The 72,089-nt window shown below is 34.4% G+C and overlaps 1 protein-coding gene across 1 annotated transcript; it reads right to left on the bottom strand.

The window, feature by feature from the left end:
• Positions 1-61,701: 61,701 nt before the first annotated feature.
• On the bottom strand, positions 61,702-64,143 carry LOC131624627 (zinc transporter 1). Its single transcript, XM_058895572.1, has 3 exons — positions 63,393-64,143; positions 63,108-63,257; positions 61,702-62,042 (listed from the first exon to the last, which is right to left on the bottom strand). The coding sequence occupies exons 1-3, from the start codon at positions 64,011-64,013 to the stop codon at positions 61,737-61,739; spliced, it is 1,077 nt and encodes a 358-aa protein (XP_058751555.1). The 5' UTR covers positions 64,014-64,143; the 3' UTR covers positions 61,702-61,736.
• Between the last annotated feature and the right edge of the window lie 7,946 nt (positions 64,144-72,089).

The following is a 72,089-nucleotide window of genomic DNA, read 5'->3' as shown; positions in this document are numbered from 1 at the left end:
GGCTTTTCTTTCTAAAGTTTGGGACAATCGCTTTTGTAGTGGCCTGGCTCTTTACATTCGTAACAGACAACATCCTTGTTGTTTGACTTTCTATAGCCAAAGGATGATTCAGAGTGATTACCTGATCTTGTAGAGTTTTTGAATTTCCTTTGTTTGTGCTTCCATAGTTGATGGACTCTTTTGGAAAGAAGAGATAATTATTTTTCTTCTCATGAGTATCCACCAGAACTTTCTTCTTCTTCCTGAAAAGCTTTAGTTTCATTTTTTTTAATTAGATTTAAGTGCAAGAGACTTACCTTTATTCTAGGGCTCATCTTCTTCTAATTCTATTTCGTGACTTCTCAAGGAGCTGATTAGCTCCTCAAGTGATTGTTTGCTCAGATCTTTGGCTAGCTTTAAGGTTGTGACCATAGGTCTCCATTTCTTGGGTAAACTTCTGATGATTTTCTTTACATGATCTGCTGTGGAGTACCCTTTGTCTAGAAATTTCAATCCAGCAACCAGAATTTGAAACCTTGAGAACATTGTCTCAATTATTTCATTTTCTTCCATCTTGAAAGCCTCGTACTTCTGAATGAGTGCAAGAGCTTTGATCTCTTTGACTTGTGTGTTTCCTTCATGCGTCATTCTTATAGATTCAAAGATGTTCTAAGTCGAATCTCTGTTTGAGATCGTCTCATTCTTAGTGTATGAGATGGCATTCAAAAGGATCGTTCTGGACTTGTGATGATTTCTGAAATCTTTCTTTTGTTGATCTGTCATCTTCTTTCTATCGATCTTCTGAGTGTAGCAATCAGTTACCATGTCTCAGAGATCAGTATCATGACCTAGAAAGAAACTTTTGATTATGTATTTCCAGTAATCAAAGTTTTCACCATAATATTGGAGGTCTGGCGTTGATTCTGTCTTTCTCGTCATAGTTGTTGTTGTTATTTGTAAATAGTTTCTTCATTGTGTTTTTCTTGCTATAATAGTTTTCTGACATGGTTAAATGTTAGCATCCAGAACCAGACGCTCTGATGTCAATTGAAGGATAGAAAAACATAAGAAAGGGGGTTTAAATTGGGGTTTTCAAAAATTAAAACATAATAACACGTTTGTTATCCTGGTTCTCTTGAAATTAAAGCTACTCCAGTCCATCCTATTAAGGTGATTTCGCCTCTCTCAATCGAGGTCTTAATCCACTAATCAAATCTTGATTATAAATCACGAAGACAACCGTCAACGTCTTCTTGAGATCAAACCACAACTTGATTTCTAAAGGAATTACAATAATAAAACAAATATTCAATGTGTTTACAATTGATTCTAAAAAACTATATAACAACTGTGATGTTTACTCAAAATTATAGCATAAATAATTAAAGAGATAAAATAATGTTTGAAACTATTTTGAGCACTCTTTGTTTTTGTATGTGTGTGAGAATCATAGTAGATTCATCTTCATAGTCCCCTTTATATAGAAATTAGATTCAGATATCCGTTGGAGACATATATGCTTTTTTGGAAGGTTGATGATTTAAGGTTTAATATTCTTTCCAAAAATAGAGATATGATGTTTCAGTCATTAAGTTTCAGCACTTACTTTCTTCATCCTGTATTAATTTTCGTTAATATGATGTTGGATCTTTAGACCTTCAGATTATTTTGAATGTTAAATGATTTGTCTCAGAACTTTAATTTGATGATCACATTGAAGCTTCTTTGTTCTTTCAAAGAAGAAGGTTTTTGAGGACCGTTGGAGGCCTTTGAGTTCCAGTCTCAGTAGTGGTAGTTAAAGTTTTTAGCATCAGAGCTTCTTTTACTAGCGTGTCACTTTTAGTTTCTCTTATGAGTTTCTTATTTGTATGTTCTCATCAAAAATTCTCATATGACTTAACGTTATTATCTTCTCAGTTTACTTCAGATCTTTTAACCTTTTTTTGCATATTTAATCAAACGATTAGAGTACAAAATTGTTCTTCATATTTAATATATATTTGTTATCATTAGAACTAATAATTAGATGTAGAACTAAACTATGTTCTAACAAAAACATCCTACATTTGATAGTCCCTGACTTAGGCATATGAATGTTTATAGGTACCCCCCTTCCCCCGACGCTTGACTATGACACAAGAGCATCAACAACAAGCTGAAATACATTATCAAATCTCTACATACCAATTTAGTAGTGAACACCTTGGATCAAGGTTGTTAAAATCCCGATTTAAAATCTAAACTCTATAGATTTCACGTTTTTAGATCAGCATTTCGTGTTAAATCACAGGTAAAAACTTTTTTATGTAAAATCGTATTTTGGAACGATTTTAAGTGATTTAAATCGCTCTGAAATCAGTAAAATCGTGTAAAATCGTATAAAATCGTTGGATTTTACTCTTTGCATGATTTTACTTTTTTGTCAAATTTTAAAAATCACATTTTATATTTTGGCCTATAAAAATTTTTCTTCTGACTTTTTAATTTTATTCGTATTCATATCTTGATTATAATATTGAAGACTCTTTATCATTTAGAGATGAATTTAATCAAGTGGAATATGAATACCCTAATAAAGATGATGTTGTAGAACGATTGAACTTTAGATTATTAAGATGAAAACACTTGTTTTTTTTAACTAGAGAAACTTATGAAACTATTGGTTTTTATGGACAATATTTTTTATATTACTTTTTAATATTTGGTGAATAAATTATGTAGTTTGATACAAGTTTGTGAATATTACACCTTATTATAGTGATATAGTATATTTTTACCATATAATTAAGTTTAAAATTTAAATTATTAATGCCTTTATAATATTATATAAGTATATATATGTCGTGTATAAAAATTTAATATTATTTTAATATGAGGTAAACTCCATGTTTTTACGTTTCGATTTTACGTTTCGTTTTTACCTAGGCAAAACGAGTCAATGTAAAAACTCGATTCTGACAACCTTGCCTTGGATCCACTCAATATCATTGGTGTCATCTATGAAAAACTCTTTAACTTTAAATTTCCTTTCTTTACCTCACAGAATGATGGTTTGTCCCAACAGAGGAACTCTTCAATGAAGCCCCCAAGAAAAATTTCGACACGAGCGCAACAGAAGCATAACTAAAGGAGTCATCCTAGCTAACAACAAAAATGAGAGATAACCATGTCCTTCCTTATCCCCCTCTCAAACACTCTAGGGGAATCTTCAATCGGTGGGACGGCATTTCCACCATAGCTTGTGTCAATGGACAACTTTGTTCTATTTGGGAGGACTTAAGCATAAATCCCTCCCTAAAAAATAAGGGAGTATATTTTCTCCTGTGTAAATAATTCTTTCATAGAAAGTTGGTATTTTTGTTATAATCTAAACTAGTTTAAAACTCTTGTTTGTATTGGAGGATTGTCTTAGGAATTATGTGTTTCGTTCGTGAGTTTCGCCTTGGAGAAAAAGCTCTATTTTCGTTCGTGTAGATCAACCAATGAAAATATCCATAACGGTTCTTGATATCAACCTGATTAAAATCTCCATCAGTTCGAGATCATCGTAGATAAATTATCTATTGGTTTTTGAGTTCAGCTTGGTGTAGAAGCTCGGTAGGTTCGAGATCATCCTGATAAAAATCTTGGTTCAGTTCATGGTCAGCATGTGTAAAATTATGGTACGATTTGGAGGATAGCCAAATCAAAAATATGGCTTGGTTTGAGATCATCCCATGCAAATTATCTATTTGGTTTGGACATCAACCGAAGCCTTGTTCAACGTTTGGTGGGAAGTTAGCCAGAAAACTTCATTTTCTTGTATAAGGAGGTTCATGGGAAATTCCTTCTAAAAGCTCACAAGTTTAGTAGATATCTCAAGGATAATTCTTGGGGACATGAGTGACTCTTTTTGGCTGAAATTGTATAATTCTCTAGTGTTATTTATCTTCCCTTAACTCTTTTACTTTCTAGTATTTTTCTTTCCTTTAGTTTTTCGATGGCAATTTATTCATTTGCTTTACAAAATGTTTTCAAACTCTAATTTTACAAATGATTTTGTTTTAAACAATTTTTTTACAAACCTCCATAATCCATCTCCCTCCCCTCTTGTGTATGGAGTCACAAGTCCAACATCCTTGATTCACATTTACGAGCAAGGTTAAACGGTCCATGTTACCACTATATGTCGCATCGCATGTGTGATGGTTCTAGTTCACATTTAAGAGTCTACATATTTAGTGGTACATTTTGAATTGGAACATGTATCACATATATGACAAATTTCACTCACATATACGATAATGGGAAGATTTGCACACTTTTTAAGACTAAATTCAACTTTCCAAGGGTTTATAATCCAAACTCTTCTAGTAGTTTTCAGAGGATTTTAGAACCTTTTATAGATCTCTACATATATCATTCAAACTCATTCATTTGGTTTTCTACATTCAATCAACTCTAATCTTGATTTATATAGCACCTTTCTCTACGGGGAACTCATATTCAGGTAATTTCTTTATGTGATATTTCATCTAAATATTTGTATTTATGCATTATAATCACTCCTTAGGGGTATAATACCATCTTATTTGTGAATTGGTGGAGTTATGCTATTTTTTATATAGAAGTTCCAATTTGAGACTAAAAAAAAAATCCATTTTATGGTAAAACATTAAGAAGTACAAGGTAAGTAGGAGGTGATTTTGATTAGGATATATCTATGATAGTGAATAGTGTTGATCAAGTGATTTCAAACATAAGAGGGGGAGAATTGTGATATTCGAATTTACAATAAATCAATTTATAAAAATACTTTGATTTAAAATTATTTATGTTTGAAGAGATGGATAAACAAAGATAAAACAACGAATAAAATAGAAGAAAAAATGCAGAGAAATAAGCAGCAGGAAAGATAAATAACATGTAGTAAAAGAGATGAGGGATAGAAAGATCACACTAGAGAATTATACTGGTTCGGTCTAAACTACTTTTCCCACTCCAGTCCTCAAGATTTTTCTCTTGAGATTTCTGCTAAAATAATATTACGTTTTTTTTCCACATGATTAGTCGAGACAACCTTACAAAATAACTTCAAATTTTTCATAGGATTAAACCAAAAACCTTCCATAAACAACCATAGGTTTTACACAAGTTCACATCTATAACCTTAACTAAAGCTTTTACACATACTCAACTCAATAACCTAACCCAAGCTTTTTACAAATTTAGATTGAAACCTTCAAATCTATTACAAAGAGATTACAAGAGAAATACATTATTGAATAAGAAATTATAGCACAATACCAATACAACACAAGTCTCAAATGAAACTTTTCACTCTCCTGGCACTAAGGAAACTCTAGTAAATAAGAAATCTATAAACGAATGAGATAAAGTAGTAGAAAATTTCTATTCATTAAACTGATGTTTTGAAATGAGGAGAGACCTCCTTTGTATAGAAAAAAATTTGATTCAAAAAGAAAATAATTCATGGGCCTTTTAAATGATTTAATCGATTAAAACTATGTACAAAATGATTAACTAATCCAAAGTAGGAAATATTGATTTTCGATATCACTTAATTGATTACCAGTCTCCTTAATCAATTAAGAGGCATTATACTTTGATTTAATCTATAAGAAGAACCTCTTAATTGATTATTCAATGTATTTTACCTTCCTAATTGATTAAACAAGCTTTTAGTCAATTAAGCACTTGCCCGAATTGATTTTAAGAAATTTTTATCAAAAGAGAAGACAAGTTTGAAAATATTTGTGTGTGTGTGTGTCTGTTTGTGTGTGTACGTGCTCTTTGTCTTAGTACCTCAAGACTTACTTTGGATAGAATGCTAAACGCAAGGCCATGTGAGCTTTCACATTTTATACATCTTCAATATCACAACTCAAGATAACCACTTTACACCCTTGAGTTTCATTGCTTGGTTAACCTTTGTATATAAATTTCAAATAAAACTTGAAATATTTAATTGGTGATACTTGAGATATCTCTTTCTCTAATCATATTTCATCATTACTAATCATTTGAAAATTTTCCATCATCAAAATTATTTGATGATATTACCTACACAACACCATGAACCACATTCTTCCCCATTTTAATGATGATAACACATCTCTCTGGGAGGTGGTAAAACACACATAGATAGATAAAAGATGTCGAGTAGTTAACTCCCTCCATCACTAAAAAATATTATACTCTAATTCCCCTTAGAGTATGCTTCTCCCCCTTTACATTATCAAAAATGCATAATTGACAAACAACACACATAACATATAGGCAAAATATCTTTTTTGGTCCTGAATGTTAACCTCGGGGTTCATTTTAGTCCCTTAACTTCAAAAAGTTTCATATTGGTCTCTTACATCTTCAAAAGGTACCATTTTAGTCATTTTGTTCATATTAGCGACTGATTTAGCGACCAATTTTTTAGTTTTTCCGTCGATATTTAGACGAAAAGGACCAACATCATACGTTTTAAAGAGTTAAGAGACCAATATGAAACTTTTTGAAGTTAGGGACCAAAATGAACCACGAGGTTAACATACGGGATCAAAAAGGATATTTTTCCTAACATATATATCACTTTTAGAAAGTAAAGAAGAAAATATACTTAAACTATTTAAATCATGCATGGTTGGTTTAAGGTTCCTAACCCATTTATTATAAAAAAAGAAATTTTCTGTAAGAAGAAGTTTTATAAAAATATTTGATAGTTGATTAGATGAGGATACAAACTAAATAAAATGGTGTCTAATATCAATGTGTTTAGTTTGAGAGTGAAGTACCATATTTTTAACAAGACTTATGGCACTTGTGTTGTCCCATTTTATCAAGATAATTCTGAGATTAACTCTGCAATCACTTAATTGTTGTTTCGTTTAGATATCTTACACATAACAACTAGCCGCAATGACGTATTATAATTCATCAGAATATAACACAACACTTTCTTGTTTCTTGCTATGTTAGAAGACAAGTGAATTTCCAAGCAAATGACATGTACCGCTGGTAATTTTCTGATCCAAATTATAGCTAGCTAAATTGTAATCATAGTACCCAACTAAAGTATAATATGTTCCTTTAGGGTACCATAAACTCATAGTGAGATACCTTATAATTCATTTGATTGTAGAGATGTGTGTTTCTTTGGGATTTTCTTGAAAACATGCACACAGACAAACAATAAACATGATATTAAGACGTGAGACAGTAAGATAAAGAAGAGAACAGACCATACCACAATATTTACTTTAGTCAAATTCTTTTCCTCTTTCATCCTAATCTAAACTACATGAGTAACTCATTAGAGTTGAGACTGACTTTGCCTTTTCTATGTCGAATCTTTTTAAAATGTCTTTACAATATCTAGCTTGAAGGTGCACAAGTACTCATTGAACGAGATTAAGGTTTGGGAATAAGTTCACAAAAATTTTTCTCTCAAATTGATTTAACTCATTTTTCATAGTAAGAGATAGGGGTGGACAAAATAACACCACCCGCTTTTAACCGTCCGATCCGTTACTAAATGTGAGAAACGGTTCGGTTTTCTTCGGTTCATGGGTTGTTTCGGAATGCAACAAAGGGTTGTTACGGGTTCTTACGGACGGTTTCGGACAATGATTTTAAGCCCGTCGGAAACCGAACCGAACCGGTCTAATAATATATTTTATTTTTATTTTTATTATGTTATTATATTGATTAGGGTTTGTTGAGTCAGAGTATATATTGTTACATTCTTCTTCTTCATAAGTCAAAGCCGCCTCCACTCTCAGTCTCTATTCTCTTCCTCACACAGTTTTCCTTTCTCTTCATTTCTTTAGTCTCAACTTTTATCTCTCTCACATAGTCTACATGTATTTGGATCTGTATCACTCAGTGGAATAATCATCCACCAAACTCAAACCCTATTCCCAAATCACAGAAAAATGATACAACATCTCTTTGCCCTTTGTAGTTTCCCTCACCACCACTTTCGCCATTCTTTCACAATCTTGTATACTCTCACACTTACTTACCATTCAGTTTGAAACCCAAACCCTAATTCCAAATTTTTGTAAAAGTTCATCAAAAGGTAATATTGTTAAAATAAGAAACCACCGTTTCTCTTTTATTATGTTTTTATGGCCATTATTATTATTATTATTATAAGATTCATTATTCACTGTCTGTTTGATTTTTATGCAGTAGCTAGTTAAGCTAATACAATGAATCTCACATGACAGAGCATGTTTATCGCTTGAATACTAAAAAAGGTTAGTACTTTGTGTTTTTGTTCATCATCTAGAGTTTTTTTTAACTTTGTGAAAGTTTTATATTTTTCTCACATTTAATAAGTGGATCTGTTTTTCTGTGGTACTTTTATTTAAACATATTTTTATGTTATCTATTGTGTTTCTTTCAACTTGTGTTATTAACATTATTTTCTGGTATTATATTGATTCTCCTTGTTAGAATCTTTGTTTGTTTTGTAGGTTGAGCAAAAAACTAATGAGGTTTATGTTATTAGTTTCTTATTTTCTAATATGTTTTTGTTTCTTAGTCTTTTTTATTTTTTATTATCTGATGGATTATGTGCATTGAAGAACAGTTTATGTTTTAAGCATTGCTTTAACCTGTGAATCATTGTTTGGCATATTTCAGACCAAACATTATATCCTTCTGCAGTAGAGTGTTTTACATCTCTGTTCTGGTAAGTTTTATTCCCCACTCCTTTATTACCATTTTTTGCTTATTTTAATATTCATTTACTTATATTTATGTATGTTTTATAGATAATTTATTAGAATTTATGAGTTTTAATGTTCTGTAGTTAAATCAATTGTTGATTATAAAAAATTATTTATAATTTTAGTATAATATTTTTGACTTTATGAATTTTAATTTTAGTATATTTTTAGTATAATTAAATTATTTAATGTTTTGCTATTGGAAATTTATGAGTTTTAATTTTTATTAATGTTTTGCTTTTGTGTCTTTTGATTGCTCTGAAAAATTGTTGGAATTTAAAATTATTAAAGGTTGGAGAAATTTCTGAATTTTGACATAATTTGTTATTATTTTTAGTATAATATTAATTAAAGTTTTGTTATTGTTCATTTCAATTTTTGTCTAGTATAGTTTTAATGTTAGTGTTTAACTTGTAATCTCTAATTACTTCTTTGATGTTACAGGATTTGAAACTGAAGAAATTGTTGGATTTTAACATTTAGAAGAAATTTATTATTTGTACTATTTATTATGGTATTGTAAATTTGTAATGTTGTAATATATTTTATTAAATTTGTGATTTATGGGTTTATTTCATCTTAAATGTTATTTATTTTGTATTTAAATAACTTAGTAACCAATTTTATTGGAAGATCAATTTTGAAGGATTAAATTAATCTAAATAATAATGTTAAAAATTAAAAAACAAAAACTGATTGTGTTTTGGGTTTAAAATAATTAAAGTCCAATAGAAAAAAGTGTTGGGCTTCAGCGTCAATAAAACAATTAAATAAAAAATGTTACTGGTTTTTTAATTGGGCTTAAATTTTTCAATTGGTCCAACTATCCGAAAAAAACCGAGTTTATTAACCGAACCCGGTTTAGACCGAACCCGAAAAAACCGAAAAAAATTCGGTCGGAATTTGGGCCTCTATTTGTCATCCGAGGTTAAGAACGGATTTGTGTTTTGGGCCCGGACCCGAACCGGCCCGAACCGATATTCACCCCTAGTAAGAGACCAATGTTCGTTGATGAGAGCTTCATTGACGTCTTTTGCCTCAATTTAGGAAACAAAATCTAGAAAGTTACTCACCTGGTTAAGGGAGTATCAAGTCGTGACCCCTTATAAATATCTCCAAAGACGTTCTGGATTGGATGATCTTTTGCGGTCCTTCATTCCTTGGGTATATCCTGATAGTCATTGTTTGTTTCTTCAATTTGATTGATTTCTATTTGATTATTGTTTAGATCTTGGTCTTTTTGTTGATAAAGATCTTTATATTGATCACTGTCTTCTAGAATCGAGTTCTCCAAGTTACCTACACAATCAAACACTTCCACCTCTATCAATTTGAGGTTAGTTTCATCAAAGATAACATGGACTAGTTATTTTATAGACAATGTTCTTTAATTTAAACGACTAAGTGTTATAAATATGATGTATATGTGATAAGTGCACATGTGTATTAGGAAATGTGTAGTGAAATATGTGAGTTTAGTTATGATATGAATTGTCATAAGTCGTGGCCAATGTTTAAGACAGTCATTCAATTTAAAGAGTTACATAGGATTAGTAGGTGGAGAATAAAAATGTTAAGGTCAATGATCCGAATGTATATGTGAGAGCATGACAACCTAGTGGTTATACACGATCTTCAAATAAATAGGGTCTCACAAGTCCAATATTGAGAAAATAAACTTGAAAAAACCTAATGAGGGAGATTTGTTAGGCAATATAGGGATTCTATAGAGAATTTTTAAATGGCTTAATGAGTAATTTATGTAATATCGAAAGATATTTTGTAACTCAAATTTACCTAAGGGTAGTCACTTACATGAACCTCAGATCAAATAGTTTTAGTTTATGTCTCATGCGAGTATATGATCATATTTCGTGCCATACATAGTATTAACCAAGGAAGATGAAATCAGTTAGTTACTTGGTGTAATGAGAGTTAGTTAACGTGTAACTAACTTGAGTTGTAAGGTATTACGACACACATGTTATTCATGTTAGTTGTGATGTACCACCATTTCTCATATAAATGTGTAATGCTGCTACATGCCAAGATAATGAGAAACAAACCATTACACCATAACATTCTTCTTCTTCTTTCTTCATCCGATCTCTTTCTTTTCCCTTCATACCATGGTCAATCTATTTGAGCTTCACATGAAGAATGCATTGTTTCTAGATTACTAAGATGGTATCAGTCACAAATATATAGTTTCTCATTGCTTTTGTTTTCATAGAAACAATTTATGCACATCTTCTTCATCCTTCTTTGATTGTAAATAATTCTCGATCCTTTCACCATGGCTCTGCCGCGCGCCACCATTTCTCAAACGTGTATTTTTCAATGATGACATATATTTCGTTTACGACATTCACCCTAGTGAAGGTCCAAATTCTATGAAAATCACTCCTCTTTTGATCGGTTCCGACTATCTCTCTTTGTCTCGTTCAATGCAACACGCTCTCGATGCTAAAACAAACTATCGTTCATAGACAAATCCATTGAAGTTCTAGATATTCTTGATTTGCATCTAGCAGCGTGGGAAAGATGTAACTACCTCGTGCATTCATGGATACTTAAATCAGTCTCTGAACCAATTGCTCAAACAATTGTTTTTCTGGAAAATGCATTCGATGTGTAGATAAATATCAAAGAAAAATTTGCAAAAGCGGATAGAATTCGCATTTTAGATCTTTGTGCATAGCTCAACAACCTTAAGCAAGGTACAAAATCAATTCTTGATTATTTCACTGAAATGCGTGGATTGTGGGAAGAACTGAATTCACATAGACCCATGTCGGTTTGTACATGCATACACCAATGTCGTTGTAAAGCTATGCGGTCTGCTAAGCATTTTTGTTTGGAAGATCAAGTCATTCGATTTTTAACAAGATTGAATGAAAATTTTTCTGTCATAAAAACTCAAGACTTACTCATGGAACCCCTACCTTCAATTAACAAAATCTACTCCATGGTAGTGCAAGAAGATAGCAATAACGTATCATTGTTGCCTAAACTAGATGTTATTTCTGTTACTGAACAATCCAACACTCTAATAAATGCTTATGATGCAAGAAAACTAAATGATCCTGATAAGAAAAATGGCTATAAGAAAGATATAAGAATATGTATTCATGGCCATATAACTGATCATAATGTGGATGTTTGCTATAGCAAACATGGTTTCCCTCCTCACTTTGGCAAGAAGCAAGTCTCAGTAAATTCATCCACAACTATTGGCAATGAAGATCAGATACAACTTAATGGCGATTGTAACAGCCCGGGCCCCTCTCTAGTAGAGTTTTTGCCTTTCGCTAGTTCAATTGGTAGTGGGAATGGATTGAACATGTACTTGAACCCCACGGTACATGGTTTGATTTCCAGAAAAGGCAAAAACTCTACCAGAGAGGGAGTAGTGAAGATCGTGAGGTGGCAGTGCCAGTAGTGCCTTGCAAGAGGCCCGAGCTGTTACAACGGTGACGATAATTCGACATCTGCTCAAGCTGGCATTTCTCGGGAGCAATATGTTTAACTGGTGAGCATACTCCAACAATCGAATCTTATGCCACAGGTTCAATCTTCCAATACTTTGCCTAGTTCCAATCACATTTCCACTCATTTTGATTATACATAAAATGAGAAGTCAGGCACTTTCTTAGTGTCAAGCATATCATATTCTAGCCATCATAATTCAAAATCTTAGATCATTGACTAAGGAGAAAATGATTATATTTGCTCATCTTTACAATATTTCAATTCATACTATCAAATTAAACCAATCAATGTTTATTTGTCAAATGAATCTTTTGTATCAGCCATATATGCAGGCACAGTTGCATTCTCACCACACCTTTACCTCATACATGTCAAAATTATGTCAATCCTTCAGTGTACTCTTCAGTTTTTTGACAATAAATATCTATTGCAGGATTTGTTATCTTAGAAGATGATTGATTTAACTAATAAAATGAATAAACTATAACTTAGTATAAAGTGTTATGCAAAATGTTATATAAGGAAATGCGTATTCAAAAGTTTTGCACAAAACATATATTATGTGCTAAATGTCATGAATAATTGTGAAGCTACTAAATATATATGTGATTGCTTGTATATCAAATATGAATCCCAGAAGCATTATCTAACATGAAAAACTAGTAATTTTTACAAAGAATAAATACTACAAAATCAATATTTTTGTTTTGAAAATAAATTTTGAGATTTAAAGATTTTAAAAAGTTAATAATTGAAAGACAAAAAAAGTTTATACACAATTGAAAAGAATTACTATTGAAAAATGATTGATTTGGGGATATTTTAGGATTTTGTTCTCTCTCCATCATCAATCATAGAAATGTCTTGACTGAAAAAGCATCCAATCACCTCCCACCATTTGTTTCTTTTGTTAAAGACCCTTAAATTGAATAGGCACATATCCTGCATTTCTGGCTTATGTGCTTGCTACCCTTGCTTATTTCAGTCTTTAGTAAAGAAAAACGAAAAAGAATGGCAAGGGTTTCTACAGGTACAGTCGTATCGTACTCATATTTTAGTGGATACTATATCCACACAGTTATTTAACTTTTTTTTTATCAATTATAAAATATTATATTATTTTAAGTTTTTAATAATATTAAAATAATATAAAAATTTTTTGTTGAATATAAAATAAATAAATATTTATATTAAAATTTATAATAGCTTAATAACAATCTATTATGTTAAAATTGATGAATATATATTTTTATAACAATATATAAATATAATAATTTTTTTCGTATCTTAATCTAGAGATTTATTTTTTGTCCTTTAATTTAAAAAAAAAAAATCCACATTAGTCTCTTAACTCTTTAAAAAATATCATATTAATTTTTTATTTAATTAACAATAAAAAATTTTAAAATTTGATCGTTAAACTTGTCATTAATTTAATAAAAAGAACTAACATAATTGTGGTGGTATTCATCTCACGATTTTTTATCCTATTAGTTTTAAACTTTTTTAAAATACAATTGAGTATGAGCTAGATTGACATCCTTTAAAAAAAAATAATAATAAAATGAATATAATAATAATAAATAGGAGAGAAAAAAAAGTAAAACAACGTGAAGAGAGAATCTGAAACACTTAAAAGTTAAAACTTAGGTCCATTTAGTCAATAAAGACATGCAACATGAACAAAAAAAAAGTGACAATTTTTCTATCCACTAAAAAGTTGGATATTGTAGATTCATTCAATCACTTTTCATATTTTATTTATCAAATAATTTAAATTTAAAATTTTTAAATCATTTTTCATATTCAATTGTTTATTATATAATATAAAATTAATTTTAAATATAGATTTTATTTATAGATAATTCTATCAAACTTTTTGAGATGGACAAATACAAATTTTCTTTTTAAGATGCCTAACTTTAAATTTAATAGTGACTTTTTGGTCTTTCTCTCTTGGTATGGCAAAAGTTAAAATGAATTTTATTAATTTGTACTATTGGAAAGAAGGATGTTGTCATAATGGCAACATTTTGAGAGCCTACTTTCCCAACTCAAAAGAAAACATCCACACGCAACTCACTTTTTACGTGTACTTACATTTTAGAAGTTTATCATCATTTATTCATTATTCTCTTTGCCTTTGCAAAAATTAAGTCTTTATTATTTTCTTAATAACTTAATGCAACAATGAGAAAGGCTTGCAAATTTTGAGAGTAAAAAAAAACTCCAACAACCGAATTTAGATATTTACCAAAACAATAATTTAACTTTAGGTTAATAGTAGTTTATCCTCTATAATATGAGTGTGTTTGGGTTTACCTCCCACCATTGCCAAAGACAGATTTTGGCAACGATTTTTTTGAAAAAACCGTTATTAAAAGGTAGGGAGGGGGGAAAGCAAAATTTACTAACATTACAGGGGTGAATTACTATTAACCATTTAACCTTTTACAAATCTTTTAATGATTGAATAGTTTTTCGGTTTGACCTCTGTCTGCGGATGATACGCCGAACTCAACTTTAAAGTAATACCCAAAGCATCTTGCAAACTCTTCCAAAACCTCGACGTAAATCTTGGGTCTCTATCTGACATAATGCTTGAAGGTATTCCGTGCAACTTCACGATCTCTTCAATATACATCTCAGCCAACTTAGAAATAGGATGGTTAATCTTCATCGGTAAGAAATAAGCCGACTTAGTCAACCTATCCACAATCACCCAAACAGAATCATTGCCCTTAGCAATCTTCGATAAACTCGTCACAAAATATATAGAAATGTTATCCCACTCCCATTTTGAAATTTTCAATGGTTGCATTAACCCAGAAGGTTTCTGGTGTTCAACCTTTGACTTCTGACAAGTTAAGCAAGCATAAACAAGTTCAACAACGTCTTTCTTCATACCATGCCACCAAAATAATCTCTCTAAGTCTTGATACATCTCCGTAGCACTTGGATGAATACTTAAACCACTTCTATGTCCTTTTTCGAGAATACTTTTCTTAAGTTCTGGTACATCAGGAATACATACTCTATTCCCAAATCTCATCACACCATTCTCATCAACTCGAAATTCACATCCCTTACCTTGGTTATTCAATGTTAATTGCTACCAATTTCAAGTCGGATTTCTGTTCTTCTTGAATCTCTTCAAGAATTCGACTTGTCAACTTCAACATTCCCAATTTCACGCTATCAGGAGTTGATTCCCACACCAAACCCATATCTCAGAATTGTTCAACTAATTCCAATTCATGCACCATCATCATTGACATATGCAAAGACTTTCTACTCAATGAATCGGCTACCACATTTGCTTTACCAGGATGATAACTCAAATCAAAATCATAATCTTTCAACAACTCCAACCACCATCTCTGCCTCATCTTCAACTCCTTTTGATCAAACAAGTACTTCAAACTTTTGTGACCACTAAACACTTCAAATTTAGAGCTAAATAGATAATGTTTCCAAATTTTCAAAACAAACACCACATCTGCCAACTCTAAGTCATGCGTAGGATAATTCCTCTCATGAACCTTAAGTTGTCTTGAAGCATAAGCAACAACTTGTCCATTATGCATTAACACACCACCAAGTCCCATCTTCGACGCATCACAATACACCACAAAAGACTTACTTAGATTCGGAAAAATTAATACTGAAGCGGTCGTCAACTTCTTCTTCAATTCAACAAAAATTTCTTCATACGCGACATCTCATACATAAGCTTGACCCTTTCGAATCAATTGAGTTAACGCTAATGGTTCATGAGTTATAACTCAAGACATTAACAACAAAATCCTTTGAAAGGTAATTCATCCAAATGCAATCAAATTCAAAATAATCAAAGAGATAATAATAGTTCCAAAACATAGTGACCCTGACCCCAATGTTACATATCAGAGCAAGAATCCCTTCTATCTAAACAAACGGTAAAAAGGACACCAAAAAGCCATCCTCTAAGCTCAACGGACTACTCCTAATTACCTACGCGTTACCCATGCAGAAGCAACATTCAAACATAAAGGATGAGTATTTCATAAATATTATATAAGACATAAGGAATAGATATAGTAGTTGTATACAAATAACAAATCATACATATACCGATACAACATATCCATCACATAAGCATGCTTACCCACACATGTACATCATCACATATTCACAACACCACCTTATAATTTAATCACAATTATCACTTAGGTATTTCACATCACAAATAATGAAATATTATCAAATCACACAACGTCACAACAATGCAATGCAACAACAATAAACTCATGCATGTGGTATCAATTCATCATTGATGACTCAGTCATCGTTCTCCGCCATAGGATCGATTCCCGCTTGGAACCGAGGCACATCATAATATTACACTCAATCCGCACAATAGGATTAAGGGTCGTCACTGGACCAATGGTCCTACAACATCACTGGACTATTGTCCTACAAATATGCTATGAATACATGATGCTCAACATTACAAAATCAACAACCACGACTAGTCAAAATGGCATCATCACTCATGTATTCAACAAAGTCATGTCATTATTCAAACATACAATTTCACAACATCTTGGTCAACTCAACACACAAACATCAATTAATCATGTTATCAATCAACACAACAATATTCACCAAAATCAAGTATAGAAATACAAGAATTCACCAAACCAAGTTACTTACAAAATGTCGTATAAACCTACAAAAACGTACACAGTAAATTCTAGAAAATTCTCAGAAATTATAATAAAATATAAGCTTCCCTAATCTGAAATCAATTTTCAAAAATATTAATTTTCGTTCCAGGTGTAACACCCCCAAATCTAGACTACTAATTAAAGCATACATTTGCAAAATTCAGAGTAATTAAGCATGCATCACATGAGGGTATTACACACACTATTTCCAAAAACAATACTTTAACATGCAATGGTTACATACGAGTAACACAAAATTAAAGATTCAAAACAAAACATGCAAAGCTACAACAGAATAACCATCTCATCAATGAAAGAGTAAACTCAGATGATTCCCATACATCACCCACCATGTCACAATATCTTGGCTCAAAGTCGCACATCAAAATATAACATATCCAAAATAGGAAATACATATGAGTAAAACAATATCTAATATCATCAATTTAAAAATAATAAACCCAAAACCCCTAGTGTTACATTGACCAGAGCACAATATGACTACCTAGTCAAGACACACTACAAGAGATCTAAACCTCCAAGCTAGACCTCCTCCGAAGCACCATTATCTTCGGTACCTGAGCGATGTCGCAATAGAACATCATTCCAACAGAAGGGTGAGAATTCAAATCATTATAGTTAAACATAATAATAGGAAATGCACCAATACAACAACAATACATTCCAAGAATTCATCACGCTTCACATAAATATACCTTATATTTATTTTATAAAGAACCACATGTTCATCTCATACAACATAGCTCCTCAAATCAAGTAATCACATTCAATTATCAAAATCATAAAATGTATACTCAAAACGTTATTATCAAAATCCACATATGCGCATATTCACCAAAATCATATCCACACAATCATACCACATAAATAACACAACATTAACAATTCACACCGACATGTGCGACTCAAGTGTGACTCAATGCGATATGCATGTGGATCCCTCGGTTACCATTTCCGGCAAGCCAATTGTCCATCTCTCAGACTAGATAACCGCCTCTAAAGCTCCATTTGGCATTAAGCTTTCAAACCCCATTCGGCGTTAGGTTTGGGATAAGCAAATAATCTTCACAAGATTACCGATATTGCCTCTTTCAAAGACTCATGCTAGTGTAAGTGTGCAAACAAACAAGACTTATGCAAATAAGACGATCTCAGCCTCTTAGACTACATAATGACATCTTTTCCAACATTTCACAACATACACAACATGACTTCAATCCCAAACAATGCATCAATTAGCACACCACAATTCAATCACATGTATTCAAGCATAGCATAACATGTATTGCATCTTTATTCATCAATTTACATCATGACAAACACACACACACACACACACACACACACACACACACACACACACACGCACACACACACATATATATATATATATATATATATATATACGTCAAGTATCATGTTTATCATGTAAATTCAACCATATAGCATCCAATTAATGCCAAATAATTAATAAAAAAACTCACAATAATTATTCATAAATCAATAGCAAGCAATTCCACAAGTCAATTCCAGAAAAATAGGAATATTTCACTCCCAGCTCATTCGCGCGACGCGCGCTACCTTCTGTAATATGGGGATGCATGCTTTCAACAGCGCGCTATGCACGCTACACCGTGTGACGTGCCCTCTGCAAATTTTGCAGAAATGCTGGTGCGTTGACAGCAACCCATTTTCCCATCATTTTACCCAAAATCAGTTCCAATTTAGATTTTATCACGAATTTCATGCTTGTATCACATATACAACACATATAATCAATGGTAAACATCAAAACATAACTCATAAGTCAAATTGATAGATTCTATCATAATCTCCAAAGTTAGGGTTTCACAAAATCAACATACATACACCAAATCATATGCTATTTTCATACCCATTCATAGAATCATACATAGAATCATTATGACAAGTTAGATTTCACACAATTTATGAATTAACATACCAATTCCACAACAAAACTCATGAAATAGTAATCTCCCAACCTAAAATCATGCATTTTCTAACCCCACATACATTACCCAATTATATCTACCCATAATCACTTGGATTCACACCCTTACCTTGGCTTAGATGAAATGTATAGCCCTTCTTCTTCAAGAATCTCCTCTCTTTCTCTTCTTTTCTCTTCTCTTCTCCTCTAGCCTCTTTTCTTTCTATTTTCTTTCTAAGTTAGGGTTTTCTAACATAACACCTTTACTAACTCTATTTTGTTATTTGGGCTTAACCTACCCAACTCCACATTCTAATTAATTAGGCTCATTACCTAATTACTAATCTTAACACATCTACGCAATTATTCAAATACCACATATATTTAAATAATCATTAAACACACCAAATAATTAATTATCACCTAAATAATAATTAATAAAAATAAACACCTAATAAATAAATACAGAAATAAAAATCGGCTGTGACACCAGGCACCCGCGCTAATCGCACCCCACACCGCGCTAAGCGGGATACTTACTGTAATATGGCTTATTTTATTTTCCAAAAGAGATCTTCACCGTGCTAAGCAGACTCTGCGATTTAGGCAGAAAATCATGTTCGACCTGCATTAGACCAGACCAAAACTTTTGCCCAAAAACCTGTTTTAATCGATAATTTTCTACAATTTAAGGTCTATGATCATAGTTGTAACATGTATTAATCATTATAAACCCAAAAACACAATTGTTCATCTATATTCCAAGATTCATTATCAAACCCTAAACCTTCAAATCCTCGACAATGGTGGATTTGAATCTAAATCATGTTATCATACATCAACACAATAACCAATTATAACAGACATCACAATAATCATATAATCTCAACAATCCATAATCATCGTTCATCAATTTCATCAAAATAATCACAAAATATCACAAACCTCAACATACAGTTATCAACCTCTTAAATCAAAGATAATACTTATGATAACCCCTTTACCTTAGATTATTAGCCGAATTTATTCCTTTTTTAATTCCTACGGTTGATCTTCTTCTTCTCCTCTTCTTGCCTTAACTCTCTCTTCTTTCACGTTTTCTCTAGAATTCTACGTTGAATGAATATCTCTCATATTCCTCTTTTTAACTAGTTAGCCTTAGGACCCTTATTATGAATTTTCCAATATGTCCTTACTAACTTACCTCATAATGTCTCTTATTTTATTTAATTAATTAATAATGCTAATTATAAATTATATTATTCTATTATTCTAAGTAACACCTTAATTCCACTACCCAACACACATCAACATAGACATCACACGTCACATATATTCACTGATAAATTATCGTGACTAATATAATCACATCAAAACATCAAATAATCAATTAAATAGTGAATATTTAATTATCAGGGTGTTACATATCTCCCTTCTTCTCCACATTATTTCTATTTTTCTGATATCATTTCTCTGTTTTTTTATCAAATCTAAAATAAATGTTTTAGAAAAAAGTCTTACAAATTATTTTCAAATTTCAAATAATACAATAAACCCTTTTTTTTGTTTAGAGTCACTTGGCCATCACATAGAATTTTTTCAGAAGTTGTACTTAAGTGAAATAACACATGGCAAGGGAAAGAAGTCTAAAATCTGACAAAATTTGATTAAAATAAATGAGAATGAGTGTACCTCGTGTAAATGTTCTGCTCACAAACCCTTGGCCTCATCAAGCTTATTCTTTATTCCATGGAGGACAGATTTATTGGCTGACTTAGCGTGTCTGTTGGCTTGTGGATGAACCACAAAAAATTCCTTTGGATCCCAAGTTGATGGTAGAACCCCACCACGATTGAGATGGTAAACCGAGTTCCATTATTTGAGACAATGCATCTTGGCATCCCAAACTTGCATATTATTCACTTTAAGTTGAAGTGTCAAACTCTTTCTTTCGTGATTTAGTTGACCTTGTGTTAGGGGAAACAATGTCAGGACATCCAAACCACATTGATAAAAGGGTCATAAGAGGTCACATAATGTAGGATTTTGGTAAGGGCATAATTCAAATTTAAGTGCCTTTGGAATTTATCACATTTTTTTGAAGAATTTTGCATTGTCCATCATCATGGCCAGCCATTAGTAACTAGCCCTTAGCATTTTATGAGCCAATGCCCTTCCTCTGATATGGCTTTCACATGCCCCTTTATGAACTCCATTACTACCAAGGTGGCTTCTCTTTCACCAATTTATCTTAGCATTAGGGAGGCATTTCCCATTTTGTATAGCTTTTTTGCCACCATAGTGTATTTCTTTGTCAGTATCTTGATACTTTTTGCCTCCCCAACCTGAGGGTAATTCTTCAATCGTCAATTATCGCGTTATTGGTGCAATCCAACATGTGACACAACAAATATGATTATGTTTACCTTTTCCTTCTAGGTTCTATGGATGTTTAGGGTTTCTTGTAACAATGCTATGTTATGGCCAACCTTATTGATGTTGGCGAAATTGAATAAGAGGTCGTCCCGAGAATTTTCTTCCATGGGTACATAAAACACTTCAAAGAATTTGAAATGCTTAGCCAAGTCATGAAATCTCTGGATGTATTTTAGAAGTTATGCGTCATTTATCTCATAATCTCTAGCGACCTAGATGGTGATCATCTAAGAGTTACTCCTGCCCCTGAGGTTGTCTGTGCCCAATTCTCTTGCTAAGGTCATCCTAGAGATCAAGGCTTTGTATTTTCCTTGATTATTGATAGCTTTGAATTATAACCTTAGGTAATGCTCTATGAGAATATTTATGAGGCCTTCTAGTACTACACAACTCTTCTTCACTTTAGGTATGACACCAAATCCATTAAAAAAGTCCATACGTGAGGATCCTTCTCACCTACTATAGAACTTAACTCCACCGAGAAGTCTAACAACTCTTAAGACTTTATTTTTCCTCTTGGGAGGAAATAGATGTCATACTTTGATAATTATACATACCATGATACCATTCTTTATGCCAAATTTGGCTTCTTCAGTATCTAGAGAATGAGATAGCTTGTTTTTGCCATCACGTTTTCCCATGGAAGTAGGTCCCTAACTTCCTTGTCGTTATCACCATTGCCAATACTAACCTCTATATCTCCTGATACCTTAGTTCCGCACCTTTGAACACCTCACTGATAAATTAGACATGTTGATCACTACTTTCCCTTTCTTGGATAAGCACTAAACTCATTGCTTTATTAGTTACTAATAATCATGATAATAATGGTGCACCCTCTATCAAGCGATTCAAAAATGGGGGAGTTGCCAAAAAAATCATCAACTTTGAGAAGGCCTTCTTGTACTCCTTGGTTTACTTGAGTTTTTCTATTTTCTTCAGGGTCACTCATGGCCCTGAATCCAATTAAGAGTCACTTCTGGCCCTGAGGTTGTCCTTGCCCATTTCTCATGCTAGGGCCATCCTAGAGATCAAGGCTTTGTATTCTGCTTGATTATTGCTAGCTTTGAATTAGAACCTTGGGGAATTCTCAATGAGAATATTTATAGGACCTTCTAGTACTACACAACTCTGCTTCCCTTTAAGTTTTACAAAAAATCCATTAAAAAAGTCCATACGTGAGGATCCTCCTCACCTACTATGGAACTTAACTCCACCGAGAAGTCTAACAACTCTTAAGACTTTAATTTTCCTCTTAGGAGGAATAGATGTCATACTTTGATAATTCTACATACCATGATACCATTCTTTATGCCAAATCTGGATTTTTCAGTATCTAGTGAATGAGATAGCTTGTTTTTGCCATCACGTTTTCCCATGGAATTAGGGCCTGATCTTCCTTGTCATTATCACCACCTCCAATACCAACATCTATATCTTCTGATACCTTAGTTCTGCACCTTTGAATACCTTACTAATAAATTGGACAGGTTGTTCACTATTTTCCCCTTCTTAGACAAACACTAAACTCGTTGCTCTATTAGTTATAATAATTATAAGAATAAGGGTGCACCCTCTATCAAACAATTCAAAATCGGGGGAATTGCTAATAAAATCATCAACTTTGAGAAGGCCTTCTTGTACTCCTTGGTCCACTCGAGTTTCTTTATTTTCTTTAAGGTTTCAAAGAAATGGAAGGTTTTAACCCCTACATAGGAAAAGAAACAGAGCACTCATTTTTTGAGTTACTCTTTCCTTCAAAACCTATCAGAGATGTTAGTTTCAAGTTTTCTAGATCAGGGCATCGCGGATTACACAGGAGAGATGCTGAGGATAAAGGATCTCATCATCCTCTAGTGTATCATCAAATTTTCATTATTTTTTAATGTGCGAGACATTGGTCTATAGAGCTTCATTGACGCAACACAATTCTTCTGTAGTGACCTGCATTGTTGGTTGAATATGGGAGTAAAGTGGTCTAGAAGGGGGGTTGAATAGACCTTTCCCCATTAAGTTTTTAATACATACATACATATATATATATATATTAGATAACAAAAGTTTGAAAATCGTTTTTGAAGAAGTTACATGATTAGATCAATGTTCATAGGAGCTTAAAGGAATTCAAAACAATGATTAATTGACTAAACAACATTGTGAAAGTTAATCTAATTAGATTCTAAAAAAAACTGAATGTAATTTGATTAATTGAAGGAGAAATCTAATTTTACAATTTTTAGTTTAATTAGTAAAAGAGTTATTCAGAAGACTAAATTTGATACAAATCTACGCATAAACAATAAATCACTATGAACAGAAGAACCTAACAACAAGCAAACTAAGAAAGCAAAATAAACCTAATGCATGCCAAATCTATACAGAAATTAAAGAAATTGAGTTAGAGAGATTCGATGTTGGAATTTATTCAAATTCGGTGCCTCATCCTCGTTTAGCACACAGTATAATCTCAGATGGTAAGCCATCAGAAATTGTTATAATATTCTACTATTGAAAATTAATAAAATTTCCTTTTGTATAGATGGTAATCAGAGATCACAGTTGAAATACTTAGAATTAACTACTAATATATACAATTCTATTTCTTTATTTTCCTTCAACTACACGGAACTCACAAGGTTGCAAAAACTCCAAGATTCACGATCTTGAGCAGATACACCTTTACAAATCTTAAATTACTCCAAGATCCCATTCTGCAACTATCTAAACTCTATTCTATCGGGATTCCCTTTCCCGATGCTTAAATTGTTGTACATGCTAAGAACTCCAAAACCTCTATTAGAAGATTTGTTATCTTTATTTAGTGGAGTTCAATAGCCAGAAATTCATAAACCTGACTTTAATTAATTAAGTTAGCAGACTTATATAATCCATAGTAGTGAATATTAATAATATGTTAGTTCTTGGAGCTTTGATTTTAGAAACACGGGGACTTGAGTTAATTGATTTAATGGAATTAGTGTATAATTGCAGGTTTAATAGAGATAGAAGAAAGTAACAAAAAACAATTTTTTGTAGAATGAAACAGTAGGTGTAGTAATTTGGCAGGGGACCAAGTTAAGTAGCAGTGGGTTAGAAAATGAGGTAGCAGAAATAAGTTTTGTATTGGGATGAAAGTACGGTAATTGAAACAGTAGTAACAGATTAGTCTTACTAATAATAACTCAGAGTGGAAATATTAGTGAATTGAGTAGACGAATAAATAACCGAATTTTATTGGGACTGTCCGATTAAATTAGTAGATTTAAGCGGTATAATTAGTTAACCGAAATTAATTGAAAATTGTCGGAGTCGGTCGTGTATATTGGTAGGTATTTTTGGTTGGTTTGTTTTGTTATGATTTTTTTGAATGAGTTGATTTGCAGGTGCGGTTGAATTGTTTCGGTTTATGGAATTGTGTTGTTGATGAGTTGCTATTGAATGTGTTATTCTGAATATTTGTTGCTGATTTTGTTGTTGCCAAATATATTGTTGTTGTTTTATGTGAATTTGTAGGATGTTTCAGTGACGATGTATACCTTTATTTATTGGTATAGCAACGATATAAGCTTATGCCTTTGTGACGATGATGTTGTTGTTGTATGTGTTTGTTACATTCATATACATATGCATTTTTGGCGATGGTCTGGATTGACAAATTAGCGACGAAGGCTTATGCCTTGATGCCTCGGTTTAACTGGAAATTGGCGATGGGGGCTGAAGCCTGGGTACCACATGCATGATGCATTTGTCGTGTCTCATTCATTTGTTTTATTGCGATGTTATGCGTGATTATGTGATTTAGATTTTGAATTGGTTGATTGGAATTGAAACTTAAGATATATATTATGACTTGAACCGTAATATACTTTTTATCATGACTTTATTTATATTTTTCGATATCTCACCCTTTGCTTGTTATATTGGTAACGTGCAGGTGATGCTAGTGAGTGAAGAATTTAGCTGTTGTGAGTCGAGTCGGTTGTCACTCTGATACGTAGCACTCGGGGGGATAAAACGATTATTTTTATTATATTTTTAATTGCTGAATTTTTATTTGGTTTTGGTTTAATTTGTAACTTGAAGTTACCGTACAAGGATGCTATGACGTTATTCGAATATTTTTAATTACAAATCCTCGACAAAAGAAAAAAATCACAAAAAAGGACGATTGTATGTCCAAATAAACTGTCGGTGCTTTAACCATCATCAAATGTCAATGTTACGGCTTCAAGACCTGCTAGAACTTAAATGCAAAGTTAACTGAGCACAGGATCGAAGAACATCATGAAGGTTGGGATGGGTACAAATGAACTTTGAGCCTTTATCCTTTGTTCTTAAACCGTGAACCATGCCACGTTACAACCTTTGAAAGTCCTAACTGAAGCATGGTTAGTTCGAAAGCATACTGTCACCAAAAGGTATCCTGACTCCTTAAGGTTTATCAAAAATAACATCACGTTTTTATAAACATCACGCTTTTACATCTCCCGTTTCAATGTTTTTCAAAAAAAAAAACAAGACAGACATATGCATTGCATCTCATGAATTCATTATTAAACACATTCTGCTACATAATTTCAAATGTTAGCATCAGGAAGAATCTGCACAGGGTACGACTAATGACTAAAAGTCATCCCAACAGACAAAATCACTTCAACAACAATATCTCTTACAACTGACTCAGTTGATTAGAAGTCAATAAACACAAGGGGCCCGACGTGCTTTGCCCAATCAATCTGGGGCAATCAAGTCAAGATTCCAAGAATCTCTCAAATGCCAAACAATCAAAAGGCATACATCCCAAGTGGGTTTCAAACTATTTCCCGATCAATCTGGGGCAATCAAGTCGATATTCTGAGAAATCTCTCAAGGATGCCAAAAACAATCAGGGGCATGCATCCAAGTAGATCTGAAGTTATTTTCCAATCAACATAGGGCATTTTCCTAGGTCTATGATTACTAGGGGCATTATGCCCATAGTGCACATCTCATAAAGTCCTCGTGACGCGAATCTTTCCAAAGTCCCTACTAGCAGGGGCAAATCTATGCAAGTCCAGTTCGACATCTTGATCAATACTCAGTGGTGTGTCCTAATCAATACAAATCCAGGAATGACAGTCAATACAATACTGGGGGCAACGTTCAAGACATCCATGCCTTCCCACGAAGCCGATTTCACAAGATCATATCCCCACAGAGTAACCTTCGAGAAGATATTTTCAAATATTCTCTTCCCAACAAAGACTTAGTCCCTCAACTGAGTTTACATCTTCGACACTGCCGGTTCCCCGATATTATTTCTTCTCCAAATAAAGGTCATTCATCTCTCTTATCCTCAGTCAGGGTACATCAAGCCACTGCTCATCCCCATGCGGAAGTCATGAATCCCCAGCTGAACATCTTCCAGACAAGATAAAGACATCAGGGTCCCGATCAGGATACTTCACATGATACGAATCAAGATCATACATCGCATGCATTATCCATACATTTGCACATAGTGTCTCATGATAAACTCATGCATAACATACAAAGTTTCTCATTTATTTTGAGGGACTCATTACATAATACATGCATCATGACATTGCATAAAAATTGCTATACCTATTGCAGAATACAGGTACAGAAAAACGAACGAAAATTCTAACTCTCTAAGATCTAATTCAGCTACTACGAACGGTACTGACACGGTCAACGCTTGAAGATCTAATTCATTTACTATGAACGGTGATGACACGATCATTTTCAAAGATCTAATTCAGTGGTACTGACACTGTCAACTCTCAGAGATCTAATTCCATCATCACGAACAATGTGGACACGATCAACTATTTCCTAAGTCTAATTCAGTTACTACGAACGGTGCTGACACGACAAGAGATCTAATTCTATCATCACGAACGGTGTAGACACGATCATCTTCCCAAGATCTAATTCAGTTGCTACGAACGGTACTGACACGATCAACCTTTAAGGATCTAATTCTATCATCACGAACGGTGTGGACACGATCAACTATTTCCTAAGTCTAATTCAGTTACTACGAACAATGCTGACACGATAAGAGATCTAATTTTATCATCACGAACGGTGTGGACACGATCAACTATTTCCTAAGTCTAATTCAGTTACTACAAACGGTGATGACACGACAAGAGATCTAATTTTATCATCACGAACGGTGTGGACGCGATCAACTATTTCCTAAGTCTAATTCAGTTACTACGAATGGTGCTGACACGACAAGAGATCTAATTATATCATCACGAACGGTGTAGACACAATCATCTTTCCAATATCTAATTCAGGTATTACGAACGGTATTGACACGATCAACTTTCAAGGACATAATTCCATCATCACGAACGGTGTGGACACGATTAACTATTTCCTAAGTCTAATTCAGTTATTACGAACGGTGCTGACACGACCAACTCTCAAAGATCTAATTCATCTACTACGAACAGTAATGACACGATCAACATTCAATAAACTACTTCTCAAACAGTTCAGACATAGTCTAATACATGACTTATCTTAATACTCATCTGGATGGCATCTCTAAGCCCATCCCCGATGGTACAAATTTTTGGGTACTCTAGTGTTCAATCCTCTTCCACCTTCAGATACCGATTGGCATACAAACCACTCTACATCTTCAGGTTTAAGAAAATTGAACAGGGGAAGCTGTCATACCCCAAAATTTGCCCATATTATTTCTCTTGTTCAAATTCAAATCAAAGTACAAAGCTCAAAGACATCTCTCCTAAACAAAGGCTCAAGAAACTAGGGTTTGTGTTGTGCTGAAGAAAATCAATGGATCAGGAGCTCCAATGCACCTCATATGGTTTATGATGTTCCAAACTATCTCCATGACAAAATTCAGGTCTCAATTCAAAGGTTTGGTCACTCAATTGCTCAGAAAGTCAACAGTCGACTGATTCGACCTAAAAGTCAACTGTGGTCAAAGTACAGTTAAAACTCCTGATTTTTTGTCAACATCCTTATTATGAAGTATCATTCACCATTTGATCAAGAATTGATCATGGTTCATCAAGCAAAGATCAGAAATCAACAAATCCAAAAGTTTCTAAATTAGGGTTTTCATAGGAGAAAGTCAACTGAACTTTGACCATCCATAACTCCCACATGGTACATTATAAATTTTCCATCCAAATCTCAATTTGAAGGAAATTGAATTCCCTACAAATTTGTCTCTCATATGCCAAGTCTAAAAATGCTTCATTTGAGGGATATGGATCAAAACATTATAGGTCCTTTTCAAAAGTGAACCAAAAGTCATCTTTTTCAAAAGAGCACACAAGGAGCATGGAAATTTATTTTGATATGGGACCAAAACAATTGGTTAGAGGACTCTTAAGGTTTCTAAAAAGTCCATGAACTTGGAAAAATGTTGAAGTATGAGGAAATGGCAAGGTGTACAAGTTCACCTATTTCCAAGGGCATGTGTGAAGAGAAAAGGTCTAAAATTCCAAATATTTCCAAATGGGCCTATTTTATTTTCATCCAATGTTTATCTTAAGCCCATGCACGACCTAAAAATATATCTTTCAATTTTATAGTATTTTTATTGATTATTTTATGATTTTTACTCATTTAAATCATAATTTAATTATATAAAATAACAAATTAATGAAAGATATGATTGTGCTTTGATTCTAAGCCAAGTATCAATCAAATTATATCCCTCAATCATTAAAAATTTCATGAAAATAAGATCAAGAAGATTGGATTGGAATTGAAGCAAAATTAGAAACATTTACAAATCCAATTTTCAAAACTTCTAATATTTGATTCAAAGGAGATTTGGTCCAAAACTATTGACCTAATTCATTCTATTATAAAAGGAGAGCAAGTGCAGACCCTTAGGGGAGTTTTTTTGCAGCCTGGAAGACCCTACCCGAGCTCACAAAATCAAGAAAAATTCTAAAATCGTTTTATAGATTAAAGTAGTTTCAAGGTGTTTCAAGCATTCCAATCGATCCCTGGACCTTTCTTGGAGGTGAATCAATCATCATCATCAATCCAGACTGCACATAAACGTAATTATATGCTCACGAACAAGCCATATTTTCTTGAATTCGATTGCATACATACACGCATCTTACATGTGAATTGATTATATATGTGTGTTTGTGTTGATGTTATGAAGCTTTCTGGATGTTTCAATTGAGTTTTAGATGCAGGTGTCATACCCCAATTTTTGACCTAAGATACCACCTCATATCATTTGCATATGCATCATTTGCATCTCTAACAAATTGCATAGCTTGTGTTTGTTACTTGTGACTCAGCAGGATTTAATCAGGAAATACTCATCAGTACAAGTAACAATCAATTAGGGTTTTGTTCTCCCTTCATTTCAAATGAATCATCTTAATCAACAACCAACATTTGGTCCCCAGAGATTCACTTCAACAAACTCAACAGCTTTGAATCGACTGAATTAGGGTTTTGACTGAAGATAGCATACCCTTGACTTTTGCTCAGAATTTGACCTAATGACTTGGGACATGACCTCAAAACCCCAAGTACATCATTTTGATCTAATCCATTGGCTCAGAACATCTCCTATACAAAGATTGATCAGACAAATCCTCAGAATTAGGGTTTTGAACTATCAGGGACTGAAATCAGGGATCACATTTGGGAAACCCTAAAAATCCCCAGGAAGTCAATCAAAGGTTTCAATCATCTTCAAATAATCCCTATGACAATATACAATGGAAATTGTACCTCAATTCAAGATCCATAGTCATCAATTTCATCTGGTCGACAATTAGGGTTTTTTGACCTAATTCACTGAACAACTGCCTTTTTAATCAGGACATGGTGTCATAACTCAAACTATGATTCAATATCCTCTAATACCTCAATATGATCCATTCATACCATTCATTTGGTGAGGATAGCCTGTTTCATTTGAAATCTCCAGAAACGCGATTCGTCTGAAAAAGTCCACTGTACAAGATCACCATTGACTTTTGGGGAATTTTGGTCAACCATGACTTTTGAAGTTTTAAATCATCAATATATGATATGAGAAGTCATTTGATCAAGGAAAATCAAGAAAATCAATCAAGAATCAAAAGTCAAAAGTTTGACTTTTCATACTTAGAAAAATTTCTAAGTGTTTTTCAATGGTTTTTTCCAAACTTTGGAAGGGAATTTCTCAAAATTTCACCTACAAACTGAAAAAAACTTCCAACATGAAAGTTGTAGATTTTGATCCAATAAACAACTTTGACACATATAAATTTTTTCCATAAGATCAACCATTTAAGAGATATGGTGCTTCAAAGTTGGTATCTTTGGAAAATTTCACTTGAAACTTCATTTTTCTCAAAGTTCATGGATCTTTTTCACCCATTTCCTCAAAGGTCTTGAAGAAACTTTCAACTAGGGTTTTGAAGTGTGTAACATGAGCTTTCCAAAATGTCCAAGAGCATGAAAAAATATGGAGTGTAGCTATGGTTTTGAATTTTGTCATTAGAGGTCATTATGCATGAAATTTCAAGCCATTTTCACAAAGTTCTTACACTACATGACCTATAATCCAAGTGATGACACACCAATGCAATAATTGGAAGATATTTTTCTGGTTTGAGATCAGAATAGAAGAGGATAAGAAGCTTAAGATTTAACCATGGTTTAGTCACTTTTAACCATTTGCATTTAATGTGAAAGATTCCATTTTATCTCTTAAGCCAAATCATCATTCTTGAATCAACTTGCAAGGGCTTTGTATTCAGAAAGCTTGGCCTATAAATAGAGGTTCAAATCACCTCCAAAATCACACCAAAACCTCACAAATTATAGGTTTTCTCTTTCTTTCTTGAATTGCAAGTTTTAAGTTTCAAAGAGAGTTAGAAAACTCAACCTCTAAACCTTTGAAGTTATGGCCAAAGTGATGGTTCTAACAACTCATAAACATCATATGGGATGTGTTTGAACCACTCACACACCCCAAATCACCCCAAAACTCAGAATCATCATCTCACCTCCATATGAACATGAAATGAACCTTATCATGCCAATTTTCATTCAGGCTCAATTCTGTCCAAACTACCACTTCTAACATCATCCATATATCACATATGAACTATCCAATCCATCACATATAGCCAATAACCTCAGAATCATCAAATTCGATTCACTCTTGAAGCTTGTGCAGGTCGGGTACCATGACCATGCCCAGATGAATTCAGATGGTTCCAAGCATTCAGACACCTTCCATAAGGTCCATTGAAGCTATCCAGATCATCAAACAACTTCTGTAACACCTCCAAGCAAGAATTCGATTCTCAGTTGTGCCGTTTTTAAGGTAAGTTCTCATGAACTTCAAACTCATACTTGCACGCATCATAAATGAAATGTGAGCATACCATCTTGTTTCTGCACCTATGAGGATCATTAACCCTCAATCAATTGCATCATAACTTGCACATACACGATTTCACATTGTATTTCAGTTCTAGGGTTCTTCATGTTCATGCGAAAATTGACCCCCTTAGAGCAAAAATAAATGAATTATGAGGGCACCATCATGTTCCTCGTGAAAAACCGAGTGAGATAGACCCATTGATCGATCAAAACAACACAGTTTTGGAGATTTTCAAAATTCAGTTGAAGGTGTGTTCTTGGCGCCATTTTTGATTCAGAAATTTCAAATGTTAAGTTTAATATATAATTAAATGAAAGCGTATGTATTACAAGCCACGAGCGTGGCTCAGTTGGCAAGAGTTTTGGCTGATGAGAGAGAGGGCGTGGGTTCAAGCCCTAGTGAAGACAAAACCTTATTTTTTATCACTATTTTTCTCTATTTTCTTCACAAACTTCACCAATTAATTTAACCCATCAAATTAATTTATTTTCTCTTCATTTTTTACACACCTCTTATTTAATATACATATTTTGACAATATCAAAAAAAATCACAAAAAAAGATTTATTTAATGTGTTTTTAATTAGGTTTAAAATGATACATTTTTAAGTGTTTTTAAATACTTTAAATATTTGTTTTTCATTTAATTTTCAAACCTAATCACTTGTGAATATTTTTTTATCAAACCCTAATCACTTAGGTCTTAATTGAGCATTAAAATTTGATTTTAACTTAATTAAGTTGATTTTTGTCAAATTCAAATCATTTTAAAAACAAGCGATCGCGATTCTTTTCAAAAACGATAAACCATTTCTTTTTGAAACTATTAATTAAATCTTTTAATTGATCAATTGATTTTCAAAATGAAGTGGGGCCTCTCGAATATTAGAGAGTGTAAGTCCCATTTCTTTTCTTTTTGTACAGTTTTCAAAACAATAAAAACTTCTTTCAAAATAAATCTTTTCAAATCTCAAAACAAACTTAAAAAAAAAACAGTCAACCATGTTTTATAAAAAAAACACGGGCCTCCACGTAGGTATAAGTCCCAAGCCCTTTTGTACATACCCATTCCAGTACATGAAATTAGGTATTTCATTGTACGCCTTTTTGTACATACACCTTTTTGTACATATCTCGATCAATTTGATTTTTGAACTTTGAATAACAAACCAAAAATGAAGGTTTTCTTTAAATCTTCCCAAAAATACCATGGGCCTCCATGTAGGTATAAGTCCCAAGCCCTTGTAAATACCTGTTTACATAGCTTTGAATAAATTCAAGTGGACCTCTCCCCGAGTATGAGTCCCGAGCCCCGTGTATACAAATGGATCATGCTTACAGGTATATTTCCTTCATAAACTCCATTATATACACACACTTTGTCATATATATATAATTATTCATAACCTGTTCATGTTTGTTCATGTTTGTTCATACTTGTTCATGTTTGTTCATATGTGTGATATGTGTGCTTGTTCAACTTAGTACAACACTAGGTTCCCCATAGCCTCCTATTGGGCTTCGTGCAAAGAATCTCCACTAGTTTAGGTTAGGACATAGAGTATGGTTTCCCGGTGAAATCGCTCTAAGAGCTCAGACCAACTATACCATGCCTCCCCTTGGGCTTTGTACAAACGAGTGACCCTCCCATAGCCTCCTCTTGGGCTTACAATGCAAGGACCCTGGATTGTCCCTCCCATAGCCTCCTCTTGGGCTTACAATGCAAGGACCCTCGGATAGCCTCCTCTTGGGCTTCGTACAAGGACCCACGGGCTTCTTATAAGCATCCCCAATATCCAAATCAAAAAACCCTAGGAGATTAGACATTTATCATCTCTATGATAGGAGTATCTCTTCTATATCATCACAAACAATCGATCAATCAAACTTTTTTGCCACAAGGCTGGCTAATCAATCAAAATTTTTTGCCACAAGGCTGGCTAATCAATCAAACAGTTTTGCCACCGTACTGGCTGATTAATCAAAGTTTTTGTCACAAGGCTGACTTCATTAAAACTTTTGCCACAAGGCTGGCTGATTAATCAAAACTTTTTGTCACAAGGCTGACTTCATTAAAAGTTTTTGCCACAAGGCTGGCTAAAAAACATCTTTATCATTCTAAGCACCCTAAGTGGCATGGCCCCGGGCTTATAATGAAAAGATTTTCAAACAAAAATCAAACAGATGTATGTGATGATATAGATTAGATACATCGAACATTTAGATGACATTTGTCTCTTATCCTTTGCTTCCACTAGCATAAGTGGGAACTACGATTGCTCTGACTTTCTCAACATCCCTTTGAGAATACGTAGGCACAAGGTCTTATTCCTTGGCGAGCAAAACTTCTCCCTCAAACCACTCAAACCTTAGCACCCGTAGACCCCGAGCTACAGATGCTCTGATTCCCTCTAGGGGATATGTATGCAGAGGATCGCGATGATCTTTGCGAGCATAATCAAACAAAAACCTTAGGTCCCACCTATTTCACAAGAACCTCTCAATAACATGGAATGAAAAACAAAGCAAAGAAACCTATAGAGTACTATAGATACGTTGGGTGCTAATACCTTCCCTTCGTATAACCAACCCTCTTACCCAAAGATCTCTCCCCCCACTTTTTAGGTTATTGCAGCTTTTTTCCTTTTCCTACTTTGGAAACAATAAAAAGTTTGGTCCGTACAAAAGAAAAATCATTTTTGAGCACTCGAGCCTAAAGAAGGCATCAGGTGTCTCATCCCGAAAAAAGGACAACGATTTTTCGCCCGCGACAGAAAAATGGCGACTTTGCTGGGGATTATCTTTTTATTGTTTCCAAAGGAAGGGTTAATTCTATTTGCTTTATTTTTCATTTCATTTTTTGTGTGGTTCTGGTTCTGTTACTTGCGTGGTTCTGTTACAAGTGATACATTATGGACAAATCCTAACCCGGATTAAGTACACATAAGAAATTAGGTGGAGGGTATAGTCATGTGCAGGCGCACTTGAGAATTCTTCCGCTCAGTGGAGGTTCCTTGTTGGTAATATATGTTTAGCATGTTCCGTAGCGAAGACATTATTACTTTCATTGAACTGTAGAAGCTGAGTTGGCCGTAGAACCCCAACCCATCCTGGCCTTATTAGGTTGTGGTGCAGAAACTATTCAGGTGAAGACTTGGATTAGTTGTCATGCGGAGAACCACACTCAGACGAGTTTTTCTTGAGAATATTACTGGCTCATGAGTTTAATTGTGGAAGGCCGGTAATATCCGAAAGAAAAATGTAGACTCTGACGTATCAGTAGAACATGTTGTGCAGGTGATTAACTAGAACTATCCCATTTTTTGGTTCTCTGACCTCATGCTCGTGACTTTGGACCTGTGAACCTATGCGTTACCATGTTTGTATACCATGTTTGTAGTACCATGTATGTGTTACCATGTTTGAACTACCATGTTTGCTTTACCATGTTCGAATATGTGGCATCCATGCATCCACGCATGCATACATTAATTAGAAAACCCATCTTTTTCCATAAAAAACATGATTTTTCCAAAAAATTTAGAGAATTTTCTTTGCAAACATTATAGGATTAAGTTATGGAAAAAAGGTATACCAAAAAGTACGGTTTCAAAGCGCCTGATGTAGAAAGACTGATAGAGTTAGCATCTTCTGTACAAGATCCTTGTAATTTTAGGAAAAGTTATGGAAAGCTTTTGCCTATCTTGAACACTCATGTTGATGAAGGACTTCTCAAAACTCTGGTTCAGTTCTATGATCCCGTCTACCGGTGTTTTACCTTTCCAGATTACCAGTTGGTACCGACCTTGGAAGAATATGCCAATCTTTTAGGTATTCCTGTGTCTGACAAGATACCCTTCAATGGTTTGGAAGCCATTCCTAAATCACACGTCATTGCAGCAAGTATCCACATGAAAAAGTCTGAAGTAGAAAGTAATTGAACTACCAAAGGAAACCTCCCGGGTTTAACTTCACACTTCCTGGTAAAGAAAGCCTTTGATTTCATCGAAACTGGTAGCATGATAGCTTTTGAAGCTACACTAGCCTTGCTCATCTATGGGTTGGTTCTGTTTCCCAATGTCGACAACTTTGTTGATATCAATGCCATAAAGATCTTTCTGATTGGAAATCCCGTTCCGACTCTGCTTGGTGACATGTATTTCTCTGTCCATCATAGGAATCGCCAAGGCGGTGGAATCATTGTATGTTGTGCACCTCTGTTGTTCAAATGGATTGTTTCACACTTACCTCAGTCTCCTATTTTCACAGAAAACCGAGAAGGCTTGCGTTGGCCTCGAAGACTTATGTCTCTTACTAATAATGATATCCGTTGGTATACCTTGGCTCGCTGTGGTACTGAAACCATTGATAGTTGTGGAGAGTTCGCCAACGTACCCCTCATTGGTACACAAGGAGGAATTAACTACAATCCGGTCCTAGCCCGACGACAACTCGGGTATGCAAATTCAGCTAAACCCATTGGTCCTACAGTGGAAGGCTACTTCTACCGAGAAGGGGATAATCCTAAAAGGTTGAAAGCAAGAATGGTGAGAGCTTGGTATGACGTCCGATGGAAAGAAAAAGGTGAGGAAAGAAATTGCATTGCCATGGACGCCTACACTTGCTGGGTAAAGAAAAGAGCAAAGGAGTTTCAAATGCCTTATGCTTATGAAAAACCCATGTTTCCTGCAGTATCTCAACGACCCAACATTCCCGCTATGGAGGAATACCAAGACGCTTTGGCTAAGATGAGGATAGAAAAAGACGCTTGGGAAGAAAATTTTCGTAGCACTGAGGTGGAAAATAGAAAGTTGAAGAAAAGAGTGAAAGATCACGAAGAAACTCTCTATTATCAAGATGGATGGCTCATGAGTAAAGATGAGAAGATTCGTCAGAAAGACGCTGCAATCAAGAGGTACATCAAAGAAAGCAAGAAAAAGCCTGAAGGCTCGACAAGCAACGCTCCGACTCCTGATGATTGGAAGAATATTGTTGACAAGCTGAGGACTGAAAAGACCGAATTGAAAGCTCGCTACGGGAAAGAAATCATGAAGCTCAAGCTGCACAATGCATTTGGTTCTTCGTCTGATGAAGATGCTTAGGATTTGTTTAGCTTTTTTATTTATCATTTGCTTTTGTAAGGAGCTACGCTCCAATGTTGTAACATTTCCCATTATTGTAATAAAAAAAATAATAAAAAAATGAATGAATAAAAGATTTGTTTGTGTTCAAATGTTTGCAAGGAAATAATCTTTAAAATGTTTGGAAAAATCATAAACTTATTTTTTTTGCATACATCATTCTGCATATCGAGTCTGTTGTATAGGAGTCTCATCTTTTGGATCTTTCTCCAATAGATCGTCAAGCTGTCGCGTCTCAAAGTTTCTCGACCGCGCTCGCAATCAGATCACAGATACAATACTCGTTCGAATAGAAGAAGAGTAATGGAACACTCTGAGCAAGAGAATGTTGAGCTCCGTGGTACAGTGACCACCCTTCAGGAAAAGTTGGAAAGTCTCACTACTCTGGTTGACTCCTTAATGGCCGCACAGAATCAGCCGCCGCCACCCAACAGCCAAGCGACGGTAACATCTGAAGTCACTACTCCAGTTTCTACAGTTGCGTTCGGTATTCCATCTTTCTCCATGCCAGAAGGTTAGGGCACGCCTTTCAGCTTTGGTACAGGTTTTCGCCATAATATTTCTGGGGTTCAAACAGCTACCACTGAAGCGCCTGCTACACAAAGTTCACAGTTTACTCCAAATCAGGGGGTAACTTTTTCTCAAGTCACTATGGCACTTTCTCAACCCACTATGACGATTCCGACTCCTATGGTTCACACTGTTCCTTACGGAGATAATGAGATTTATCATGATCAGGGTGATAGCACAAATCAGCGTAATCTTGTGGGAGATCTCCAAGAGCAGTTTAACAAGATACAATTGGAAGTTAAAGCTATCCGTGGAAAAGATTTGTTTGGAAAGAATGCCCAGGAGCTATGTTTGGTTCCCAGTGTACAGATACCTGCTAAGTTCAAGGTCCCAGACTTTGAGAAGTACAAAGGTAGTTCTTGCCCACAAAGCCATCTTGTGATGTATGCTAGAAAGATGTCTACTTATGCAGATAATTATCAGTTGCTTATCCATTACTTTCAAGACAGTTTGACTGGTGCCGCACTGAAGTGGTACACAGGCTTGGATAGCACTAATATTCGAACTTTCAATGATCTAGGCGAGGCCTTTGTCCGACAATACAAGTATAACTCGGATATGGCTCCGGACAGAGATCAACTTCGATCCATGGCTCAGAAAGACCATGAAGCTTTCAAAGAGTATGCCCAACGATGGAGAGAAACTGCTACTCAGATTAATCCACCGTTAAAAGAAAAAGAGATGACAAAGATCTTCTTGAATAGTCTCAGTCCGTTTTACTATGAACGCATGATTGCTAGTGCTCCAAGTGATTTCACCGAAATGGTAAACATGGGGATGCGTCTAGAGGAAGGAGTCCGAACCGGACGTCTGACTAAAGAAGGTGGATCTTCAAGCGGAACCAAAAAGTTTGGAAGTGGTTTCCCAAAGAAGAAAGAACAAAGTGTTGACATGGTATCCCAAGGAAAGCCAAGAGGAAATGTCAATCGTCAACGACAGGTAGCTGCTATTGCGCCAGTCGTTAATACAGCACCGAATCCGGGTTTTACTCCGCAGTTTCAACAACAACAGCCTCGACAACAGGTGCAGCAGTTTAACAATAATCAGAATCGTGTACAAAGAGCTCCGCAGTTTGATCCGATTCCAATGACCTACACAGAATTGTACCCTGCTTTGATTGAAAGAGGTCTTGTTCAAACTAAAGCACCACCACCAGTACCTGAGAAACTCCCATGGTGGTACAAAGTTGAGGTCTCATGCCCTTATCATCAAGGAGCACCTGGCCATGATCTCGAGCATTGCATAGCTTTGAAACATGAAGTTCAGAGGTTGGTAAGATCTAATCTCCTCTCTTTCAGAAATTTGAATCCAAACGTGCAAGCAAATCCGCTACCCAATCATGGAGGGCATGTTGTAAACATGGTGTATGGATGTCCTGGTCCATATCGAGTCTATAATATCAATCACTCAAGAGCCGATTTGGTACAAATGCACGCCACTCTCTGTCGAGGGCAGAATTTTCGCCTGCATCACTATGGTTCCTGTAGCATATGTTGTGTAGATCCTCACGGATGTTCGATTGTGAGAAGAGATCTCCAAGTACTGTTGGATAATGATACTATTCAGATCTACAGAAATAGGGATGAAAATGAAGTTAACATGATAGGATGCTATCCGCATGAGCTTTTAGTCTCAGATATCAACTCGGAAATGCCTACAGTTAACGTCATCGTTCCTCATTTCAACATGCCTGAGCGCATGGAAGTTACTTATAACAAGCCGAAAGTTCCTGTTGCTCCTTTGATCATTTGTCTACCTGGACCTGTTCCTTATGACTCTGACAAGGCAGTTCCATACAACTACAATGCAACAATGATAAAGAATGGACAAGAAGTTCCTTTACCTACTCTTTCATCTGTCGTGAATATCGCCGATGTGAGTCGAGTAACAAGAAGTGGACGTGTGTATACTCCACTACCTTCAAAGCAGTCTGTTGCTCCTGCAGCCGGGCAAAATCCTGTCAATGTTCCAGTGGGAAATCCTGTGGAAACTCCTGTCAGTAATACAAACACTGATGTTGGCCAATCCAGTGGAACCAATGTGAATCCTGACTTTGATGAAATTTTAAAGCTTATCAAAAGAAGTGAATACAAGATTGTGGATCAGCTTATGCAGACTCCTTCAAAGATCTCAATACTTTCATTGCTTTTAAATTCTGAAGCACACAGGGAAGCCCTGATGAGAGTTTTGGATCAAGCTTTTGTAGATCATGATGTGACTGTTGACCACTTTGATGGGATAATAGCCAACATAACAGCTTGTAACAATTTAAGCTTCTGTGATGAGGAACTCCCCGAGGAGGGTAGAAATCATAATCTTGCTTTGCACATTTCTATGAACTGTCAGTCAGACTCTTTGTCCAATGTGTTGGTAGACACCGGATCTTCCTTGAATGTGATGCCAAAGACGACTCTTGCTCGCTTGTCTTACCAAGGAATGCCTATGAAGTTCAGTGGTGTAGTTGTCAAAGCATTTGATGGATCGCGAAAATCTGTTATCGGCGAAGTCAACCTTCCCATGACAATTGGTCCACATACATTTCAAATCACTTTCCAGGTTATGGACATTCAAGCTGCTTATAGCTGTCTGTTAGGACGACCATGGATCCATGAAGCAGGGGCAGTAACTTCTACGCTCCACCAAAAGTTAAAATTTGTAACAAATGGAAAATTGGTAACGATAAGTGGAGAACAAGCCTTGATGGTGAGTCATTTGTCCAATTTCTCTTTTATCAGTGCCGATGATGTGGAAGGAACTCAGTTTCAAGGTCTCTCTTTAGAAGACGAATCTTCCAAAAAGAAAGTATCAATCTCTTCTTACAAAGAGGCGGTAAAAGTAGTGAAAGATGGAACTACCACTGGCTGGGGGCAAGTTGTGATCCCTACCAAGAATGAAACCAGAGCAGGACTCGGATGTTCACCAATGTTCTCAAACTGCACTAAGAAGGATGAAACCCTTTGTCCGATCAAAGAAACGTTCATTAGTGGAGGGTTCCTTAATCCAATCCCTCAAGAGGTTAATGTCCTTATCGAAGAATGTATCGAAGAAGGTCTACCTGATCCTGAAGAAGAATGGAAGTGTTATCTCAATGACTCGGGATACATATCTCAGGAAGAACCATATCCTCCTTCAGAGAAATCTAGTGCCAAAGAAACTGAGCCTGTTCCTACAGAGATCTGGGACACCTTGGGACAACCAAGTGGAAAATTTGATTACATGGTGAAATACACTGCACCTGAAAGTTACAAGATTGCGATTGAAGATATCCAACCAACTGGATGGGGAGATTCCTTTGAATATAATAGTCAACCAGAAGAGGTTAATCAGCCCTGTCAATTTTCTCAGCAGCCTGAAGTTACTGAAGATTTCGGCCTCAACGCATCTGCCAAGGTTTATAATCCTGAGGATGGTTATTATCACATAAATGCCATTTTTGAAGATGAAGGGGAAGATGATCCCGCAACTGACTTAGAAAGTGTCGCTGACAATGAGTCTCTTCATCCTGAAGACTGGGAAATACATCCTGAAAATTCTGAAGATTGTGACTCGTCTTATGCTCTTCAAGAAGTAGAAGAAGACCATTTCGACTCTACAAAGAACAAGGGTGACAAACCAGGACCTTCAAATCCTGCTCGACCAGCGGTCAATGTCAATACTGAAGATAATTCTGGGGAGAATTTTCTTGAATACATAATACACAGAGGAGTTCGTTGCTACTGGAAGGCTGTCGACGTTCCGAATGTTGTTCGCCGCTCAAAGTAATCACCTCGCTGTTATTTTGAACTCCTGCCTTGCCTAAAGCAGAGAGATGTTTTATAGGGCTTTGCTTTTAAATATTCCGCCCAAATAACTTTGTGTATAGGGCTTTGTTTAAAAAGTTTCCCTCTTTGTCCTGCCCAAGACAAATGAGTTTGTGTTTAGGGCTTTGTTTCAAAAATGAATCATAAATAAAGTGTCATTTTGAATTCCCTACATTATATGTTTTATTTTTTGCTTTTTTCTAGAAATGGTAATCCTAAAAAACCGAAATAAAGAAAAAAAACTTTTCAAAAAAAAATCTGCATACACTCTTGCATTCATAAATTTTCTGAAATAAATATAAATCATATGTGCAGATTTACTATTGATAAACCCATTGAATGCAATAACCCTATGCCCTCTCCCAACTTTGAGTTTCCTGTGTTCGAAGCCGAAGAAGAGGAAGAAGAGGAGATTCCGGACGAGATCTCTCGATTACTTAAGCACGAGGAAAGAGCCATTCTGCCTCACAAAGAGCCTTTAGAAAAGATCAACTTGGGTTCTGAAGAAGACAAAAAAGAAGTGACCATTGGATCGCTGCTTGATGCTGATGTCAAGAGTAAGTTGACAGACCTTCTCAAAGAATATGTTGACGTGTTTGCCTGGTCCTACCAAGACATGCCTGGGTTGGATACCAATATTGTTCAGCATTACTTGCCATTGAAGCCAGAATGTCCGCCGGTTAAGCAGAAATTGCGAAGGACTCACCCTGATATGGCTAACAAGATCAAAGTGGAAGTTCAAAAGCAACTCGACGCAAGTTTTCTTGTCACCTCTGAGTATCCTCAATGGTTGGCCAACATAGTGCCAGTTCCGAAGAAAGATGGCAAAGTCAGAATGTGTGTTGACTACCGTGACTTGAACAAGGCCAGTCCAAAAGATGACTTTCCATTACCGCATATCGACATGCTGGTTGATAACACCGCTAAGTTCAACGTCTTTTCCTTTATGGACGGGTTCTCCGGTTATAATCAGATCAAGATGGCTCCTGAAGACATGGAGAAGACATCTTTCATCACCCCATGGGGTACCTTTTGCTACAAAGTGATGCCATTTGGATTAAAGAATGCAGGCGCAACTTACCAAAGGGCAATGACTACTCTCTTTCATGACATGATGCATAAAGAAATAGAAGTTTATGTGGACGACATGATAGCCAAGTCCAGCACAGAAGAAGAACATATTGAATACCTTTTGAAGTTGTTTCAACGATTAAGGAAATATCAGCTTCGCTTGAATCCTAACAAATGTACTTTTGGGGTTAGATCTGGAAAACTCTTAGGTTTCATTGTCAGCCAAAGAGGTATTGAAGTAGATCCCGACAAAGTCAGAGCTATTCAAGAGATGCCTGTACCAAAAACTGAAAAGCAAGTAAGAGGATTTCTCGGACGATTAAACTATATCTCCAGATTTATCTCTCAAATGACTGCTACTTGTGGGCCAATTTTCAAGCTTCTCCGCAAAGATCAAGGGGTTGTATGGACTGAAGATTTCCAGAAAGCGTTCGACAGTATCAAGGAGTACCTGTTAGAACCACCAATATTGATTCCTCCAGTTGAAGGAAGACCATTAATCATGTACCTTACCGTGTTGGAAGAATCCATGGGTTGTATGCTTGGACAGCAAGATGAAACCGGTAAGAAGGAGCATGCCATCTATTACCTGAGTAAGAAATTCACAGATTGCGAGTCTCGTTACTCCATGCTCGAAAAAACGTGTTGTGCTTTGGCTTGGGCTTCAAAACGTCTCCGCCAATACATGATCAACAATACTACTTGGTTAATCTCCAAAATGGATCCGATCAAGTATGTCTTTGAGAAGCCTGCCTTAACAGGAAGGATTGCCCGATGGCAAATGTTGTTATCTGAGTATGACATTGAATACCGTGCTCAAAAAGCGGTCAAAGGAAGCATTCTCGCCGATCACTTGGCGCATCAACCAATTAATGAATATCAATCTCTCAAGCTTGACTTTCCTGACGAAGATGTCTTGTACTTGAAGATGAAAGATTGTGATGAACCGTTACCAGAAGAAGGTCCTGAGCCCGGATCAAGATGGGGCCTAATTTTCGATGGAGCAGTAAACGCTTTTGGCAATGGAATTGGAGCAATCATCATCACTCCCAAGGGTACTCATATCCCGTTCTCCGCCAGATTGTTATTTGAGTGTACCAACAACATCGCAGAATATGAAGCTTGTATCATGGGTCTCGAAGAAGCCATTGACTTAAGGATCAAGATCCTCGACATATATGGAGATTCAGCCCTCGTGATCAACCAAATCAAAGACAAATGGGAAACTTATCACCCTGGCTTAATTCCTTACAGAGATTATGCAAGACGTCTGTTGACTTTCTTCAACAAGGTTGAATTGCATCATATACCTCGAGATCAGAATCGAATGGCAGACGCCTTGGCTACTCTATCTTCCATGTTCAAAGTCAATCATTGGAATGATATGCCTACAGTCAGAATTACGCGCCTTGAAAGGCCCGCCTATGTATTTGCAACCGAAGCAGTCATCGATGATAAACCGCGGTTCCACGACATCAAACGCTTCCTTCAAACTCAAGAGTACCCACTTGGGGCATCAAACAAAGATAAGAAAACTCTAAGGAAACTTTCTGGCAGTTTCTTCCTGAACAGAGATGTGCTATACAAAAGAAACTTCGACATGGTTTTGCTCAGATGCGTGGACAGACACGAAGCAGACATGTTAATGCATGAAGTGCATGAAGGGTCCTTTGGAACTCATTCAAATGGGCATGCAATGTCCAAAAAGATCTTAAGAGCAGGATACTATTGGTTGACAATGGAATCTGATTGTTACAAACACGTGAAGAGATGTCACAAGTGCCAGATCTACGCAGATAAGATCCATGTGCCACCGACTCTACTCAACGTTCTCTCATCTCCATGGCCTTTTTCCATGTGGGGTATTGACATGATTGGAATGATCGAACCAAAAGCTTCAAACGGTCATCGTTTCATCTTGGTAGCAGTTGATTACTTCACTAAATGGGTCGAAGCAGCATCTTATGCCAATGTTACAAGACAAGTGGTTGTGAGGTTTATCAAGAATAACATCATTTGCCGGTATGGTATTCCCAGCAAGATCATTACTGACAATGGTTCAAACTTGAACAACAAGATGATGAAAGAACTGTGTGAGGAATTCAAGATTGAGCATCATAACTCTTCTCCTTACAGGCCAAAAATGAACGGCGCCGTTGAAGCCGCCAACAAGAACATTAAGAAGATTGTCCAGAAAATGGTCGTCACTTACAAAGACTGGCATGAAATGCTGCCATTTGCTTTACATGGATACCGTACTTCAGTGCGTACTTCAACAGGGGCAACTCCCTTTTCTCTAGTATACGGCATGGAAGCTGTGCTCCCCGTAGAAGTTGAAATACCATCAATGAGAGTCCTCATGGAGACTAAGTTATCAGAGGCTGAATGGTGTCAAAGCAGATACGATCAGTTGAACTTAATCGAAGAAAAACGTATGACTGCTCTATGCCATGGACAGTTATACCAAGCAAGGATGAAACAAGCTTTCAACAAAAAGGTTCGACCTCGTGAATTTCGAGAAGGCGACCTCGTGCTTAAAAGGATCTTGTCTTTTCAACCAGATTCTAGGGGCAAATGGTCTCCTAATTACGAAGGCCCGTATGTTGTCAAAAGAACATTTTCTGGCGGCGCCATGACTCTTGCAACCATGGATGGTGATGAACTCCCGCATCCTGTGAATGCTGATGCAGTCAAGAAATACTTTGTCTAAAAAATACAAAAGAACAGCTCGGTAAGTTGAAAACCCGCAAAGGGCGACTTAGGCAAAAATGAGCGTCTCGGTGGACTGAAAACCCGAAAGGGCGGTCCAGGCAAAAATTAGAGACAATAAACAGAAAAAATTCATCCTGGTAGATTGAAAACCTGAAAGGGCAATCTAGGCAAAAATTAGGGATTTATGACAAAGTAACTGCATCAGTCCATATTTCGTCACCTGAGGAGTCTTTTTTCATCAAAGGATCTTCAATCAAAACATCGCCAATCTGAAGCGACAAGCACAGTTGGAACTCAAAGTTGTTAGAGGGAATAGTGGTTATTGCTTTCAATGTAGCCTTTTCCGCATAATTATCATTTCCAACTTTTGTAAATACTCCGTGGAATCATGCCTTTGGCTGATTTCCGTCCTATTAAATAAATTTGAGCCTTGTGCCCATTTGTTTGCAATCTTTGATTTCTTTCAGCTTGCAAAATGACGCTTTAATTGTGTTATTCACTTTTGAAACAAAACAAAAAAAGAAAAAAATAAGTTTTAAATGAATTTACTTCACTTTTCTTTTTCAAAATAAAAGCGAAATTTTCCTTTGAGTTGTGAACAACGGAAGGAACATCAGCAGTCGTCTCCATAGGATGAACAAAAGGATTCTCCCTGGAAAAATTGTTGAGACAACGGTATTCTGGTCCCAGAAAAGAATTCTTGAAGCAATTATCCCTCGAGGTAAAGAAGCTCTTCTATCCCCAGTGAAGAAGCTCTTCTATCCCCAGTGAAGAAGGTCTTTTATCCCTAGTGACGAAGATTTCCAATCTCCAGTGAAGAAGCTCTTCCATCTCAGTAAAGATGCTTATCTTCCCCAGAGAAGTTTAAAACATGCAACACCATTCATCACCCGTGTTATCTACACCGTGTTGAAGAACATTTGCCAAATATCTGGTTGTATTGCGACGTCGGTCCATCTCCAGTATACTTCTTTGTCTGTCAGTATCTTCAGCATGCATGCTACATTCATGACATTCATCATTCATACATATTTGCATCATTTATGCATTCTTGCATTTTTCAATGTTTGCTTTAAAATCACTTGTTTAGGATATATCTATCCTCGGGGAAAAAAAAAGGAAAAGAAACAAGTATGGGCGTGTCATCTCTCCAAGTAGGTTGTCACCCATAAGCAGAAATAAAATCTTCTTTCTCCAGTTCCCCACTGAGATCATCCCTCGTGGAAGAAGGTTGCTTTAGTTTCTCCTCTCAAAACAAAGGAGAAAATCCCATTTGAGTTCATTCCTCATGGGTACAAAGTCTTGTTTGACTGTTTCTTTCAAATTCATTCTTGGTTAGAACCCTGTCTTTACCAAAGATTCAAATTTCGATTCCTCAAACAGAGTCGTGAAAAACAGACAATAAGCAATAGCCTCATCATCTGATCAGCTTATTTCTCTTTCAAAAGCTTTTTCCTCTCAAGGAAATCAATCATGAAGACCATTTGACAATCAGGGTCTTATTACTGTTCACAAGGCTGAATAACCAGTAATTTCCCTAACAAAGTATCCAGAATCATTTTATCACTTGGCTGATAATTGATCATGTCTTCAAAACCGCTATCACAAGGCTGGTAGTCGGTAACCTTTTGTTCTGGTTATATTATTTAACATGTCTATCACAAGGCTGATAGTCGGTAATATTAACCAAACCTTTGAAACTCTTTTTACCTTGTCAAGTCTATCACCATGCTGGTAGTCGGTAACACAGTTTCATACCTTTTCCCCTTCGCATTATTAAACAAGTCTATCCCCATGCATATAGTCGGTAATGTCGACTGGTAAGCTTTTCTTACAAAGCTATCATTCCCCGGTGAAGCATACACTTGCTTTCCCAAAAAGAAAAAACGGATTCTCTTCCTAAAACGGATTGAGACATCCTTCCCAATCTCTTTTCCCCAGCGGAGTCAGTTTTTGATATCCCTCGGTAAAGATATCCTTGCATCATTCGCAATTTTGGTATCTTAGGTCCAAAATTCGCGTCTTCTGATATTTAAGTCTCTTCCACCTTATCAAAACGAAGATTTTCAATCTTCATATCTCAGGTTGAAGAAACTTAAATAGGGGCATCTGTCATACCCCAATTTTTGACCTAAGATACCACCTCATATCATTTGCATATGCATCATTTGCATCTCTAACAAATTGCATAGCTTGTGTTTGTTACTTGTGACTCAGCAGGATTTAATCAGGAAATCACTCATCAGTACAAGTAACAATCAATTAGGGTTTTGTTCTCCCTTCATTTCAAATGAATCATCTTCATCAACAACCAACATTTGGTCCCCAGAGATTCACTTCTTCAAACTCAACAGCTTTGAATCGACTGAATTAGGGTTTTGACTGAAGATAGCATACTCTTGACTTTTGCTCCGAATTTGACCTAATGACTTGGGACATGACCTCAAAACCCCAAGTACATCATTTTGATCTAATCCATTGGCTCAGAACATCTCCTATACAAAGATTGATCAGACAAATCCTCAGAATTAGGGTTTTGAACTATCAGGGACTGAAATCAGGGATCACATTTGGGAAACCCTAAAAATCCCCAGGAAGTCAATCAAATGTTTAAATCATCTTCAAATAATCCCTATGACAATATACAATGGAAATTGTACCTCAATTCAAGATCCATAGTCATCAATTTCATCTGGTCGACAATTAGGGTTTTTTGACCTAATTCACTGAACAACTGCCTTTTTAATCAGGACATGGTGTCATAACTCAAACTATGATTCAATATCCTCTAATACCTCAATATGATCCATTCATACCATTCATTTGGTGAGGATAGCCTGTTTCATTTGAAATCTCCAGAAACGCGATTCGTCTGAAAAAGTCCACTGTACAAGATCACCATTGACTTTTGGGGAATTTTGGTCAACAATGACTTTTGAAGTTTTAAATCATCAATATATGATATGAGAAGTCATTTGATCAAGGAAAATCAAGAAAATCAATCAAGAATCAAAAGTCAAAAGTTTGACTTTTCATACTTAGAAAAATTTCTAAGTGTTTTTCAATGGTTTTTTCCAAACTTTGGAAGGGAATTTCTCAAAATTTCACCTACAAACTGAAAAAAATTCCAACATTAAAGTTGTAGATTTTGATCCAATAAACAACTTTGACACATATAAATTTTTTCCATAAGATCAACCATTTAAGAGATATGGTGCTTCAAAGTTGGTATCTTTGGAAAATTTCACTTGAAACTTCATTTTTCTCAAAGTTCATGGATCTTTTTCACCCATTTCCTCAAAGGTCTTGAAGAAACTTTCAACTAGGGTTTTGAAGTGTGTAACATGAGCTTTCCAAAATGTCCAAGAGCATGAAAAAATATGGAGTGTAGCTATGGTTTTGAATTTTGTCATTAGAGGTCATTATGCATGAAATTTCAAGCCATTTTCACAAAGTTCTTACACTACATGACCTATAATCCAAGTGATGACACACCAATGCAATAATTGGAAGATATTTTTCTGGTTTGAGATCAGAATAGAAGAGGATAAGAAGCTTGAGATTTAACCATGGTTTAGTCACTTTTAACCATTTGCATTTAATGTGAAAGATTCCATTTTATCTCTTAAGCCAAATCATCATTCTTGAATCAACTTGCAAGGGCTTTGTATTCAGAAAGCTTGGCCTATAAATAGAGGTTCAAATCACCTCCAAAATCACACCAAAACCTCACAAATTATAGGTTTTCTCTTTCTTTCTTGAATTGCAAGTTTTAAGTTTCAAAGAGAGGTAGAAAACTCAACCTCCAAACGTTTGAAGTTATGGCCAAAGTGATGGTTCTAACAACTCATAAACATCATATGGGATGTGTTTGAACCACTCACACACCCCAAATCACCCCAAAACTCAGAATCATCATCTCACCTCCATATGAACATGAAATGAACCTTATCATGCCAATTTTCATTCAGGCTCAATTCTGTCCAAACTACCACTTCTAACATCATCCATATATCACATATGAACTATCCAATCCATCACATATAGCCAATAACCTCAGAATCATCAAATTCGATTCACTCTTGAAGCTTGTGCAGGTCGGGTACCATGACCATGCCCAGATGAATTCAGATGGTTCCAAGCATCCAGACACCTTCCATAAGGTCCATTGAAGCTATCCAGATCATCAAACAACTTCTGTAACACCTCCAAGCAAGAATTCGATTCTCAGTTGTGCCGTTTTTAAGGTAAGTTCTCATGAACTTCAAACTCATACTTGCACGCATCATAAATGAAATGTGAGCATACCATCTTGTTTCTGCACCTATGAGGATCATTAACCCTCAATCAATTGCATCATAACTTGCACATACACGATTTCACATTGAATTTCAGTTCTAGGGTTCTTCATGTTCATGCGAAAATTGACCCCCTTAGAGCAAAAATAAATGAATTATGAGGGCACCATCATGTTCCTCGTGAAAAACCGAGTGAGATAGACCCATTGATCGATCAAAACAACACAGTTTTGGAGATTTTCAAAATTCAGTTGAAGGTGTGTTCTTGGCGCCATTTTTTATTCAGAAAATTCAAATGTTAAGTTTAATATATAATTAAATGGAAGCGTATGTATTACAAGCCACAAGCGTGGTTCAGTTGGCAAGAGTTTTGGCTGATGAGAGAGAGGGCGTGGGTTCAAGCCCTAGTGAAGACAAAACCTTATTTTTTATCACTATTTTTCTCTATTTTCTTCACAAACTTCACCAATTAATTTAACCCATCAAATTAATTTATTTTCTCTTCATTTTTTACACACCTCTTATTTAATATACATATTTTGACAATATCAAAAAAAAATCACAAAAAAAGATTTATTTAATGTGTTTTTAATTAGGTTTAAAATGATACATTTTTAAGTGTTTTTAAACACTTTAAATATTTGTTTTTCATTTAATTTTCAAACCTAATCACTTGTGAATATTTTTTTATCAAACCCTAATCACTTAGGTCTTAATTGAGCATTAAAATTTGATTTTAACTTAATTAAGTTGATTTTTGTCAAATTCAAATCATTTTAAAAACAAGCGATCGCGATTCTTTTCAAAAACGATAAACCATTTCTTTTTGAAACTATTAATTAACTCTTTTAATTGATCAATTGATTTTCAAAATGAAGTGGGGCCTCTCGAATATTAGAGAGTGTAAGTCCCATTTCTTTTCTTTTTGTACAGTTTTCAAAACAATAAAAACTTCTTTCAAAATAAATCTTTTCAAATCTCAAAACAAACTTCAAAAAAAAACAGTCAACCATGTTTTATAAAAAAAACACGGGCCTCCACGTAGGTATAAGTCCCAAGCCCTTTTGTACATACCCATTCCAGTACATGAAATTAGGTATTTCATTGTACGCCTTTTTGTACATACACCTTTTTGTACATATCTCGATCAATTTGATTTTTGAACTTTGAATAACAAACCAAAAATGAAGGTTTTCTTTAAATCTTCCCAAAAATACCATGGGCCTCCATGTAGGTATAAGTCCCAAGCCCTTGTAAATACCTGTTTACATAGCTTTGAATAAATTCAAGTGGACCTCTCCCCGAGTATGAGTCCCGAGCCCCGTGTATACAAATGGATCATGCTTACAGGTATATTTCCTTCATAAACTCCATTATATACACACACTTTGTCATATATATATAATTATTCATAACCTGTTCATGTTTGTTCATGTTTGTTCATACTTGTTCATGTTCGTTCATATGTGTGATATGTGTGCTTGTTCAACTTAGTACAACACTAGGTTCCCCATAGCCTCCTATTGGGCTTCGTGCAAAGAATCTCCACTAGTTTAGGTTAGGACATAGAGTATGGTTTCCCGGTGAAATCGCTCTAAGAGCTCAGACCAACTATACCATGCCTCCCCTGGGGCTTTGTACAAACGAGTGACCCTCCCATAGCCTCCTCTTGGGCTTACAATGCAAGGACCCTGGATTGTCCTCCCATAGCCTCCTCTTGGGCTTACAATGCAAGGACCCTCGGATAGCCTCCTCTTGGGCTTCGTACAAGGACCCACGGGCTTCTTATAAGCATCCCCAATATCCAAATCAAAAAACCCTAGGAGATTAGACATTTATCATCTCTATGATAGGAGTATCTCTTCTATATCATCACAAACAATCGATCAATCAAACTTTTTTGCCACAAGGCTGGCTAATCAATCAAACTTTTTTGCCACAAGGCTGGCTAATCAATCAAACAGTTTTGCCACCGTACTGGCTGATTAATCAAAGTTTTTGTCACAAGGCTGACTTCATTAAAACTTTTGCCACAAGGCTGGCTGATTAATCAAAACTTTTTGTCACAAGGCTGACTTCATTAAAAGTTTTTGCCACAAGGCTGTCTAAAAAACATCTTTATCATTCTAAGCACCCTAAGTGGCATGGCCCCGGGCTTATAATGAAAAGATTTTCAAACAAAAATCAAACAGATGTATGTGATGATATAGATTAGATACATCGAACATTTAGATGACATTTGTCTCTTATCCTTTGCTTCCACTAGCATAAGTGGGAACTACGATTGCTCTGACTTTCTCAACATCCCTTTGAGAATACGTAGGCACAAGGTCTTATTCCTTGGCGAGCAAAACTTCTCCCTCAAACCACTCAAACCTTAGCACCCGTAGACCCCGAGCTACAGATGCTCTGATTCCCTCTAGGGGATATGTATGCAGAGGATCGCGATGATCTTTGCGAGCATAATCAAACAAAAACCTTAGGTCCCACCTATTTCACAAGAACCTCTCAATAACATGGAATGAAAAACAAAGCAAAGAAACCTATAGAGTACTATAGATACGTTGGGTGCTAATACCTTCCCTTCGTATAACCAACCCTCTTACCCAAAGATCTCTCCCCCCACTTTTTAGGTTATTGCAACTTTTTTCCTTTTCCTACTTTGGAAACAATAAAAAAAGACAACGATCCTTAATTTGAAGATTCACCATGGTTAGGGTTTTGAACCTTAATTTGGGGTTTTTGTTTATAGGCAAAATTAAGCAAAATCATGACCATCATCGTGTTCAGGAACACTGGACGATCATGATGAAGGGGTCGCGACAAATTTCTTTGGCCTGTGTGTGAACCCGTTTGTTGCAGGTGGGATAGCTACAAAAGGAATCGTAGCTGATTCCTAGCTAATTTTTGCAGGTTTTCGTTGAAGAAGAAGAGACGTGTCGCTTGGTGATTGGCCAGTTTGAAAGAAAAGAGCGCGCGTTGCCAGGATTTGGAATCCAGGGATTTGGTGTTTCCCATGCTCATGTGTACGGTGCGCCCTCTCAATCCAAGCCGTCTGATCCTCACCTCGTCCAATCTGACGCTCCATAAGGCGCAGGTGCATCATGCTCCTTTAGCGCGTGCCACACTGGATCAGAAGGTAAGTTTTTTTATTTTTTTATTACACAATCCCTTTTTATTTATTATTTAATATATATATATATATATATATATATATATATATATATATATATATATATATCTGTGTGTGTGTGTGTGTGTGTGTGTGTATGTGTGTAAATAAGAAGGATTAGGACAAAACATATATATATATATATATATATATATATATATATATATATATATATATCATTTTGAAAGAAAAGAGCGCGCGTTGCAAGGATTTGGAATCCAGGGATTTGGTGTTTCCCATGCTCATGTGTACGGTGCGCCCTCTCAATCCAGGCCGTCTGATCCTCACCTCGTCCAATCTGACGCTCCATAAGGCGCAGGTGCATCATGCTCCCTCAGCGCGTGCCACACTGGATCAGAAGGTAAGTTTTTTTGTTTTTTTATTACACAATCCCTTTTTATTTATTATTTAATATATATATATATATATATATATATATATATATATATATATATATATATATATATATATATATATATATATATATATATATATATATATATATATATATATATATATGTTTTGTCCTAATCCTTCTTATTTACACACACACACACACACACACACACACACACACACACACACACACACACACACACACACACACACACACACACACACACATATATATATATATATATATCCTTTTTTTTTTAAAAACAATTTTTTGATATATAATAAATAAATAAATATCTATTTATTTATTTGGTTATTATTAAATAATTTCAATTATTTCAAATTGATTTTAATCTATTTAAATTATTTGTATAATTAAGCATTCTTTTTATAAATTGACAAAAATTTATTAAGATCTTATATTTAATCAAAACTTGTTTTTTTCGATTTAATTAACTAGGTTGAAAAACCAATAATTAATTAAATTGGTTATTTACTTTTATTTAATTCGTACTCTAATCAGGGTTTATGAAGATCACACCTACACTAAAATTCTATCTTTGTTGTGCAGTTTTTCAGGGTTTGCATCAGGGTTTCCTCCGACTACGAACCATATCAGATCAAAAGCTAAGTCCTATTCTCTATTTATTTTAAATATTTATTTTATTTTGCCTCTTTTTATCAAATTAGGGTTAGCCCTAATGGTTATTGAATTGGTAATACACTCACTCTTTTCTGTTTATTTCTTCCTTTTCCAATTTTCAGGGTTAGCCAGCCGGTCAAAGTTCGAATGTTCGGTAACCCTAGAATGCATCTTTTTATTTACTTTTATGGCTTTAAATTATTACTTATGCCAAATCCTGTTGGGGTTTAAATTTATTGTTTTTTTTCCGCCCCCATCCCCATGGTTATAAATGTTGAAGTATGAGGAAATGGCAAGGTGTACAAGTTCACCTATTTCCAAGGGTATGTGTGAAGAGAAAAGGTCTAAAATTCCAAATATTTCCAAATGGGCCTATTTTATTTTCATCCAATCTTTATCTTAAGCCCATGCACGACCTAAAAATATATCTTTCAATTTTATAGCATTTTTATTGATTATTTTATGATTTTTACTCATTTAAATCATAATTTAATTATATAAAATAACAAATTAATGAAAGATATGATTGTGCTTTGATTCTAAGCCAAGTATCAATCAAATTATATCCCTCAATCATTAAAAATTTCATGCAAATAAAATCAAGAAGATTGGATTGGAATTGAAGCAAAATTAGAAACATTTACAAATCCAATTTTCAAAACTTCTAATATTTGATTCAAAGGAGATTTGGTCCAAAACTATTGACCTAATTCATTCTATTATAAAAGGAGAGCAAGTGCAGACCCTTAGGGGAGTTTTTTTTGCAGCCTGGAAGACCCTACCCGAGCTCACAAAATCAAGAAAAATTCTAAAATCGTTTTATAGATTAAAGTAGTTTCAAGATGTTTCAAGCATTCCAATCGATCCCTGGACCTTTCTTGGAGGTGAATCAATCATCATCATCAATCTAGACTGCACATAAACGTAAATATATGCTCACGAACGAGCCATATTTTCTTGAATTCGATTGCATACATACACACATCTTACATGTGAATTGATTATATATGTGTGTTTGTGTTGATGTTATGAAGCTTTCTGGATGTTTCAATTGAGTTTTAGATGCAGGTTTGAAGATTCACAATGGTTATGGTTTTGAACCTTAATTTGGGGTTTTTGTTTATAGGCAAAATTAAGCAAAATCATGACCATCGTCGTGTTCAGGTACACTGGACGATCACGATGAGGGGGGTCGCGACAAATTTCTTTGGCCTGTGTGTGAACCCGTTTGTTGCAGGTGGGATAGCTACAAAAGGAATCGTAGCTGATTCCTAGCTAATTTTTGCAGGTTTTCGTTGAAGAAGAAGAGATGTGTCGCTTGGTGATTGGCCAGTTTGAAAGAAAAGAGCGCGCGTTGCCAGGATTTGGAATCCAGGGATTCGGTGTTTCCCATGCTCATGTGTACGGTGCGCCCTCTCAATCCAGGCCGTCTGATCCTCACCTCGTCCAATCTGACGCTCCATAAGGCGCTGGTGCATCATGCCCCCTCAGCGCGTGCCACACTGGATCAGAAGCTAAGTTTTTTATAATTTTTTTTATTTTTTTATTACACAATCCCTTTTTATTTATTATTTAATATATATATATATATATATATATATATATATATATATATATATATATATATATATATATATATATATATAGGTATATATATGTTTTGTCCTAATCCTTCTTATTTACACACACACACACACTGTAACGCCCCGAATTTAATTAATTATTTAATTAAATTGATCGAGGACTTATTTATTAGAATTAGTTGAAGTCGAGGTTTATCGGTATTATTCTACAAACGTAATGGATTAATATGTTGATTTGAGCAGTTAAGTTATGGTCAGATTAATAAGTCGGATTAGTCAGAGATGTACAAATGCGAGTTAGTATTGTTAAAGTTATGGATCGATGGTAAATGTGGAATATTATTGGAAATAATATTCGGTTATGTTATGTGATTATTCAATTATGTGTGTTATTTGGCTTAATTGAGTAGTTAGAGGAATATTATGAATTGGGCCAAAGTGGAAGAATATAACACAATGGATGGGTTATGGGTTAAGCCCATTAGTAAGAATGGATAGTAAGAGTTAGGGTTTTAGAGATTAAACCTCATAACTCATTTTGTGGAAAGAAGAGAAAGAAGAGAAAGAAGAGAAAGAAGAGAAAGAAGAGAGGAAGAGAAGAAAGTTATGACATGAAGAGAGGGATGACTCCATTGAAGTGAAGCTTTTGCTAAGGTAAGGGTGGGGTTCTTACTCTCTAAGGGTTGGCTTGATGATGCATATGGTGGGTTAGATTGTATGTTATCCTCCATGGAAGTTGTGTGTAGAGATGTTAGGGTTTATGAACAAGTGTATGAATTTATGATTTGAAATGTGTTTTAATTGATGTTTGATGATGTTATGATGTTATAAGATCCATAATATATGTTGTATTTGTGTTTATAACATGTATTCTATTGTTGTTCATGATGGTTGGTGTTTTCAGCTTGATTCGGGTTAAGTTTTGGGGTTTTAGGATGGGTTTCGTATGCTGTTTTCTGAGATTTGGGATTTTATGAAATTGCCAGTTCGCGTTGCGAACTACTGTTCGAGCCGCGAACTGCTTGGCAGAAAGTTAGGTATTTTTGAATTCGCTCAGTTCGCGCCGCGAACTTTGTTGGCGCCACGAACCCTGTTTTGCATAACTTTTTCCAAACTTTGAAATGATGTAACTTTTGATCCGTAACTCCGTTTTAGGCGCCGTTCGAAGCGTTGGAAAGCTAACACAATGAACTATACCATGATGCAATAAAATGATCCATACGATATAGTTTCCTATTATGTTTATTAGGATTAAGTGATGAACTATGTTGTGTTAATATATAAAGTATGCTCTTGCGACGAATTGACATGACTACGTTGTAGTATAACTTGATGTATGTTTTCTTATGATGATACAATGTTATTGAGATGATGATAAGTACCTTCCTTATAATGAGATAATGATGTATGTGATGATATGTGTGATTAATAAAGATGTTGTATGCTATATGCGATTAATTGTGCGTATTTGATATGTATGAGTCGACGATGATGCCATGCGATGACTTAGCAATATATATGAAATTGAGTATAACGTGTTATGATGATTACTTGAATTAAAGAATATGACGAATTTGTTGATGTTGTTGGTGATATGAAGAATTGTTGATGTTTGTCGTTAACATGATGAATTGTTGTTGTTGTTGTAACATGTTTGTGTTTGTTGTTGTGTGCAATATGATGAATCGTTGATGTTTGTTATAATATGATGAATTTGTTGTCGTTGTCGCTAGTATGTGGAAATTGTTGTCGTTGTCGTAAAACCGTATGGTCAATATTGATAAGTTGTATAGTGATGTATTGTGAGGTGAATTATTGTTGTATGATGATGCAACATAGTGACGTGATTGAGAAGTGATGCATTCTTATGAATGATGATGATTTTGTTGTTGTTGAAGTTCGACATTATATTAATAATGTTCGATGGTGATTTAGACGATGTTGTGACGTATTGTTTATGTGGTTTGTATGGATGTTGCATTTATTGAGTCACATCCATTGCATAAAGAGACGGTGGCCTTGATGGCAAATAGCGACGGTGGCCTTAATGGCAAATAGCGACGGTGTGCCCAATGGCAAATTTTGAGACGGTGGGAGTTTTACTCCGAATGGTACCACATGCATTTGCATAAGTAGAGTCACATGTGAATTGCATTTGAGTCTTATTTTATTATGTTTGTGGTGATGTGTTGACTTGATGATGAGATGTTTATCGAGATGTGTTGGGATCTTACTTGTGAATTGCATAAATTGTCATGGTTGATTGTTGACATTGATGCCATATCACGAGTTGATTAGGTGATTTGCATTGTTGAGATGACAATTTGTATGATGTGACATGACGATATTATAATTGTGAATTTGAATATGTTGTCTTAACTGATTAATGATATTGTTGCCGTTTGAGAGTTGTATTATATTGATAAGTTGTTTTGCGGTGAAACTTGTTGTAAGATGTTATGTGATGCGAAGTGGTGAAATTATGTATGATCTATATCTCCTATATTATTTATCATGCATTCCTTTATATTGTAAGATATCTCACCCCTTTGCTGATATTTCCCCTACCATGGGAAATGGGCAGGTACTCAAGATTAGTCGTGGATGTACGAGGTTATTGATGTGAAGTCTTGATGTTGCTTTATGGCAAGTCGAGTCGGTGTCCATTGCTCTGATACGTAGCACTCGGGGGGGATTAGTCGTTATTACTTGATTATTGTATGCCATGATGACACTTGTGTTAAGTTGAATACTAAAGGTGTTTATAAGTTTAAGTTGTGGGTGGTGAATGAAGTTTTGTTCCGAATGCTATGTATCTTTATTGAATGCAATATAAGTATGTTTGTTTGGTTAAGTCGCATTGGGACATCCCATCGTTTGATGAATATTTTTAAATGCACTCTGATTTTCGCTTATAATTGCGTGGTAGATTTGGGGTGTTACACACACACACGCACGCACGCACGCACGCGCGCGCGCACACACACACACACACACACATATATATATACATACATATATATCCTTTTTTTTTAAAACAATTTTTTGATATATAATAAATAAATAAATATCTATTTATTTATTTGGTTATTATTAAATAATTTCAATTATTTCAAATTGATTTTAATCTATTTAAATTAATTGTATAATTAAGCATTCTTTTTATAAATTGACAAAAATTTATTAAGATCTTATATTTAATCAAAACTTTTTTTTTCCGATTTAATTAATTAGGTTGAAAAACCAATAATTAATTAAATTGGTTATTTATTTTTATTTAATTCGTACTCTAATCAGGGTATATGAAGATCACACCTACACTAAAATTCTATCTTTGTTGTGCAGTTTTTCAGGGTTTGCATCAGGGTTTCCTCCGACTACGAACCATATCAAATCAAAAGCTAAGTCCTATTCTCTATTTATTTTAAATATTTATTTTATTTTGTCTCTTTTTATCAAATTAGGGTTAGCCCTAATGGTTATTGAATTGGTAATACACTCACTCTTTTCTGTTTATTTCTTCCTTTTCCAATTTTCAGGGTTAGCCAGCCGATCAAAGTTCGAATGTTCGGTAACCCTAGAATGCCTCTTTTTATATAATTTTATGGCTTTAAATTATTACTTATGCCAAACCCTGTTGGGGTTTAAATTTATTGTTTTTTTCCGCCCCATCCCCATGGTTATTTCTGTATCTGCTTCGAGGTTGTATTGTTTGGCCTTGAAGGCACTTAATACTGTTTATATTTATGCATGGTTAGTAATTCTAGGGAGTGATAACTCTGAACTGAATTAGAGTAATTTAATTACAAGATAACTTATTCTGAATTTAATCACGTGATTGTTGCACCCACGCACCTTTTATGGTACCCCTCTTGTTGCTTGTTGCCTTGTGTTTAATGAAGAATAGCCAAAGTTCCTCGAATACGAGGATACCTCAGCAATGTTGCCATCAGTTCATTCTTAAGGTCATAAGTCCCTAATGATGCTGCCTTCAATTCGCGAAATATGACCTCGTCCCTCGAAGTTGCCTACGAAGTGCTGAGGTATCCTCTGGTTGCCTAACGAAGATGGCTATTCTGATCCTTCCCTTAGACTACCTGCCTCTCTATGGCATGGGACAGTCTTATGGCGAACGATAATTCGACGACCCTTCAACCTCCAAATCAAAGGACTTCCTTACCCTTCTATGGTATGGATAGCCCTGAAAGGCTAAAAGAACATTTTTCATCTAACCAAGTAAATTGCCCCTAATTGCTTTGCTGTGGTTGAAAAAAATCTTTTTCTTACACTTTTTCATAAACCTTCAAGGCTACGCTCATTTACGAGCTAAAGTCCTTGTTTCTCTTCTTCTACATTTCTAAACTTTTGGTTTCAAAGAGCAAAGCAATTAAGAGCCCATGGAAAACCATGGATGCAAAGGGTGCCTTACACCTTCCCTTTGCATAAATTACCCCCCGAACTCAGTTTTTATTTAAAAGGTTTTTCCTGTTCTTTTAGCCTTTCTGATAATTTGGATAAAATAAAAGTCGGTGGCGACTCTTGCTAACCGTAACATTTCAAATAAAGTCAGTTCACCGTATTACACTATGTATCTATATGAAGGCAAATAAACCGTAATTGTTTTTGAATGACGAATATGTGATACCTCAAATGAACGTGTTTGAAATTTATACTCTGATTTTTCTGTATAATTTATCGGGTAGAATTGGGGTGTTACAAAAATTCCTTGAATAAAGGTCAACCAAGAGATAACACTTTGTTCAGACATTTCAGCAAATACCTTTTGTGCAGAGGACACCTAACCAAAATGTGCATAGAAATTTATCAAATAAATCAAAGATTGTATGTCACGGTCAACCATACTTTTCCATCGATTTCTATAACAGGCCAAAACCATTCACTTGAGATGCCAAACACAATTTATGGAGGTATATGTATATACTTGAAGCAATATTAAATGTATAGAAATTAAAATGGCAACCATACTGAAGAAAATAAGGAATCTGACCAAGAGCCTAGGCATAACAAGAAATGGAGATACAATAGAAAATCTGATCAGGTGGTTTTGGCGGCGGAGGAAAAGCTCTGTTTGCAGTCCAAGACTCTTGCAAGTTAATATATCTTCCAGGGTCGAATAAAGGAACTAAGTGTTGGGGGTGATGTTATGGAGGTAGTTTTCACAATCGCTTTCATCGATGGCACAAAGAACACTATAGGGAATGTCGCGAGTTTAAAGTAAGAGGAACGACCCAGAACAGAAACAAAGAAAATAAAATTGAAGTTGAATCACAGATATTTACCCTTGCAGACTGTAGTAATAGGGTCTTTTTGTTTTCCTATGACCATCAGAATAATGTCTTGACCTGTTGTTATGAGCTCATATGTTTGGATTGTGTTGTTTCTATCTTAATTTTCTAGCTCGATGAACAAAGGTCTAGTCATTGTTGAATGAGTTTTCGGCCAAAATGGGAGATTCAACACTGAAATCTTTAATCGGCAATGACAAATCCAGATGTGAAACAACATGTGAAGAAGAAAATTAGTTTGAATAATTGATTCTTTTGTCCACCACTATTACATTGAACCAACTATTGTGGTTCACACTCCACGTCCTCTTCATCATCTAGTAAAGGCAGAATTACCCGCCACTCGGGTTTAAATTGCCATATAAATATTGTTGTAAATGTATCCTAATTTACTTGTGGACGGCGAGCATACTAACAGAGCCACCATGTGAGAGTCAAACTTTTCATGGAAAATCCAACCACCGTCTTCTTCGATGTCTCTGGTGTAAGCCATTGCTTGAAGTATTTCTCGGTGCAAAGCGCCCACCAATAGGCATTAATTTCACCATCAAACACCATTATCACCATTTTTAATTAGAGAGAGAGATATGAAATCAAAAATATTATGATAGGGAAAACATAATAACTCAAAATAGAGTAGATAAGCCTCCTAAAAAGAAAATTAAAAGAAAAGACTAATTTCTCATTTTTCATCATAATTGCATAAGCCAATACAAGGTTATATAGGGATCTCCATAATATAATTGATAACCTAAAGAGTAAAATAATAAAAACGCTAACAAACTTATTCTAGAATGTAGATGATCATCACTTCATTCAATTTTGGATTTGACACTAAGTTGGACCTTTAGGATCATAACAAAAGTACCCTTTTATTTTAAAATGAATTATTCATTTGATCAATTCACATTATTAAAAAAAAATATATTAATGAAAAGATAAATAATACTTTTACTAAAACACTTATATTCTAAATTATTAATCAAATTGGTATATTTATAGTACACTGTTTATCAAGAATAATTATTCAAAATTTGAATGATTAATTGATTTTTAGGATTCTGTCCCCCATCATCAATTATTAAAGAACTTGACTGAAAAAGCATCCAATCCCTTCCCACCATTTGTTTCTTTTGTTAAAAACCCTTAAATTCAATAATCGCATATACTTCATTTCTGGCTTATTTTCTAAAGTGCTTAATTTAGTGTAGCACTCTATTAATTCATAAAGAAAAATAAATATCATGAAAAATATCATGATAGAGTAAGAATAACAAACTAATCAAAATATCCTTAAAGGAATCTGAAACTCTTAAATAATATTTAGGCCCATTTGGCCAATAAAGACATGCAACCTGAACCTAAAAGAAGTGAAATATTTGCTCCTATTTGAATCTTCAAATTATTTTGCAATCTTGGACTCATGAAATCTGCAGCTAATAGGTCAACTAATGCCATGTAAATCAAAATTCCAGCAGAGGCAGAATTTAGAACTCCTACAACTATTAGAGAAGTTGGACTATTCTCTTTGTATCCACTTGATACTGCCATCCCAACTGCTATCCCAATTGGTGTTGTTAGGGAGAAAAATGTAGCCATAATTGCGGTAGATCTTGACTCGAATTTCGCCTGCACAAATTAGGTGAAATTCGTTAAAAAATGGTCGGCCAGATTCTTCTTAATCATCAGATAAATTCATTGAAAATGATCGGTCAAATTCTCAGTAATCATTTGATAAAAATTCATTCAAAATTATTAATATAATTATCCCTAATCATCTGACAAATTCATTAAAAATGGTTAGTCAGATTTTTCTAATTATATGATAAATTAATTAAAAATGGTTAGTAGAATATTTCATAATTATCTGATAAATTCATAGAAAATGATCACTCGAAGTCCCTCTAATTATATGAAAAATTCATTAAAATCTAATTATATGAAAAATTCATTAAAAATGGATAGTCGAATTTTCCTTAATCTTCTGATAAATGCGATCAGTCTAATTCTCCCTAATCATATGATAAATTCATTAAAAATGATTAGTCGAATTCTTCATAATCATTTGATAAATTCATTAAAAATGATTAATCGGATTTTCCCTAATTGTCATATGACAATTTCATTTTTTTTATCAGAATCTGAAAAGGTTACAATTCAATTCACTAGTGACTTTTTCGTCTTTCTCTGCTCATGAGGTAAAAGAAATTTTGATTTCTTTTGTAAATTTGTACTATTGAATAGTTGAAGATGTTGTCATAATGGCAACACTTTGAAGCCTACTTTCCAAACTACTTATAAAACATTCACACGCAACTCACTTTTTCTTGTACTTGAAACCTTTTCCATTTTAACAAAGTTTAATTCTAACTCCATTTCTTCACTACTTTCATAACACCTTATATAATTTCATGATGCAACAATGAAGAAGACTTGTAACCATTGAAAGTAAATTTAAATTGAAAATATAATCCCAACTCAAAAGAGATTCTGATTTTTACCAAAAAAAATATCATTAAGATTCTCATCTTCGTCCTATAACGCAATCGACAATTTAAAAAAATAACATTAAAATTAAACGAATAATTCGTCCTATTATATTGTCTAATTCAGTTCTGACCGTTCATATTATATAATTGTGTTTAATACGTAATTAGAGAATAATTCGAACATATTGGTTAAGAATTAAAATACCTGAGATATGCAACCACCAAGTCCCATTCCTTCAAAAAATTGATGAAAAGACAAGGCCACTAGGAGAGGCTTTATGGTATCAATGCTTTGTGAAGTTCCTAAAGACATTCCAATAATCACTGAATGGACCACAATTCCTAGCTCCAACACCTTACACATGAAAAAAAGACCAAATTGAATAATAATTAGGCACAAAAATAAAATTTATATAATTAAAAATTACATAAATTTGATTAAAATTTAGACAATATTTATAACTTTTAGCAACGGTTTTATTAATCTTACTTGTGATATAATCCGTTGCCGAATTAATTCAGATGATATTGCATCTTGAGAAGAGTTAGTTGATCCATGAGTATGACCATGAGTAGCATGTGTATGAACATGTATATGACCAACATGTTCATCACCCATTTCTACATCTTCATGAGAAACTTGTTTGGAAGGATTTTTAAAATGCCTCCTTTGATAAAAACTCGAAGCAAACGAATCGACCATCAAAGTTCCGATGGACGACAACATAGCAACAAGTCCGGCGAGTGGAAAATCCCCCCAAGGTTTTTCCTCAATACAAGGCGAATTCAAACTCTCGAATGCTTCGGGAAGTATATGAATGAAACCGGTCGCCAGAATTACCCCGGCCGCGAAGGCTTTAATCATGAAAAATATGTCATTTTTAGGGCTTAGAATTGGAATTCTTTTGCTTAGTAATGGTAAGCTTACACCAAGAGCACCACAAACAAGGATGGAAGCAATTGAACCAAGTTTGTAATGAAAGGCTAGTTTGTTATTTTCTTTGTTTGGTTGTGTTTCACAAGTAGATGAATCACATGAAACAAGTGTTGGGAGGAAAACAATGACATAAAAAAATAATAGCTTGAAGATAGAAGTGAGAAAACTCATCATTTTGATGAATTTGAGAATTGGATATTAGAAATGAGAGTTAAGTGAGGAAGAGAAAAGAGGGTGAGAGTGTATGAGAAATGTTTATACTAAGATTGTTCATATTTAAAGGGTGTGGAAAAGTTTGTGTATTGAATTATTATTATCTTATTGGGATCAAAGATTTACTATCTATAAAAAAAGGTCAAAAGGGAAGAAAATAGAAGCCACTCTTAGAGGCTGAAATCGTGAGCATCTTAAACAGCCTATTACACCCCCCCATATCAAGCTAAGCAGGTTAGATACCTTTTCAATATTTTAGTTAAACAAATGCTTTTTTGGTAGGAAGAAAATAGACATTTTTTTAAAGTTTATTTAATTGCATAATTTTATTTATTAATTGCATTTGTTTTCTATTAATTATTTATCCATTTTTTCTTTTTAATATGAATAGAGTATTCTCAACGTATAACAACAAAGAATAGAATCCTTTGAGTTCAATAGGATTATTATAATGAACACCAAAAAATTTAACCCTATTGCATTTCTAGGTTTAAATTTGAACTTAAGACATCTAGGTATATCGACGGATATTTTTTTGTCTTAAGTATTTTTAAATTTCATTTATTATCTTAAATGTTCTTAAATTTAGGATGGGTTGATGTGCATAAGGTATATCCTTATGCACGGTGTATAAATACTTAAATATTGTTTATATTACTTAAAGTATTATATTTATTACTCAAACTAATATACAGATTATTCAAAATAGTATAAATATTACTCAGAACAATAAATATATTACTCAAAATAGTTAAAATTTGATATTACTCTGAATGATGTAAATATTACTCAGAATAGTGTACTCATTACTCACAATTAATAATTACTCATAATTAATAGATGTGTACAAATAATGCATATATTATTCATGGATTATGATATTATTACTCGTTTCTAACTAAAATATTATTCGGAACAATTTAAATATTACTCGTACGAAACTTATGCACCGTGCATAAGATATACCTTATGCACATCAAATCTGACCCCTTGAATTTTACTCATTATCTTAAATGCACTTATCTTAAACTTGTTGTATCTTTTTAAAAGGCTATATTTGGATATAGAATATAATGAGAATAGATGAAATAAAATGAAATAATTTTATGTTTTATTTCTAATTGATTTAAAAATATGCAACCAATAAAAATAATATTAGAAAGTTAGTTCAAAAACTACTTATATAGTTGGAAAGTTACTTAACTTACATTAGACATTTCTATACCATACATATGGTGGTACACACTTATAAGTGTGAGCTATCACCTCCGTGTATAGGTAATGTAACTTTTACCTATTCAATGTAATGAGAAATTACTTTCTTCTCCATTCTTTTGTGTTTATCATTCTTGAAGTCTCTGATCATAATATGGTATCATCGCATTGCACTTTAGTTTTTTTTCAATTCTTAATCTTCTTCATTACATCTTTCACAATCTTCTTCATCATTCTATGATTGTGTTCAATTTTTTCTGATTCATTCATCATGTCTCTACTTCTTCAACCTCCTATTTGTGTCTCTAAAGGAGATATTGATTTCGTTTATTACATTCATCCAAGTGAAGGTCCTAATTATGTTAAGCTTACACCTCTTTTGAATGGTTCTAACTACCTATATTGGTCAAGATCAATGCAAATAGCGCTTGGTGCTAAGAACAAGCTATCTTTTATTGATGGGTCCATTGAAGTTCTGGAACCTCTTGACCTAAATCGAGCAGCATGGGAGCGTTGCAACTATTTAGTTCATTCATGTCTTGCTCAAGCTATTGTTTTTTTAGAAAATGCTCTTGATATTTGAATAGATCTCAAAAAATGATTTATCAAAGTCGATATAATTTGAGTTTTAAATCTTCGAGTTGAGATCAACAATATGAAACAAGGTACCAAATTAATTCTTGATTCTTACACTAAAATGCATGGATTATGGAAAAAATTGAATTCACATAGACAAATGCAAACTTGTACTTGCATTTAACAATGCAAATGTGAAGCTATGCGTTCTGCAAGAAATTTTTGCACAAAAGGCCAAATCATTAAGTTTCTCACAAGTTTAAATAAGAATTTTTCTGTTATACGGACTCAAGTTTTTGTTATGGAACCTTTACCCTCCATTAACAAAATCTATTAGATGGTTATTCAAGAAGAAAGTAACAATATTGTTCTTTTACCTAAACTTGATAATAGCTCTCAAATTGAATAATCTAACACCTTTATCAATGCTTATGATGCAAGAAAGCTTCAAGATCGTGGTAAAAATCATATACATTCAGGATACAAGAAGGATCTAAAAAATTTTACTCACTGCAATAAAATTGGTCACAGTATGATACAGAAAGCATGGATTCTCTCCACACTTTGGCAAGAAACAAGTTTCAGCCAATTTTTACAACTCTAATGACATTTATGAGCATAATCAATCTATTGTTAGAGATGAAAGTTCAACAAACATCCAAGCTACTCTCAACTGATTAGCTTACTTCAACATTCAAATTTTATGCCTGTCTCTCAACCTACTAATGACTTGCCAATCGCAAACAAAATTTCTACTCATTCATATCACAAACCAAATGAGATCTCAGGTATTTCTTATGTATATAGCATAGCATGCTCTAATTATTCTGATTCCAGATTTTGTCTCATTGATTAAGGAGAAAATGATCATGTATGTTTCTCCTTACATCTTTTTCGTTCATATTACAAAATTAAACCAATTAATGTCTGCTTCCGAAATGGTTATTCTATGCTGGGAAAATATGCAGGCAGTGTCATATTTTCCCCTCATATATACATCACAAATATACTTTTCACTCATAATTTTTCAATAACTTAATTTCAATCTCAAAATTGTGTCAATCCCTTAATTGTACCCTACAATGTTTTTGACAAATAGTGCATCTTGCAGAACTTGAAATCTCAGAAGATGATATTTTTATCTAGTGAGATAGATGGTCTATACAAACTCTTGATTGATGGTGATGCTAAACCAACTAGATCCTTCATTCAAACCAACACAAACTCTTCATACCTCTCACCAAGCTTCTTCATCCTCTAGTATCAATAAAATGTGTATTATACATATGCATGTCATTTGGCATTTTAGATTAGGCCATTTATCTCATGAAAGATTATCTAAAATGTCTTAGTTGTACTCCAATATTCATCATAATAATAAAGTTGTTTTTGAAAATAGTCAGTTTGCTAGACCCGAGAAGTTACCTTATCATACTAGAGTTTCTAAAGCATCTCCAGCTTTTGAATCATTTCATTTTGAAAATTGGGGACCCTTAGATGTCAATTCAATTCATTATGGCCATAGATACTTTTTACTGTCATTGATGACTTTATCAGGTATGTTTGGATCATACTACCTAAATCCAAGGCTGAAGTCTCCACACATGTCAAAAACTTCATCACCCTCATCGAAAACTAATTCAAAACTTGTCCCAACTTAATAAGAACAAGAACAGATAATGGCCCAGAATTTCAAATCTCACATTTTATATGACTAAGGGAATTATACACCAAATAAGCGATCAAAATGCTAGATCCCTAGGTGGGATCCTTGCCAATCTAAGAGGCGATCAAAATGCTAGATCCCTAGGTGAGATCCTTGCCACCTAAGAGGCAATCAAAATGGTGGATCCCTAGGTGGAATCCTTGCCACCCTAATAGGCAATAAAAAATTACTAGAGAGCTTGATTTCTTCAAGGTTAAGAAACCCCGAGTGTTCCTAGCCACCATGATTAGTTGGGTGCACTTCCCATCATTGCATAGTGAGCCTGTTGTTTGCTATATTAAGCAATGCTAGTTGTCTGAAAGGTGACCCTAGCTGTCATACTTCATTGGGCGCACCACACATATCTTAGCGAGCAAACCCTTACTTCACCATGTAGTACTATAGCTTTGACATTCCATGTGTCCTTCTACACTTGCTAGGCGCACCTATGTTCAAGGCCCAAATAACCTTGCTTTCAAGGTTTTTTCTCTAGATTGGTCTATGCGTGTTAATTTGTGATTTTCCAGTCCTTTTTACATGGATTTAATTAATACATGCTAGGAAAGTCCAAACAAGTGTTATATCATTTTTCACAGACAAATTGGAGATTTTTATATTGGTTACTTGTAAATTAATTTAATAAGTGCCTATGTACTTTACATAAATTTAGCACTTATCAACTCTCCCCAACTTACCTTTTTGTTTATCCTTAAAAAAATTATTTTCAATTGGTTCATAAATATTTTGAATGCATGTTATATCGAAAGGTTGACTGACTCAGGTTAAGAATTTTTTGAAATTGAATAGATCAAATAATTAATTCACTTTCTCCAAAAAATATAGAAAAAAATGGGTTAATGTTTTTATGCTATGGTATTCTTTTCAAATGAAAGTTCATAATCATTGTCATCACTATCCATAAACTATAGCATAAAGATAAACCATTTTCTTTACCAAAGTAAGATTCAAAACATGTCTAAATTAACAGTTAATCATTCATCAGAATCAGGGTCTCACTAAGTATCTCTCATTGATTAGTATTTTCCTCAAAATTAGGTTGTGCATGAATATAGAAACACTCTGCATTTCATTTAAACCGTATCACAAAATATATCATCAGTCACGGATTCATAAGGTCTTTCTTTTGATTATAACATGAATGAACTTTACAAAAAATATTAGTTTTCCTTTGGATACAAAAACCTAAAGATAAGAGAGCATAAATGATCTCTTTCCAATGTTCTCTTTCTTTTATGTCCACTTTCTTACAACCACTTTCTTTTGTATGGTTGACTTTTGATTTTTGGATTGTTTATGTCAAAGCATTTTCTTTTTCTTTCATTTCATCAGTACTACTTGAATTTCCTTTTTCAAAACACTTCTTTTTTCTTCTTATCCACAACTTTTGTTTTTCAAATACCCTTGCTTTTATATGCTATCATATCCTTAGATAAGGTAGTGAACATTGTTTTTCTTTTAAATCGACTAAGGATTGTAAGATTTGAAAAGAAAAAAAATAATTTTAAGGCTCAAAGGGGTTTGTTAAAGGATTCACACCTTCACATGTTAGGCTTTTTAGGTCAAATAGTTTTCACTAAATTACAAACAATGCCTTGATCATATCCATGATTTTTAAACATCTTAAGTAATATCAAGACTGGTGCAAACTCTACATGGTAAGCATACGTGTCTACTCTCATTATTTATATTGAACATGAGGTTACACACATCTTACTTGGATATGCTAATGATTCTTGACTTATATCAACATATTTTTACTAAACAGTAGAAATATCAAACTTTGAATAAAGTAATTAATTCATAATTATTTTATATTTCATAGATACTCTGAACATTCATCATGAATGAAGTATTTAAAGAGAATAAAATCTTTTTTTATGTCATTTTTTCTTTGACCTTTTTTTATCAACCCTTTTGTGATTCCATGCATCTAGCCTTTTTATCATCATTGAATCATCTGTTGACAAACTTTCTTTTGGCAGTACTTTTTCAAAACAAATTTAGAAATTTACAACATCACTTAATTATGAAAATAATTTAACTTCAATAGGTATATGGTATTGGGTATTATCTTTGATCATCTCTGCATTCCACGCCCTCAAAAAACATTTGTATGTTCTTAGGAAATAAAACTATGAGTGAAATGCAGAGGTCTTAACCTAGCCCTAGCCTCCTCGCCTATCTAACTTTGTGCAACCCTTCTCTTTGGGCGCACATAAAGCTCAACTAGCAAGCACTCTACATTAGTGAAAAAACCTATTGCACTTGTGCCATTTTTTATACCAAGATTCATCATAATTCACAAGATAGAAGTAACATAAATTTAAATAAAGTGGTTGGAATGTGCATGGTATTTAGATAGACAATTACATAGAAATTCAAAAAAAAAAATGTGAATAGTATTCTAATGTTAAAGATTAGGTTTCCTCCCAATAAGTACTTATTTTACATCATTTTATCATTTTAGCTTGATACCTTTTTTCTTCAATGTATCATCCAAGGGCACGACATTGATGTTGTTGTCATTCTAACTAAGGTATGATTTTAGTATATGACCATTTACAATCCATTTTACTTGAGAAACTGGATCTTCTAATTCTACTGATCCATGAGACTACACTGCTTTCATTTTAAATGGTCCCGACTATTTTGACTTTAATTCTCAGTGAAATAGTTTAAGCCTAGAATTTAATATGAGTACAAATTCCTCTAGTTTGAATTATTTTCTTATCAAACGTTCGATCATGGTATTTCTTAATCCTTTATTTATTTAATTTGGATGATTCATTGGCTTGGCTTCTTAATTCATCCAACATGTGAAACTGCAATTTCCTTTTTTTCCAGCTATTGATTGGTCAAAATTTAGGAACTTGAGTGCCCAATAAGCTTTGTGTTCAAAATCTACTAGGCAGGTGGCATGATTTTTCATATACCATTTAAAAAGGTGTCAGATCTATATGAGATTTGAATGTCGTTCGATAAGCCTGTAGATCTTCATCCAATTTTAATGACCAGTCTCTTTTTTATAAGGATACCATTTTTTTCTTTCTAAAATTCATTTATCTCCCTGATTGACATCTCTACTTGGCCATTGTTCTCGGGGTGGTATGGTGATGCCACCTTGTGTCTTACCCCATAATGTTCAAATTCCTTTTTAGTTGGTTGATATAGAAATGGGATCCTCCATCAATAATGAGCACTTTGGGTGTTTCAAAACGAGCAAAAATATTTTTTCAAATAATTTCACCACCATTTTTCCATCTACTTTGGGTGATGCAATCTCTTTAACCCATTGGATACGTAGTGTACTACAACTAGAATGTAATTATTTTTATATGAGGGTGGGAAGGATCAAATAAAATCAATTAATCAACCATCTAAAACTTCTACTTCCAATATGCTCTATAGTGGCATCTCATTTATTCTAAAATCCCCTAATTCTTTGGTAGGTGTCAAAATTTTGTTTGTGTTTGTGTGTGTATCTGAATATAGAGGGCCAGTAAAAACCTCATTGAAGAACTTTAGTTATGCATTCTCTACTGTAGGGTCCTCCATACGGAAAATTATGACAATGCCAAATTATACTTTGTGTCTCCTTGTTGCTCACACATATTTTTAAAAGGTGATAAAATCCTATTTTGAAAATATATGGATCATCCCATACATATTGCTTTGCATCTTTTAGGAAATTCTTCTTTTGCTGTCACTTTAGGTCCTTGGGATAATTCCGACAACCTTGTAATTAACCATATAAAAAACCATGGCCTTTTTTGTATTATGATTATTTTCTCATTTGGGAATTCTTCCCATATGTATTTCTCTTGAATTCCTATCTCTTTGTTTACTAACCTAGATAGATAATCAAGTACCACATTTAGTGATCCCGTTTTGTCTTTTATTTCCACATTAATGCCTGAAGTAAAAGCATTCATTGAATCAAGTGTGCTTTGGAATCATGTTTGTTAATTAAATATTTGATAGTTGCACGGCCAATATAGATAACTATTTTTGAACAAATCAAATATGATCTAAATTTTTCCAGTGCATACACTATTACTAGAATCTACTTTTCGATTGTAGCATAGTTGATTTGTGCATCAGGAAAAAATTTGCTTGCAAAATGCATTACATGGAAAGCTTTATATTTTCTGACAAAGTATTGCACCTATTGCATAATCACTCACATCGTACATTAATTCAAAATCAAGTTTCAAGTCATGTGCAGTGGTTATTTGTACAATTAATAACCTTTCTTTTAAATGGTTGAAAGTAATTAGATAGGATTATTAAACAAGAAAGACTTATCTTTATTAAGCAGGTTGCTTAATGGTTTTGATATTTTTGACAAATCCTTAATAAATCTTTTATTAAATCCTGTGTGTCTGATAAAATTTCAGATTCTTTTAACATTTGTTAAAGGTGGTCATTTCTATTTTTTCTTTATCCACTTTGATTCCTTTGGCAGAGATTTTGTGCCCAGGTACAATCCCTTTTGTTACCATAAAATGACATTTTTCCAG

Source organism: Vicia villosa, unplaced genomic scaffold (assembly GCF_029867415.1).
Source record: "Vicia villosa cultivar HV-30 ecotype Madison, WI unplaced genomic scaffold, Vvil1.0 ctg.000146F_1_1, whole genome shotgun sequence".
NCBI lineage: Eukaryota > Viridiplantae > Streptophyta > Magnoliopsida > Fabales > Fabaceae > Vicia > Vicia villosa.
Note: the sequence above shows the minus strand (reverse complement) of the source record. Positions and strands in the feature narration are given on the sequence as shown.

Coding starts and splice junctions, on each gene's coding strand:
- LOC131624627 (XM_058895572.1), bottom strand. CDS start 64,013: ATGATGAGTTTTCTCACTTCTATCTTCAAGCTATTATTTTTTTATGTC. Junction 63,258..63,392: donor GGCAACGGATTATATCACAA/GTAAGATTAATA, acceptor TTCATGTGTAAG/GTGTTGGAGCTAGGAATTGT. Junction 62,043..63,107: donor TTGGTGGTTGCATATCTCAG/GTATTTTAATTC, acceptor TAATTTGTGCAG/GCGAAATTCGAGTCAAGATC.